At 45.0% G+C, this 67604-nt stretch overlaps 8 protein-coding genes, 2 non-coding genes and 1 pseudogene across 12 annotated transcripts in view; 8 read left to right on the top strand and 3 right to left on the bottom strand.

Moving 5' to 3' along the window:
• The window catches only part of LOC120691737 (probable methyltransferase PMT2), a 4204-nt gene extending 238 nt beyond the window's left edge, over positions 1 to 3966 (top strand). Inside the window, exons 2-7 of the mRNA XM_039974907.1 lie at positions 702 to 1348; positions 1468 to 1678; positions 1771 to 2065; positions 2163 to 2552; positions 3080 to 3157; positions 3243 to 3966. Coding sequence (XP_039830841.1) covers positions 710 to 1348; positions 1468 to 1678; positions 1771 to 2065; positions 2163 to 2552; positions 3080 to 3157; positions 3243 to 3465 — 1836 coding nt within the window. The 5' untranslated portion in view covers positions 702 to 709 and the 3' untranslated portion in view covers positions 3466 to 3966. The remainder of the gene's footprint in view (positions 1 to 701; positions 1349 to 1467; positions 1679 to 1770; positions 2066 to 2162; positions 2553 to 3079; positions 3158 to 3242) is intronic.
• Positions 3967 to 12064: 8098 nt separating this feature from the next.
• On the top strand, positions 12065 to 14693 carry LOC120690596 (protein IRON-RELATED TRANSCRIPTION FACTOR 3-like). Its single transcript, XM_039973303.1, has 5 exons — positions 12065 to 12235; positions 12353 to 12462; positions 12911 to 13029; positions 13577 to 13704; positions 13951 to 14693. The coding sequence occupies exons 2-5, from the start codon at positions 12392 to 12394 to the stop codon at positions 14449 to 14451; spliced, it is 819 nt and encodes a 272-aa protein (XP_039829237.1). The 5' UTR covers positions 12065 to 12235; positions 12353 to 12391; the 3' UTR covers positions 14452 to 14693.
• Positions 14694 to 15059: 366 nt separating this feature from the next.
• LOC120690595 (protein GAMETE CELL DEFECTIVE 1, mitochondrial-like) lies at positions 15060 to 18174 on the bottom strand. 2 transcript variants are annotated; one of them, XR_005681842.1, is made up of 4 exons: positions 17508 to 18174; positions 15551 to 15740; positions 15192 to 15473; positions 15060 to 15141 (listed from the first exon to the last, which is right to left on the bottom strand). XR_005681842.1 is itself a non-coding variant. In XM_039973302.1 (3 exons), exons 1-3 carry the CDS (start codon positions 18068 to 18070, stop codon positions 15261 to 15263), a joined length of 966 nt encoding a protein of 321 aa, XP_039829236.1. In that variant the 5' UTR covers positions 18071 to 18174; the 3' UTR covers positions 15060 to 15260. The 2 variants fall into 2 exon arrangements, 1 of the variants encoding a protein (XP_039829236.1); XM_039973302.1 differs by having other exon boundaries at positions 15060 to 15473.
• Positions 18175 to 26806: 8632 nt separating this feature from the next.
• Positions 26807 to 29186, top strand: LOC120692005 (40S ribosomal protein S9-2). 2 transcript variants are annotated; one of them, XM_039975219.1, is made up of 4 exons: positions 26807 to 26963; positions 27528 to 27909; positions 28696 to 28841; positions 28945 to 29186. In XM_039975219.1, exons 1-4 carry the CDS (start codon positions 26936 to 26938, stop codon positions 28971 to 28973), a joined length of 585 nt encoding a protein of 194 aa, XP_039831153.1. In that variant the 5' UTR covers positions 26807 to 26935; the 3' UTR covers positions 28974 to 29186. The 2 variants fall into 2 exon arrangements, with proteins under 2 accessions (XP_039831153.1, XP_039831152.1); XM_039975218.1 differs by having other exon boundaries at positions 28696 to 29186.
• LOC120693673 lies at positions 28092 to 28181 on the top strand. Its single transcript, XR_005683129.1, has one exon. It is a non-coding gene; the product is annotated as a small nucleolar RNA Z161/Z228 (small nucleolar RNA).
• Positions 28272 to 28359, top strand: LOC120693674. The gene has a single exon (XR_005683130.1). It is a non-coding gene; the product is annotated as a small nucleolar RNA Z162 (small nucleolar RNA).
• Positions 29187 to 30049: 863 nt separating the features above from the next.
• On the bottom strand, positions 30050 to 31876 carry LOC120689785 (galactose mutarotase-like). The gene is made up of 3 exons (XM_039972182.1): positions 31416 to 31876; positions 31252 to 31301; positions 30050 to 31112 (listed from the first exon to the last, which is right to left on the bottom strand). The coding sequence occupies exons 1-3, from the start codon at positions 31825 to 31827 to the stop codon at positions 30258 to 30260; spliced, it is 1317 nt and encodes a 438-aa protein (XP_039828116.1). The 5' UTR covers positions 31828 to 31876; the 3' UTR covers positions 30050 to 30257.
• Positions 31877 to 31987: 111 nt separating this feature from the next.
• LOC120689780 lies at positions 31988 to 38447 on the top strand (annotated as a pseudogene).
• A 2446-nt stretch (positions 38448 to 40893) lies between these two features.
• On the top strand, positions 40894 to 42323 carry LOC120689781 (homoserine kinase-like). The gene has a single exon (XM_039972179.1). The coding sequence runs from the start codon at positions 40952 to 40954 to the stop codon at positions 42104 to 42106; it is 1155 nt and encodes a 384-aa protein (XP_039828113.1). The 5' UTR covers positions 40894 to 40951; the 3' UTR covers positions 42107 to 42323.
• A 4474-nt stretch (positions 42324 to 46797) lies between these two features.
• LOC120689783 (probable F-actin-capping protein subunit beta) lies at positions 46798 to 52158 on the top strand. Its single transcript, XM_039972180.1, has 9 exons — positions 46798 to 47899; positions 48057 to 49117; positions 49575 to 49645; positions 50015 to 50128; positions 50298 to 50383; positions 50469 to 50530; positions 50689 to 50808; positions 51243 to 51338; positions 51789 to 52158. Exons 2-9 carry the CDS (start codon positions 48989 to 48991, stop codon positions 51882 to 51884), a joined length of 774 nt encoding a protein of 257 aa, XP_039828114.1. The 5' UTR covers positions 46798 to 47899; positions 48057 to 48988; the 3' UTR covers positions 51885 to 52158.
• Positions 52159 to 52627: 469 nt separating this feature from the next.
• LOC120689784 (co-chaperone protein p23-1-like) lies at positions 52628 to 55073 on the bottom strand. The gene is made up of 6 exons (XM_039972181.1): positions 54811 to 55073; positions 54152 to 54335; positions 53914 to 54073; positions 53767 to 53795; positions 53612 to 53687; positions 52628 to 52968 (listed from the first exon to the last, which is right to left on the bottom strand). The coding sequence occupies exons 1-6, from the start codon at positions 54813 to 54815 to the stop codon at positions 52895 to 52897; spliced, it is 528 nt and encodes a 175-aa protein (XP_039828115.1). The 5' UTR covers positions 54816 to 55073; the 3' UTR covers positions 52628 to 52894.
• Positions 55074 to 67604: the final 12531 nt, after the last annotated feature.

The raw sequence follows: 67604 nt of genomic DNA, 5'->3' as shown, positions 1-67604 counted from the left end.
CTAGTGATCTGCTAGTTCTCTGTTGTATCGTGCAATCTTGTGTCGTTGCGGTACCGCAGCGATTGGATACTGGGTAGTCCTTTTGTTTTCAGTTTGTGTTTCGTTGCGGAATCTAGGGGTTTTTGTGTGAATTAGTAGGGTATAACGCGGAGTACGAGTAAATTTACAGGATCCATTCTCATTACCTCACAGGGTCTACAAACCGAGCTCCTTTACTGGCGAGTGATGATCCATGGTTTCTCACATGAAATCGTGTATTTTCGGTTGTCAATTGTTTTGTGTTCAAATTATGGGCCTTATTTTCGTTATTCTCGAATGGTACTTTTGAATTCAATAGATATGGTGCTCCTCAACTGCTGCAAAGAGCCTTGTTGTTTGATACTTCGAGTGTCCATCTGCTGGATTTTGCGATACCAAAAAAGATGTGTGCTGGATGCAGCATTGAATCTTACTTTAATTGCTTAATAATAATATTGAATGAACATAGACAAGACGAGGAAAAAATAAAACCTGTAGTAGCTGACATGAAGTGGTTAAGGTTTTCGGATTGATGGTCTTTGAGGACATCTCCATTTAGAACTTCATGGATTCATTCCTTTCCTGCTTATTTTGTGCTATTGTTGAGGAACACTGTACTTGATTTTTTTTTACATAAATGTTGATTATGCCTGCTTACTGAATCTTAATCACGATTCTGTTAGGGTGTGGTATGGCTCGAAACTTGACTGAGAACAGGACCAGAAACACACTAATCATAGTTGTGGTCTTTGGCCTCTGTTCCTTCTTTTATCTCTTGGGCGCTTGGCAGCGAAGTGGTTCCGGAGGAGGAGACAAAATACAGAACTGGGTGAATGAACAGACTAAATGTGCGCAACTCCCGAATCTGAATTTTGAGACCCATCATAGAGTGTCCGACCTTCCGAACAATACTGGTAGTTCCAAAATTGAACCTTTCGAGGCATGTGATGAGCAGTACACTGATTACACTCCTTGCGAGGAGCAAAAGCGTGCAATGACCTTCCCTAGAGACAACATGATCTATCGGGAAAGGCATTGTCCACCGGATAAGGAGAAGCTTTACTGTCTGATTCCAGCGCCGAAGGGTTATGTTGCTCCTTTCCGATGGCCAAAGAGCCGTGATTTTGTTCCTTATGCCAATGTGCCTCACAAGAGCCTTACGGTTGAAAAGGCTATCCAAAACTGGGTGCACTATGAGGGAAATGTGTTCAGGTTTCCTGGTGGTGGAACACAGTTTCCTCAGGGTGCGGATACATATATAGATCAGCTTGCTTCTGTCATCCCAGTAGCTGAAGGAAAAGTGAGAACTGCTCTAGACACTGGTTGTGGGGTACGTGAAAATCTCTACCCTGAAAATGCATACATATGTTTACTGAGCAATCTATTCAGGTTGCTGTTCTTGCATGTTCTATAATCTTCCCTTACTTTTTCTATCATATTATCATTTAGGTTGCCAGTCTGGGTGCTTACCTGTTGAAGAAAAATGTTTTGACCATGTCATTTGCGCCAAGGGATAATCATGAGGCACAAGTACAGTTTGCACTGGAGAGAGGTGTCCCTGCATATATTGGTGTCCTTGGATCAATAAAGCTGCCATTCCCTTCTCGTGTCTTTGACATGGCTCATTGCTCAAGATGTTTAATTCCATGGGGTGGAAATGGTAAGAAAACAATGATGACCTTTCTTTATGGTATATTTGGTCCATGTGAGCATATGAAGCATGGTAAAATTTTCACTGTTCTGTTTCTGCAGATGGTATGTACATGATGGAAGTTGACAGAGTATTAAGGCCCGGCGGATATTGGGTGCTGTCAGGCCCGCCCATTGGCTGGAAGATTCACTATAAGGGGTGGCAAAGAACAAAGGAAGATCTTCAGAATGAGCAGAGAAAAATAGAACAATTTGCAGAACTTCTTTGTTGGAAGAAGATATCTGAGAAGGATGGTATTGCCATATGGAGAAAGAGATTAAATGACAAGTCTTGCTCGATGAAGCAAGATAAACCCAAAATTGGCAAATGTAAGTTGGCGAACGACAATGATGTATGGTAGGTGTCATTTCTCCACAGCCCTCCCAATACAATGTGTGAATTTTGTCCGGATCCTATATTTGCTCTTGAAGCTGATCTTATTCTCGAAATGCAGGTATAAGAAAATGGAAGTTTGTATAACCCCCCTTCCTGAGGTTAATAGTGTATCAGAGATTGCTGGTGGTCAATTAGAGCCTTTTCCCAAGAGACTCAAAACAGTACCTCCTCGTATAACCCTTGGTTCTGTGCCTGGTTTCTCGGTTCAGTCATATGAAGAGGATAATAAACTTTGGCAGAAACATGTTGAGGCTTACAAGAAAATTAATAACTTGCTTGATACTGGAAGATATCGCAATATAATGGACATGAATGCAGGTCTTGGTAGCTTTGCTGCTGCACTTGAATCCCCAAAGTTGTGGGTCATGAATGTCATTCCAACAGTTGCAAATACTTCCACTTTAGGTGTAATCTACGAGCGTGGATTAATAGGAATATATCATGACTGGTATGTAGGGCAATTCTGTATCACCCTCCTGGATTTCCCAAATTTTAGCTGTTCTATTCGATTTTGTCACTTCAATTCTGAAATCATTTTACAGGTAATTGCATTGTGATATGTATAGGTTTTCCTTTTTCTAATAGTAAGTGTATTTGCTTTGAGTATGATATAAGAAGATTATATTAATTTACCAGTCTATATGAAGACTGGGGGATATAATTGAACTTTAGCTATGTCCATATCAGTTGGAACTGTTTGAGGTGAAGTTGTTTTTTTTTTTTAAAACTCTACAGCGGTGAAGTTGTAATTGAAAAAAATTGTTGCCATGGTCGCCATGTGAATTCTTGCATTTATGCTTTTATAACTTGTATGGGTTTTTTTGCTTTCAAAAAATATTCTGCTTTTCGAATGTTTGTACTTGTCTTTATAGATGCAGTGTACATAAATGCCAGTTTGATGCATTATAAAACAATAGTGTTTTTTTCTTATCAAATATTCATGTGTTCATTATGCTATGTTTATTCTTGGTCCAGGTGTGAAGGATTTTCTACTTACCCAAGGACATATGACCTCATACATTCTAATACCATCTTCAGTTTGTACCAAAACAAGTAAAAGCATCTGACATTTTCAAAAATTCAGTGTGACAAGTTTGTGAATAAATCTTCCCAGCTGCTATTTCATGTTATGTAACAGGTGTAAATTTGAAGATATACTCCTGGAAATGGACCGAATCTTACGCCCTGAAGGTGCAGTTATAATACGCGATAAGGTCGATGCTCTTGTGAAAGTAGAGAAAATAGCCAATGCTATGAGGTGGAAAACAAGATTGGCTGACCATGAGAGTGGCCCTCATGTGCCTGAGAAGATACTCTTTGCAGTTAAGCGGGACTGGGTGGTCGCAAACAAGAGCAGTTAACAATGTTCAGATTATTTTTCTCCAGTCACACAGATAACTTGGTCCATGGCTGTGTTTATTGGAAAACTCATGTTGCTTATGTAGCTTCAAAATCGCCAGTACATGTCAGTTATTGAAAATATAACAAAATCACACTGGAGGAGAGAGAATTATGTGGGACCTAGTTGTGGTTTGGTTACTCTGCAGGTGCAGAACTGCTGATGGATGTGCAGGCCGTTTACTAGTGTCTCATCTCTAATCAGATGGATGCTGCTTCTCACGGTCTATTGACTCCTGAGCAGTCCCTCAGGCTAGACATGAACTAGCAGTGCACTTGTAGTTTTATATTGGATTCCTTTACTCTCACCCCACAATTTTTTTTTGTTGTACATTAGAATTTGTTGAGCTGGAGAGTGTATCTGAACCAATAAGGTTGTTTCCTATTTGATTCGAATGACAACCTTTTCGAGCCCATCAATGCCATTATGTGACCTTGATAAGAAAGGAGTTCAAAATGCTTTATTTTTTCATGTGAGGGTAAATTTAGGTGCTTCCCGGCAGTGGGAAATCAGTGCCAATTGATTGAACATATTTTGCATTATGTGTCCAGGAAGGTAATTGCCTGATGAATTTGAAAAGGAAATTCTTCCATGGCCACATTCTTTCACTTAATAAATTTGTGTGCCTGACCATTTTGTTCAACCACTCTTTGAACCTTGGATGGATCGCAAATTCCAGCACCTTTTCGTTGTCTTTTTCGGGATGTCCAAGGACAAGAAGGATCTGATTTTGAAGCCCATCAAAAGAGATACAAATTCTTATATAGTGCTACATCCTCAACTAACTGGTCATGGCTTCTTGCTTTTGTGTACAATATAGGGTTATAGTTTGCACTTCTTCTATTAACTCCTGCTTGATGTGGGTTGCATTATTTGTTGTTTCTGGCAGATATGTTGAATGGTTTGCCTACCAAAAGGAGACATCATTACTGAAGTGATTTTGTACAGTGTATCTTCAGGCAATGGACAGGATGAGATCGCCTGTAAGTCTTCTCATAACAGACTTTATTTAGAAAATTGGTTTTGAAATACATGTCATGAAGCTATGATAGAAGAGTTTAACCTCTCACTAAGTGCTGTATCATACTCATATAGCTTAATTGCAGTTCCTACTAGTTAAAACAACTGTTAGATTGAACGCCATGTTTCAATTTCAAGGGTAGTTCAGTTAGAGTCTCAACCAGATTGCATGAAACAGGCACTGGTGCATGTTAATTGGTTAGTTATGATAACTTGCTAGGTTTTCTTTACTTGATAGCTGGAATAACCATATTGATTTCCATCAGACTTTCAAAGTTTGCATCGTCAGCAATCCAGTAAAATGTGCTTGCAGCAGACATGGATACTAGAGCTGGACCATGCGAGAGGGTGAGGTTTCAGATTTTTCTGCTAGCATTGTATAGCCTGCAAAGTACCAAAACATAGCCAACAGCTGGTTGTTATTGCTTTGTCATGAATACGAATAGCTGCATATGTGCTTCGTAAGGAAGAAGGCCATGACTTTGTCTGAAGTTTCTAACAAAACTAGATAGGACTTTTGTGCAATAGGGTAGAAGCGCTATGTTCTGCCGGTATTTCTGATCACAAATATATGCTGCTAGAAGGAGCATATACTGACAATACTGTTGCATCAGAAAAGGATTTACAGTGAGAATTCGCGGACTAAAACTTGAATCATGCTGTATCTGGTTGATGAAAATGCTGGCTTTACATGGATATGGATTGTTCACTTTATAAGCTCTCCACTTGTTTGACTTCCCTCTTTGGTTCATTTGTTTTTCGATGTCGAGACATGTTGACAGCCCTTGCTTACGCCAAGAACGATCCTAGCTGGATCGGCATCAAGGACAGATCGTCAGAACTTGCCTTGAAATGCAGCGTTCTTTGGATAGTTTGTTGACTGGGAGTTACCTGAACGTTTCTGGCAAACGCGCTCAAGGTAGTCTGCCCGTGTGGTTTATCTATGTCTTGTTGTGCGCAGTTTTTTTCCAGCCGTGAAGACGCCGTTGTAAGTTGATATATGCGTACGTTATTTTTTATCTGAAAATGTCGACACTGTGTCCACATATCTTGCGTGCGTAAAGTAATTAGGGTCTCCATCGAATGCTGCTAGGACCGTGGAGAAGTGGTTTCCTTCAGTTTGATCACGATCACGTCATCGGATCCGCACGTTGACGTCACCTACCAGCGATTGTTGATCGGATGCATGGCATGGCACAGTACGTGTTGCTAAGAGCATTTCCAGCAAGAGACCCAAAATCAAGCCCTTATTTCTCCATTTGAAAGCTGACCTGTAAAATTTGAAGGCCAAAATAAGAGCCCAACTCCAACGGACCTCTCAAATCTCGGCATGCAAACGGCGGGATCCCCAGGCCCAAAATTTGCTTCTCCAACCAGGTCGCCCGGCCGGCTACGCGAAACACGCGCCGTCGCGCCATCGACAAGCCTCCGTGCTGCCCCTCAGCTCGCGCCGCCGCCCGTCCTCGCCTGCGCAGGGGTAGCATCGACTACGGTTGGGGGCAAGCGCCGTCAGTTCGGGCCCTGACCTCCGCGGGCGTTGTCGGCCGCCGCCCCCGCCGCCACCCTGTCGTGCCAGGCCACCGCCGACTGCCAGGGATCTCCTGGGCGACCAGGCTGCAGTCGAGCACTCCCCTCCTAGCCAAAGGTGTTGTAGCTCTTGAAGCCTTTTCAGTTCAGTGAATGAAGGCTGAGTTCAGTTAATGATTGTCAATTTTCTGCCTTTGTGCAGCTGAACAGTTCTTCATGGCCTCTGATGCCAAGCTGCAGCTCTTCTTCTTCTTCTTCTTCTTTTTTTGCCTCTGATGCCAAGGAGTTAAAAATTTGGTCCTTTTTAACTCCTTTCTTTGGCCCTTCTTATCCATTTATAGAAGAACTGATATATGTGTTCTCTGTTGCAGCTTGAAGTTTCAGAACATTCTGAATGAGCTCCTTAATTGACGCATTGGAGCTTAATGTTGGGATGATGCATGCACCTTTCAAGTTTCAGAGAACACTCTGAATGAGCTCCTCGATTGGCTTCAGGGAAGTCTGTAATAGCTTAGCAGTAGGATTGGTGTTTGACACCACCCTAGCAGTAGTCATTGTATCTAGCTCAATAATCTAGCTCTTAGGAGTCTACTTGTGGATCCTGGTGGTGAAACAAAACAATGCCATGGTTATTGGTTAATAATAATAGTAGTATGCTGCGTTTGGCAACATGTTCTGCTGTGTGATGTGCTATGTGAAAGAGCTAGTCGTTGTATCATTGCGTTTGGCAACATGTGCTGCTGCAAACTGAAAATTGCAGTTCAGATCAGGCAACCAGGCTTCAGATTAGGCAAACAAATGTATTTACACGGAACCATCAGTCTCTCACTCCCTTTCTCCATGAGACATGGATGTGACCTCAAACTGAAGTTGCATGTGCATTCCTGTATTTATTTCAGTTTTTGCAAGTCAGAAACCACACTGCACCCATCCATTCCAGAGTGCCATTTTACAGGAGCTTTCCTCTCTGTGAACTGTGATGTGTCGAACTGAGCTACATCAGGAACTTTGCTTGTTGGACAGGAGCTACTAGAAAGATATGTCATGGACATCTTATTTTCCCAAGTTGCATGGAGTCTATCACCGGCTCATGCAATATATTATCTGAACTGAGGACATGTGAACTACCCTATAAAAATTCATCAGTGCTCTCTCTCTCTCTCTCAAGACATGTGCAGGTCTTCATTTGGCATACCTGGCAAAAAGAAACCCAAAACAAAAATGAAAAAGAAATATTCCTGTCAATACTAGTATGTAGCAAACATATATACTAGAAAATTTACCAAGCGTCAGTTAAACAAACAACAGCAGTGAATTGCTGGTCAAAGCAGGAGACAATGAGACATGGACATTTGCAGGTAATCTGAGACATGGACATTTTCATATATCTAAACTGAATATTTCATTTCACTAATAGCAATTTGCAGCTTTGTTCACAGTAGCACCACATTCAGTAGGCTATTTACTTCTTTGTTCACAATAGCTTCAGAATTCAGAATTCAAACATGAATACAATATACTGAGCATATGCACAGATTATTTGTGCTGGTGTCTGTCAGAATTGGCAACCGTCCATCAGACAGTAGGGGGTTGTTCATCAACCTGTCAGGCACCTATTGAAGATATCAACCGATGGGAATGAGTTGGGCTGAATTAACTGAGCAGCGATCAATTTGTGGTTCTTTAAGACTTGGACATCATCAGAGAGTAGAATTGGACATCCTTTTTTAGTCCTGATTTTGCCTTTCACTTTCAGTGCTGCATTTTGGGTTTCAGAGGTTCCAATCCAACCCTCACTGATGACACAAAGATCATTTGTGTCCATGCTGTGCTCTTCCACCAGGACGACCGCGAGCGTGTCCGCGACGGCACGGCGTTCAGCGCCTTCCCGGCCTCGTCCTCCGCCTCCGCGGCCGCCGAGGTCCTCCCGCCGCCGCAGCCGCCGCCTCCCCCGCCGGCGTGCGTCCCGGAGGTGTTCTTGGAGGAGGAGATCGCCGTGGCCGAGGATTCCGACGGGATTGTTCCTGTGGCGGAGCCCGTTTTGGTGGTGGACACGCCTGGGGAGATGGAGATTGAGGAAGCCGTACAAATCCTCATTCCTCCGGCGGAGCCGCTTCCACCGCGGCGAAGCCGGCTCGGAGTTCGCTGGTGGCCGGCGTTCGTGCGACACCGAACCAAGATTCTCCCATCGTCTCCGCGCTCGAGGACTCCCCCGCCGGCGTCGTCGAACGCGCCGCGTGCCCCTCGACGAGGGGGCCGACCTCGCCGCCGCCGCTGCGCGCGAGGGCGCCGTCTGCTACGTCCTCGCCGCGTGCCCCTCGACGAGGGGGCCGACCTCGCCGCCGCCGCGCGCGCGAGGGCGCCGGCTGCTACGTCCTCTTGTCCCTCCGCCGCGCGCGCCGCGAGCGCCGGGGCGGCCGCGCCCGCCGCGACAAGCACAAGGCCTCCGCCGCGGACGCCGCTCCCCCGCCCGAGAAGGCCATCCTCAAGCGCCTCCCGCCCACGGATCTGGCGTCCATGGTGGCCACGCCCGCCGGGCACCGAGCAACTCCCATGGGTGCGACAGCTCGAGGAGGGCGGCGGCAGCGTGGGTGCGGCAGCTCGAGGGCAACGGCGTGCTCGAGCTCGGGGGGCGGCGGCGGCGCGGTTGACGGCAGCTCGACGACGGCGGGGTGCCCGAGCTCGACGGCGCAGATGCGGCGGGTGCTGGTGCAGCAGCCTGGTCGAGCTCGATGCCGAGGTGGAGGCGCGGCGGCCGGTGCACCGGCGGGGCGGCGCGTGGGGGGGGGGGGCGGGCCGGCGCGTGGGGGGCAGGGAATTCAAAATCGGTCGATAATCGTGATTATCGGTAAAATTTATCGTTATCGATACTAGCTGAAAATAAAAACCGACTGGAATTTCGATGGATTTCAATGCAAAATTCAAAAATTTAAAAAAATTCATAAAAAGTAGAGAACTTATTTTTATAAAAAACTAGAGCTTCTCTTGATTCCAGAATGCTGTCACATGATGAAAGCAATAATTATTTGGTGAGGGAAAAAATAATTTTATCTAACGATCCGTTACCATCCACTTGTTGTCGTGCGATTAAGGCCGATAATCAATAGATATGCGGCGATTATCGATGCTGCTGCAGCTGGGAGCAAGGGAGCTGTGATCGTGGCGTCGATATGTGTTCCCCTCTTATTTGAGTTCATTTAAATATTTAGGAATATTATTATGGATATCACACGTACCAGCAAGAAGAGAACGAAGAATGATTAAATTGATATGCCGAATGCCTTCATGTATAGACTATGAGCTTGCTAGTTTGTATGTGGCTTGTACAGACTGTGTATTCTTTTGTTTCTATGCACTATGAGGTTTGTATGAACTATGCATTCTTTTATTTGTGTGAACTATGAGGTTTGTATGGACTATGCACTCGTTTGTTTATATGGACTATGCACTTCGTGGTTTGTATATATGTGTAAATTCATGTGCTTCATGCAATTTCATGGGCAAAATATGTAAACATGTTTATTTATTAGTTAATTCCATATGTAAAATTGTGCATTTATGTGTAATTTATCTAATAGAATATTATACATAACCTAAAAAATTAAATGCTATCAAACTTTTCTATTTTTTTTCACTGCCAAAACATATTTTCAGTTGGCGAAGCGATAAATTGTTCGGTTTGCATCGATTATCAACCGATTTTCGTTTTTTTGAATTTGATTCCTCTTACCAATCGATTTTGGCGATTATTCACTGATTATCAATCGATTATCGTTACCGGAGGTGATTGATAAATACTGTATCGTCGGTAAGGTAATCCTTGGTGGGGGGCGGGCTGGGAGGCTCCCGATGGTAATTCGAGAGTCCATTTAAAATGGGAGTCCCTTTAGAAAATCTGTTGGAGTTTGTTTTCTCTTTAAACGCTTAAAATTTAGAGTAAGGGCTCAAGTAGGTTTGGACTGGAGTTAGCTCTAACTACTATACTAGCACATGCAGATTTGGACGTGGCAGGACGTTCAAAACGGTTGAGGATATCGATCCCGCGTGACCAGCAGGGGCAAAAAAAGAAAAAATGGACAGGCCACGAGTCACGACCAGGATTTACCTTTTCGTTTTTTTTCCGAATCCCGTCGTTTGCCGGAAACGAAATTTCGGCCGAAATTTCGCCGAAATTCGCTAATTCCGAACTGAAAGGGACCTCAAATTCAAAAAACGAAATTTCGATGAATTCCGACCGAATTTCGGTGATTTTCGACCGGAAAATTATATAATTTGTGTTTTTCCTACTGTTCCTGAGGTCAAATAAAAAACTTTTGAATACCAACTTTGTTCAGTTTTTCGAGATCTACAACTTTTGTTTTACGAACTTTTTCATTTGAGCAATGGTTTGAAAGTTATTTAATTATTTCAAAAACTACCAATTAAAAGTCTTTCATTCCATGTGACAACTTCCATTTTCTCTCTTAGGCCTCAACTGGACTTTTATTATTCTTGTTATTGCGGATATGCCTATAAATTATTACAATATAATACATCCAAAGTATATTAGAATTATTACAATCCAAAGATACAACATATTAGAATTATTACAATCCAAAGATACAACATAGGCAAAGACATAGTCCATACTAAGTCCATGTAACATATTCTCTGTATTTAAATACAACAGAGTACACCAATTGTTATATATATTCATCATCTGACAAGGAAGCTTAATTTGTGTAACAATGTTAGAAATTATTCTGTTGACTGCGCATACATTGTAAAATAAGAAAACGAATCTAATCTGTCTCGGTAGTTTACCATCCTTGATAGGACAAAGATACTTTATTCGTGCGTACAAGGCAAGCAACTTATATAGTACAAGCCTAGCAGTCAAATCTCCAGACAAATTTTTATTTTAAAGTGTGAGTTCGGTCATGAAAAACATATTAATAGCTAGTTAAAATTCCTGACAAATAAAGAAGAAGTGTTTATGTGCGTATGAAATTGAATAGGTACCTCACCAACATCATGATAAACCAAAGTCTAGTTGAAGTCGAGGGGAGAAAACAAATTTTTGCACATGAAATGACGAGTCATTCAAATTACAATTTTAAATGTTAATTTTAGCCTAGCAAATGATCTTATATTTGAGTGTGTTCTAGTCCTATTTGCTCAGAAGAACACCTAGTTTTTTATCATATTTTTTTCGAATTTTTTATAAATATTTTTGAATTTTTAAATTTGAAAACGAAAAATACCGAAAAATACCGAAATTTCTCTTCCCGGTAACTAGCGAAAACGAAAAAAACACCGAAATTTCGGCGAAATTCGACCAAAGTTGAACCCTGGTCACGACGCGACGCCGGCAGCGGGCAGGGCGCGGGGGGCGCGACGCGACGCGACTCGACTGCACGAGGCGGCCTCCGCGGCGCCACGAGCCAACCAACCGGGTGGCGCGTGCGCCCGCCCTGCACGGTGCACGCCATCGCCATGGCCCCCAGTCGACCGTGGGGATGCCAGCGTGGAGGCTCGTGGCCGCCATGGGGCTCTTTGCCTATCGTTCCGAGTTTCGCTTTTGCAAAAGCTATTGGACAGTTTATGCTGCGATTTTTTTTTAAAAAAAAACATGCTGGCATATGTATGAACCTACAATAGCCGACTGCCAGACCATGAAAAAAACTGAAAACAATACGTACAAGATGCTTCGATGCATTCAGGAAATGTTGACAGAATAATAAAGAAATTTTTTGATGAATAAAAAAATCCTCAAAAAGAAAAGGATGGGTGGGAGCGCGTGCGCCGAGCCGTGGAGCACGAGGCGGCACGCGCCGGCCAGGAGCCCTGGCGGGTGCCGCCCACGCGCCCGCGTGCCGCCTCCCCCACCAGCTGCCGCCCGCCCGACGCACCCGCAGCCGCCGACCCGCGGGCCCCACCGGGCTCCTGGCCCCCCGGGGCCACAGACCACCCGACGCCACCGTCACCCAAGGGGGGCGGCACGAGCCGTTACGTGGCCGCGCCGCCCGCGCTCTCCCTTTTCTTCTGCTCCCCCATCGTCCCCTCCCTCTGCGTGAAGCGGGGAAGGGAGCAGCAGCAGGGCGGAAGCCACGAGTGTTCCTGCCCCGTCCCGCATCGAGCGCCCTCCCCGCAGGACCCCGAATACGGACGCCTCGCCGCCGTCGTCTAGCGCCTTCTCTTTCGAGGTGCGCCTCTCGCTTCCCCTGCGCCCGCCGCCCTCACCTTCTGTTTGGGTTCGACTAGGAGAGATTGATGGGTTGGTTGATTGGCTGGTGGGTTCTTGGTTCGTCGGTACCTGCAGGGGGGGAGAGGAGGCCGGTGCGAAGATTTAGCCCGCCGCAATGGTTCCATCAGAGAGGGGGAGCGTCGCCACCGCCGTCAGCACGGCGGCCGCCGACAAGCTGGTCCATGGGTAAGGGTCTTGGCTCCGAGTTTCCTCTTTGGCTAGAACGGGATGTTCCAAATTTCATTCGTTTGGAGTTTGGAGGTTCCATTGGGTGCTGTGTTGGAGGGTTCCGTACTTCCGTCAGTGTAGATTTTGGAAGATAAGGATATATGTCCTTAGTTTCAGATGCCCCCGGTGCAGATTATCACATTGACAGAGCTGGGTACTCCACAAGTTCGTTGTTGTAACAAATTAATGTAGGGTGAAGCACGATGTCGATCAATGACATCAAGTGTCCTAAACTTCTGCATTATCTGCACAACTACGATCAGCTAAATTATCAAATTTCTATTTGCTGGCACTGGCAGTTTGATTCCTCTGTTTCGTCTTGGGAAATTGGGAATGAGATGGAAATGAGAGTTGTGCTCCTATAGCTTTGTTGCTGAAGATGCAGTTCTTTTTCGACCTTGTGCAGGCCTATCACTGGCAAGAAGTGCAAGAAGGCGGCCCCAAGGAAGGTTCATAAGGCTGAGAGGGAGAAGCTTAAACGCGACCACCTAAATGATCTCTTCATTGAGCTGGGTAATATGCTAGGTGAGCATTCATATGCTAATATTCTTAGTTTCAGTTGCTTCAGAGTTCATGTTTGCTGTCTGATGTTTCTGAACTGCACCATGTTGTGCTGTATGAGATGTCACATTAGTTACAAGATGCAATCGGGCCCAGATGCATGGGTTGTCACTTGTCAGTCTTACTGCTGTCAAAATTTTGTTTTGGTACAACAGAGCATAAATGGCTCTGCAACGTGCCAAAACAATCAACTTGCATTTCTCAAGTTCTGCCTCCTAGATTAGCATATGAAGTGGTCTAGAAGAGCCCAAGTATGTACCGTACCACTATGAATGTATGAAGTGTTTATTGTTTTTTACAAACAAGAAAAATATCAGGGTCGACATCTTAGTGCCATTAAAATTCCTGATTTTTTTAATAAAAATTTATGTAGTTATGTGAACGTTTAACGTCCAACGCTGACCATTTTAGGGTTTAGACTTAACCTTCTCTTTGATTTGTATTTGTAGTTTTTTTTACTGCTCATTTTCTATGGGACATTTTTCTGAACACATTTAACATCACATTGCAGAAGCAGATAGGCAGAACAATGGGAAGGCATGCATACTCACTGATACAACTCGGATACTAAGAGATCTGCTTGTTCAAGTAGAATCTCTTCGCAAGGAACATAGCAATCTACAGAACGAAACTCATTATGTAAGGTTTTCACTGATATGTAAAGTAGTATTTGATTCTTTTTACCATTTGTAGTAATAATCCTTTGTCTATCAAACTTGATTAAGAATTGTTATCTGATTTTATCTACTGTAAATGCTCTGCATGAATGACTAGACTCTTAACCCATCTTTACTGTGCATAATATTTTGCTTGTCACACATTTGTTGCATTTTCCAGCATGACTCAACCGTTGTTTAATATCTGTTTCTCCTTTTGTGCAAACAGGTTGCAATAGAGAGAAATGAGCTGCAGGATGAGAACGGTGTCCTCCGCAAAGAAATTTCAGAGCTTCAAGATGAGTTGAGAATGCGGACTTCCGGCAATCCAGCAGGTTGGGGGCATGGCACTGCTGGATCGAACCCCTCTGTTCCAAACCCTGCAAGTGCAGTATTCTCATCCCAGCAGGCTATGCAACCACCCACCGTTGCAAGCACTATATTCCCTATGCAGCAGCCACTGGCACCATCAGCAGTGATCGAGCAGTCATATGCCACACCGCCACCACTGGAACTGAAGCTCTTCCCAGGAGCTGCATCTGTCGATGTTTGCGAGACATCAGAAGACCAGGAGGCTCCCAACCATGTGGCACGACCACAGGCAAGGTACCCGACACAATCGGCCTCATGGCCAGTAACCTTGTTCTCTGGCCTTCCAAGAATGGAAGATGAGCAATGCAGTAGCAGCACAACCAGCAGCAGCAAGGAGGCAAGCACAGGTAGAGATTGAGTGGATCAACTCCAACTCCCAACAATCAAAAGTGTTTCTGTTTTGAGCCTAGTGGATGTACCAACAGTGACAGCCAAGTTGTGTGCATGTAAATATGGTTCTTTTTTTAATCTCAGAACGATAGATTATACTGATATACTCTGATGGAAATAGCACCCTCCCCTTACAATTTTTGTTGATGAATCACTGCACATTCAGATTGATCTTGTTGGTACTTCTCATGCTTAAGTTACAAGCTACAAGTCTGGCATGATCAATATTTCAATAAAGCTTATAGCAACGCTTGGTCAGTGCCAATCATACCAGAATGTTGTATAAAGTCTGATAATGTCAACTAGAGTATAGTATTTAATAAGCTTAGACGCTCCCATTACTAGTTAGGGCCTGTTTGGGACGGCTTCACCGGCTCCGGCTTCGTCTACTGTAGCGCACTGTAGCGGTGCTGTAGCACGGAGCCGGTGAAGCCACCCTTTCCTAGCTCCACCGGCTTCACTCCTCCCGCAGTTGACTGTAGCGCAGAGATGGATCGTTTCAGCTCCGTGCTGCAGTGCCGCGGCACTGTAGCACGGAGCCGGAGCCGTCCGTCGAGAGCCCTCCCAAAGGGACCCTTAATTGGAAAGGGTCACATTCAGATTCAATCATGTTCTCAGCTTTTGACAAGGAATTACCCACCATACAATTTGAGATACAACAACAACAGAGCCTTTTTTCCCAAGCAAGTTAGGGTTGTTTGAGATACACATAAAAAAAAGCCCTGGCCTGTTTGTACTATACCAATGAAATTAGGCAAGGGCATAATTTATTGGATATCATTGTGGCCGATTTCCTCTGAACGAGGAACTTGATGCAATTGCAGGAGTGTCTTCCCTGTATGGCTGGGTTGCAGGATCGGTCACACTTGGTAGCCTTTGCACACTCCCCTTTCCTTTTCTCGCGTTTGGGCCAATCTCTTCAATCATGTATTTCCATCCGTCAATAGGACGCCTCCGACTGAAAATGTGGGTTTTGATGAAGCTAGCAATCTGCAAACACAATTTAAATATAATTATAGAAACCACTGTCACCAATAGCATGAGTGGTGAAAGTATAACTTCTGGACCTGCTGTTTACTGAAAGCGATTCTCCTTTCGAATTCCTGGAGAAGAATGTCCTCTTCTCGCTGTGAGATATCCCATATATTGCCATCCTGACCTCTTGAGGTAGTTTCCCAACCATCAGGCTTGGTTTTGATCTCAGTAGTGCTCGGGATCTTGGAATCGCCAAAATCAGCATTGCCAGAATCAAAGATACTGCATTCAAAAGGGACCGTATGCAAATTAACAAAATCAACGAACCACAGAATACAGATAAAACTATGGTAAGCACAACACAAATCGTAACCAGCCGTGCCCTATAAATTTGCTACCACAGGAAGACAAGTAACAGCTAGAAATGATTTCACAGTATGCAAAGTTTCTATAAGCCCTTAACCCAGGTGATACAGGCCAGCTTTTAATAGATAGTACGAAGTGGGCAAGGTTGATCAGTTTATGCAATAGTTGCAAAGCCAAAGAAATGGGAATACTTAGGGATGCAAATCGTACATAATTGGGTCATTGGGTCGATCCAATAAGTTAATAAAATGAACTAGAATACTACGTAATTAATTTAGAGGGAGAAATAAACTAGAGTGGCATGCCATCGTAATTAATCAGTTGACCTATAAAATACTATCGGGTACCCACTTGCATCTGGAGTGCATAACTAAAATGTGAAGCATGAATTTGGTCGGTCAATCTGGCATGTTACTTTATGATGCCTATGCTTATACCTGCCAACTAGGTGATGAGCAGCAATATCTGAAAAAGTTGGCATCTCTCCTATCAAGCAAGAGCAATTGACACTCAACCGCGGTGCTTACTGTTACACCTAAACAAAATCTCACCTCAAAGCCCACAAAGAAATGTGGTGTGTACTGGACCCCAAGGAAAACCCTCATACTCCCTCCATCCGAGATTATAGCTTGTTTTAGGTTTGCCCTAAGTCATACTTTTAGCTTTGACCAGCAGTATCTCTGAAATAATTTATTTCAAATAGAAAAAATTACATGTTATGATAGTTGGTTCATGATGAATCTGCCAACATTATTTTTACGCTGTCAATCGTTAAAAAGGTCTGACTTAGGGCAAACCTAAAACTAGCTATATTCTGGGACGGGAGAAGTCAAAGTGATTTGTGCAGTCATTATGCTAGAATGGAAAATGGTTTGGGTCGTATGACCTTTTATTCTAATTTAGATTATTTGGACAAGCAAAATAACACAGCGTGTATTCTGTACATCAGGGTTCAGGCATTGAACTGGCTAAACATGTAGTTTGCCATCAAGATTAAGGCAGTAGACCAATTTAATAAGTTGATCAGGAAGTATTTTGGCAGTGGAACACCAGGATTTTGGTAGTCAACTAAATGTGCAACTTGTCCTCAGAATTTTGGTACTGAACTGGCTTATAGTGTATAAGTTGCCATCAGCGAAACTGCTTTCAACAAAATTTCAGTCCAACTATCGCAATTATCTAACACTCAACGGTTTTAATTTGACATGCAGCATATGTTTTCCGGCCCATATTATACAGCACCACAATCTGCTTTACCGAAATTTCTGGTGTTCTACTGATTACTGAATATCCACCGAATTAAATAACAAATACACATTTATCATAGGCAAACAGTACATTGTCAAAGATTTGCCAAGAGCCTAAAAGGAAAATCCGTGCAAAGAAATTTACTGCATGTGATTCCAGTTAAGTAACTAGCCATCTAGCCGATCCATGTTATCATGAAAATCACGAATATAAGTGATCTCGTACTTTCTAGAATCTTCGTCAATAGGTTCTTGGGACAGGGAAGGAGGATAAGGTAAAACCTTACACAGATACATGGGTGATGGGGCTGTGGGTATGTGACAACTCGCGAGCAATCAAATTTAAGCAAGCAATGCGATGGCATGAATCAACCACAGCTATGGACCGCAATTCGCTCCGAGAACAATGAAGGACGGTACTGGAGTAGCAACTCACTCAGAACACGAGTCGAGGAGCCGGTCGATGTCGTCAGCGCCGCCTCCTCCGCCACCGAGGCGCGCCTCCTCCATCTTCTCGATCTCCTTCACCCACAGCGCGGCGTGCACGCGCTGCTTCCTGGTCCTGTACTCGTCCGCCTGCGCCTTCTTCTTCGCCGCGGCGCCGCCCTCCCCGCCTTCCGCCACGCGAGAGACGCGCTGCGGCTGGCCCCGCCTCGACGCGGCGCGGCGTTCGGCCCAGCGCTCGTCCATGTCCGCCACGAAGGCCTTAGTGTCCGGGTCCACCTCGGCGGAGATGGCCGGGACGGCGGACGCCGACGCCGAGGCGGGTGACTCCCACGGCGCGGCGGGCGCTGGGGAGGAGGCGGGGGAGTCGCCCGGGAGCCATGCGGTCTCCCACGCGTCGTTCCACTCGTCGTCGCCGGTGGCAGCGGAACGGGGCGGCGGCGCGCGGCGGTGGGAGGAGAGGCGGCGGAGGCAGGATGACGACGAGGAGGAGACCGCGGCGGCGGCGTAGGTGGAGAGGGCGGGGAGGCGAAGGGCGCGCCGAAGGGAGTGCATGGCGGATGCTCGACGAAATGCCGCGACGGAGTGAGGCGAAGAGCGTTGGATGTGGGCCTGGGTGCGAGTCCGCGACGCAGCGGTCTAGCAGATGAAGGGTACAGGCCTACGTTGGCCTTGTTTGGTTAGTCTATGATTCCTAGAATGCACGCTACTCAAAAAAAAATTATATATATAGAATGTTAAATGAAGTCTATTTGTAAAATTTTTTAAGAGTGAGTATAACTTTTTGCAATAAATTTAATGACGATAATTAATCGATAATTGGCTACAGTGATCATCCTCTAATCATGCGGTCAAATGCCTCGTTAGATTTTTTAGGATTCCTAGCGCAGGGGTTTTGGAGTTGATTTTGTAAATTGACTTTATTTGATACCATAACTAGTGGTCAAAGTTTCCTAACACTTTCTAGCACGGGAAATCAAATAAGGCCCTTTGCTAAAAAGAAAAAAGTACAGGCGTACACCTGCATACTGCAGTGCTACCGTGCTTGTGGCTTTTTTTTATTCATGCCATCATAATTTTTCAACTTCTGAGATATATACCATTACAATTCGTCTATTTTGAAACTTGTCATTACATTTCTTCACTTGTTTAAACCGTGTCATTTTATACGTCTTTGATGCTTTTGGATCCACTTACAGACCCGCGTATTTTCGTATGGTCTAAAATACTCCTGCTGCTTCTCTCTCTTCACTCACGGATGCGTGAATCCCACACGTCAGCTTCTCCTTCAACCTCCGATTCTCTTCTTTCTACCTCCTTCCCACCGCCGCTGCTGCTCAACCCCCCCAACCAAACCCCCCCCGCCTCGACCCGCCGACGACTTGTTCCCCGTCGGGCGAGCTCCTCCCTCGCCTGGCCTTGCTCTGGATCTAGAAGGGCATGCGGTACTGGCCCTCCCCGCGCACCGCGCTCATGACGAGCTCGCACACCGTCACCTCGTACTCCCTGCGTCGTGCCGCCAGCGGAGCACCAGCCCGCAGATCCCGCCACCGGCCACCAGCACCCGGGGCTTCCTCCCCTTCTTCTCACCTACCGCCGGCGCGCATCCGGAACAGCCTGCCGCGCGCCCGCTGCCGCCGCCTCCCGGCGCCCGAGCACTGCGGGTGCGGGGCCAGGAGCGCGTGCCCGTGATGCGACTCGTTGTGGCCAGGCGGGGAAGCAGGCCAGGCGGGTGAGCAGGCCGGTTGCGGCATGGGGGAGAGGGGTGGGGAGGCGGGAGGTGAGCAGCGGGTGGTGGAGAGGAGGCAGAAAGAAGAACCGAAGGTTGAAGAAGAAGCTGACGTGTGGGCCCCACGCGTCCGTGAGTGAAGAGAGAGAAACAACAAGGGTATTTTGGGTCATATGAAAATACGCGGGTCTGCAAGTGGATCCAAAAGCATCAAAGACGTATAAAAATGGCATAGTTCAAAGAAGTGAATAATTGTAATGACAAATTTCAAAATAGGTGAATTATAATGACATACTCCCTCCATCCAATTTTGATAGATATATTTCAAAAACTTAAATATCAAAAAATGATAGCTACATTTGCTATTGGCACTAGTAACGAGGAGTTCCTAGTTAAAACATTGGAGGACCAACAAAAAATTTGTGTTGCATTTATTAGATACCCTCTTCGTACACTAGGAGTGGAAGAGCCTTATTCCTGGAACAAAGACATGCTCCAGCACTACTATGTCTAGTTCCCCTTGAATTTTTTGTAATAAATTGTAATCTCATTTCAGCATTAGCTAGAACAATGTATTTAAGGGCTCGTACTCTTTTCCTCACAGGGGAAGCCTTCGCGCAATCGCTGTGATTGTCGAAGGTGTGAGGTTTTTAACGAGGCGGGAACCTTGTATAACCCCTTGTAAAATATAAACACGGTCCCTAAGAACTAGCATCTGAGAAGGCACCGAAGCATCTATCCCCCTTCGTCACAGCGAAGGGGGGAGTCATCGGTGCGTTGTGCGTGATTCACACTTCGAGAAATGAGCCCAGGTCTCGCGGAGCTGAACGGCCCGATGCACCCTTGGGCCTCAGTTCTTATTTTTTCCAGTTGGAAAAGACCTTCCACGCAGAAGCGCCGAAGGCATGGAAAGTCCCTCCGCGCTAAAGCGCCGAGGGCATGATGAGTCCTATCGTGCGAAAGCCGAAGACCCAGGGCTTGCCTAAACGTGCTAAAGAGCCGAAGGCCCCCCTAAAAGATAAAAGTCTCTCCGCGCTAAAGCGCCGAGGGCATAATAAGTCCTATCGTGCGAAAACCGAAGGCCCAGGGTTTGCCTAAACGTGCTAAAGAGCCAAAGGCCCCCTAAAAGATAAACGTCCATCCGCGCCAAAGCGTCGAGGGCATGATAAGTCCTATCGTGCGAAAGCCGAAGGCCCAGGGCTTGTCTAAACGTGCTAAAGAGCCGAAGGCCCCCTCAAGACAAAAGCCCCTTCGCGCCAAAGAAGTGCTGAAGGTTAACTAAAGCACTCCGGAACATAGTTCCCAAGGCATTTACAATTTAATTAACTAAAGCGTGCCTCACTCCTCCAAGAACGCATAAAGGGGGGGTGGCGCTTCGTGAATAAACATGTTTCACGCTTGTAGTCATGAGTCCCCCCAAGAAGCAAATAGGGATGGCGCTTCGCAAACTAATTCAAGGATTTGACAATTAAATATCGCTCCAAGAACGCAAAAAGGGGGGTGGCGCTTCGCAAACGAAATAAAGTGCGTCCTCGAAGGGACAAACGAGCCACGTCGGCCTAAAAAGAATACAAAGGTGGCTTCGCAAAAATCGAAGACCCATTTTTTTCTTATAACAGAAGCCGCCCTCCAAGAACGCAAAAGGGGGGTGGCGCTTCGCAATTAAAATACAATGCGCCCTCTGAGGACCGAAATATTACATCAATAAGAGCGGCGCTTCGAAATTAGAAATTACATACAGGGACTTCGACCAATATTACACAGTGGTTTATCTTTACAACCATATGACAAATTACAAAGGGTCATCGTCCATTCACTCCGAAATTACAACAGATTCTTCCTCTTCGAACATAATGCGGTCCAACTCGTCAATGACATTGCGGACCGCGACGTCTAATATCTCTTCGGCCAGCCTACGGAGATATGCTTCGAATCTTGGCCCTGCAATAAATAATTGGCTCCCATCAGTCGCCTTGAACGAAGGCACCTTCCTCTTTGTACATGAAGCAATAGTCCCCGTGGAATTCCTCCACGAGCTCCACCTTCGGCTCAAGCAACCCAGCAGGTGGCGAATACGGAACATCATTATTCAACATGCCCTTGACTTCGCGACAAATAAAACGATCGCGAAGAATCTCGCAATGCTTCTCCGAGTCAACCGTAAAATTGTCAAAAAAATGCTTCGACTGCACGTTGCGCCGGTTATAAGCACGTTCTTTGATCAACCAGAACTCAGCGAAGGTTAGCCAAGGCCTGTTCGCATTAAACTTGCGCCACATAGCGCCAGAAATAACAAAGTTCCCACGTTTCATCCGCAAGGGCAATATACCTTCGGCGATTCGCGCAGGTTCCGACGCAGGGTTCTGCGCAGTCACCGAAGGCATTAATCAAAAATTATAATTACATTTCACCAAAATCACATCTTCCAAAAGGCTCACACCTCTCCGCTTAGGCCAGCGCCGTTCTCACCCTCGGCGTCTCCATCATTGCCGGTCGGGGACCTTCGCCTGAGGTTCAACACTTTGGTGGCCCACTCCGTTGCCTTCTCTTGCAGCTAAACAAAAACGGGTGTCAACACCGAGTGGGAAGAGCCGAAGGCAGCAACGAACAAATAGCGGACCTACCTGAGCCTTCATGCGTTCGCCTTGGTGTGCAACCAGCTCTCGTCCTCTTTCTTGAAAGAATGTCGCCATGAAATTCTTCGCTATGTTGCGGGGAAGAGCTGGCAGCGTCTCTGGCTTCACCTCGCCGGTGGAAGGCCACTGCACGCCGGGGTCGCGAAGAGTGCGAAGTTTTGTCTTGGACACAGTGGCTTCGCCACCCACCGGGGCTTCGAGTAGAGAGCACACCGCGGCAATGAGCGAGCACGCCGCGACACCGGCATTCAGCTCACTGAAGAACTGGCTGCTGCAATTGGTCATGGCCACGCAGCATCGCAGCCAGCAGAAGAGCTCGACGAGCTCAACAGAGTTCGCGTCTTCGCCAGCCAACGGCGGGGCTTCGATGCCGAAACGATCAAGAAGATTATGCACCTCGCTCTGAAGGGGGACAGCCTGCCGGAAGGCTTTAACCAGCTCTTTGGCCTTCTTGCGGCCCTCTTCGGCGTTCTTGGCAGCGTCTTTGGCAGCCGTGGCCCGGCCACGCGCCTCATCAAGTTGCTTTATAGACGTCTCCACCCTAATGCGCACAGAAGCAAGCGACGCTTCGAGATCTTTCTTTTCCTTTTGTAAGGCGGAGACCATTTATTCGAGCTCCGCAACGCGCGATGAGGCCCCAGCCTCAGCCTCCAACTGCCTTCGGGCGCAGCGGGCAGCCACGAATGACTTCAAAGCAAGATCCTCCGCGCACTGCAAGGCATTGGCTGCCCCGGTGTTCATCAATCTCTTCTCCATCAACGGGAAGCGGAAGGACCCACCGGCATCCGCCAGAAACCCGCGTTCCCAGTTGCGGCTCTCGACTCGGAGGCTGCCGATAATTTGGCCCCCAATGAGTTTTGCTCCCGAAGCGCCAAGGGCCTCCGCCACCTCAACGGGATCAGCATTGCCGGCAAGGTAGTTGCTGCTATCGCCCAAAGAGCTGGAGCTCGTGCTCGACGAAGAAACGACAGCCTTCTCTGGAGCGTCACCCAAAGGCTTGCCTTCGCCATCGTTGCTGCATGCCGAAGAAGATTTGGAATTCTCCCGGACATTGGCTTCGACAGCAGCGGCTGTAGGAGGCGCATCAGCGGTCATCGGGTGCGGTGGTGACTCGACATGGATGGGGGAGGCATTATGCCCGTCGTCCTGGTCGCTTTCCTCAACCATCGCGCTGTAAGCGCGGGCACACGTCTCACGGCGATGGGAGCGACCGCAATCGGAGTGGGGACGATTGGAGATTGGTGAGGAGGCTCTTCGTGATGCTCCTCTTCCTCCATGTCATCTTCGGAGTCGCCCTTCGACTTGAGCGGCTCCGAGCCGAAAATCGAGTCCAGAAGCTTCGGACGCTTCGGTGCAGTCACACCGACAGCTTTTCCTCGCCGTTTCTTCTTTTCAAGAGCGCTAGTGGCGCCCGCGCCACTAGCGGCCTTCTGCTGTTTCCTTTCTTCGGCCTCTGCCAGCACCGGATGGTGAAGCACTGACACACCGAGAATTCCTCGACTAGATCTCGGGTGCTGAAACTTTTCACCACCACCCGCAGCAATGCCACGAAGGCATTAGCCTCCAGGGTGTCCGGCGGTGCAACCACCGGGGTCTTCGGAAGTAGAGGAATCTTCGCAACCCAAAGAGGCCTGGAGTTTGTCTCCGGGTCCAGGCGGATCTTGTGATAGAACCAAGCGTTGGTCCAATCCGTAGGCCACTTGTTCCGGTATGCTTGAATGGGGCTCGGGGTTGTCTGCCTAAAAGCGAAGGTATAGCAGCCGTACTGGGGCTCCCCATCGCCGCTGTTGCCGTCCTTCTTGGTCACAATGATGCTCTTTGGCTGGTAGTGGATGCAGGAGACATGCGCGAAGGCTTCGGCGGTGGGCTCGACCCTGCCTGTCTTCACCAGCCACATGAAGAGGTTCAACCTGACGAAGGAGGTGGGTGTCATCTAGTGGAGGTAGACCGTGAACAGTCGGAAGATGTCCACGATCACCGGGTCCAGCGGGGAAGCGAAGGCCAGCAGTGAAGAAGTCGCGGAACACCACAACTTCGTCCGGCTCGGGCCGCGCCAAGGCCTGGTCAGTAGGCGGAGCCCGCACCTGGCTGCGGTCGACCAAGCCGTGAAGGATCATCCCCTCAAGGACTTCGGGGGTCACGTGGTTGTAACCAAAGGCACGAGTGGGAGGCGGTTTCTCGGTCGAGCGAGGCACTATCTCTTCGAGCGAAGCCATCGCGAAGATACAACGAAGGACAAAAGACGAAGGGCAGTGGACAATGGAAAAGAGCTAAGAGCGAGCAGCGAATGCAAGGAAAGCTCGCGCGTCAGAACTCGTTTGACACCTCCCCCCCACCGGTCCTTTTATAGCCAGGGGCACGCGTCGGCAGACTCGCAAGGGGATGCAAAGTTACAGGACTGTCCCCCATCTCCAACGGTCAAAGGGCAGCGGAAGGCGCACTCCCAACGGTCAAAATTAGGGGCATTCTCGTCTTCGCGCAAAGCGGCGACACCCCGACTTCAAAAAAAAACCTGGGTATTCTTCTCAAACTGCAGGAACCCCAAACACTCGCAGGCGAACGTCCGAGGGGTGGCACTTAAGGGGCGCGGCTTCGCTCGCGCATCGGTCGAGGCCACAGCCGCTGCGAGGAGCAGCCGTAGCCTCGAGGGGCTACTGTTGGTGAGGCCATTTTCGGGGACAGTCGACTGCGAGCAAGGACGCAAAAGAAATGGCGAAACTAACTGCGAAGGCGAAGAGGACGCGCTCGGAGGCCCTGGAGCGAAGAATGATGAGCGAAGGATGGTCCCGCTCGAAGAGAAGCGAAGAGGCGGCGCGCTTGGCGAAGGGACGTCCAGCGAAGCGGTTCCAAGAAGCCTCTTCGACGAGGCAGCGAAGACCTTGATAGCGAAGGGGCGAGAAGTGAGGCGGGCCCATTGCCAGAAATTTGTACGGAGTCCAGCTGTAATTTGACTAATTTGTGTCGAGTGTTGTAACATTACGAGGTTATCCTAGGAATATTCTCAGATGCTGGCAGTTAAGGGGTAGTTAGGGGATTTTGGCCACGGAGTAGATGAGCCATAGGGCTATAAATACCCCCTTGTAACTGTGTGAGACAGATTTGAATACAGAGCAATTACGCCGTCGCTTTGATTTTCGTGCTGTCATCGTGTTCATTACATCTTTCTCGAGGCTTCGCCTTCTACTGCTCGGGCTGTTGTGATCTCTCCGTCCCGGGGAGTATCTTACACCAACACACCAGCCACCAGCTACCAACCAGTTAGCAGTACTGTTCTCTCATACAAATCAGCACCAGCCATCCGCCACAGCCAAACGAACACAGCGAATAACGAAAACGAGAATTTCTTTTTTGGGAAAGACAGAGGAGCGAGGGTTGAAGAAATTGGGCGTAGCATGAAAAAAACTCTCTAGAAAGAATCATATGTGGTTAAAGAGAGATGATATGCGAGGAATGTAAATTAGATAAAAGACAGATTAATGAAGGATGAAGAACAAATGTGGTGTTTATGATTAATAATATTGCACTAATTAATGGATACACTAGTGGAGAACGATCCTTTTGTTCCGGTTATCAACTCCCTTTAGCTCCGATTTTTGAACCGGGGTCGTAAGATCGGGACAAAAGGTCCCAGACTTTTAGTCCCGGGTCCAATAATCGAGACTAAAGACCATGTGCAAGGTAATAAAAAATATTCTGCGCGACTCAAGACTCGAACTCGAGATGTCTCACCTCGTGCATGACTTCTTTACCACCCCACCACCTACACTGCACATATGGCTTTGAATGAGATGTCTTTCTTTTAAACTAACCCGTCAAGCACCCTTTTGTCCAAGTTGAAGCCACCAACCAGGACCAAAGATCCTTTTGGTCTGGGTTGGAGCCACCAACCGAGACAAAAGGGTTATCCTTTAGTCCAAGTTGGTGTTACCACCCGGGACTAAATGTTCAGGACCTTTGGTTCCGGTTGGAGCCACCAACCGGGACTAAAACTCCTGGATGTCCTCTAACCTTTAGACCTGGGACTAAAGTCTTCATTAGTCCCGGATCCAAAAATTGTCGGGATAAATGTGCAGGATCAAAAGCCATTTTTGTATTAGTGATATAGATGAGATATCAAATAGAACGGGATGCAAAAGAGCAATTCGTAACACTCCATTCGTTTCAGATTAAGTCGAGCACTTCAGTTTCTAGTGATCATAAATTTCTGATTTAACACGATGGCTCACATTTAGGCTAATTATATTTTTAGTGGAAAGCGTCATACCTGTTGAAAGCAAGGGGTCTATAGGAACCTTGTTTATTCCACTGTTTGCTAGCCTAGTCTTATAAAGATGCCCATACAGTTAAGACATGCACCTACTCCATCCCAAAAACAAATCATCTTAGAAATTTTAGGATAAATTGACAAAAAGATAAAATGATCATATTTGGCCTATTTATTACACATATTTGGCGTTGATTGATTCTTACATGCACATGCACTTTCTAAATACGGTAAGATGATATATTTTTGGAGTAAATTTTGAATCCTAGAATGACTTGCTTTTGGGGAAGGAGGAAGTATGCATTTATAGAAATATTTATGCAGCCCTTAAAAAAAGAAATATGTATGCATGCGATGTATGAGATTTCACAATCGTAATGTTTTCAAAAAAAGAACTTCGATTAGAGAGGGTAAACTGAATCACACTAGCGTAGGGATGACTGATCAGTGATCAGGTTAGCAAAACAAAACCTAACTGCAAACGAAGTGCAAACAGGCAGTGGGAGACGATTAATAACAAATAAAGATTTTATAAAAAATAACAAAAAAGAAAGAAGAGAAAGGGAATTAAGAAGTTCACGATCGAGGGCCCATAAGGATACCCAGCCCAAAGCCCACATAGCAAGGCCCATATATCATTAAGCTCTAGGGTTAGGGTTTAGCGCCTCCTCTATAAGTGCGCCGCCTCCACAGCTTCATTCGCCTTCCCACCTCCCCCACTTGCAAGTCATAGCACACCTCGCGGCGGCGGGGCCCGAGACCGGCGGCGGGCGGCGGAGGCAGCATCAGTCATGGTGCACGTTAGTTTCTACCGCAACTGTAAGCAGCCCTCTGCCTCCATATTTCCATGATCCGCAATGTTCTTGAACTTATTCCCTTGTCCATTTGAATCTGGGAGACCGCCATTCGAGATCACTCGCTGTATTTGTAATCTGGAGCGTATCCTTGATGCCCACCAAGAGATTTGGTGCTTCGCTGTAGTTAAGGCATGTACACCTGCATAAAGTCAAATATAATTTGGTAAGCTGAGTTCTTTGTAGTGGTAGAATAAGCTGTATGATTGTTATGATCAATCCGGAAACTCTAAAAATCAAAGTTCCATTGTATTGATTTGATTTTACAACGGTTGCCAACTGTTGGGAAAAAGGTACTTAAATTTAGACTCACCAAATATTAACGTTTATTTAACAGATTTGCTTGTTAGGATGTGCAATCCTGAATTGCATTTTGTATTAGATACCTTTAGTGGTTGATGAACGAACCCAAATATTTTCTTCGTTTGCAGCATTGCTGCATAAGTTGAATGTTTGTACTTTTTGCTGATGCCTAGAATTGGTTTGTTTTGTTTGTCCTGCTAATTCACCCAATGTTTGTTTAATGCAGATGGTAAAACTTTCAAGAAGCCAAGGCGTCCGTATGAGAAGGAGCGCCTTGATGCTGAGCTGAAGCTGGTAGGTGAGTACGGCCTGAGGTGCAAGCGCGAGCTGTGGCGTGTGCAGTATGCCCTCAGCCGCATCCGGAATGCCGCTAGGGAGCTTCTCACCCTTGATGAAAAGAATCCCCGCCGTATCTTTGAGGGTGAGGCACTCCTGCGCCGCATGAACCGCTACGGTCTCCTCGGTGAGGGCCAGAACAAACTTGATTACGTTCTTGCGCTCACTGTTGAGAACTTCCTTCAGCGTCGCCTTCAGACAATTGTCTTCAAGAATGGCATGGCAAAGTCCATCCATCATGCTCGTGTGCTCATCAGGCAACGCCACATTAGGTATACCATAACATTTCTAAACCTTGTGATTATGTTTGTAATGCATTTGCTTGAGATGGCTTAGTGTCTGGAATCTGCATGGATTATTGTGAAGTCAGGGTCAAATGCCAATTTCTTATGGTCATTGTTTGACAGTTTTAAGTGCCGTTGCAAACCAAACTATCTCTATTGTTCTGTTTGTTGGGCCATGTGATGAGAAACCTTATGCAACTCACGACGGTCGTCTGAGACACTTTGTGTGTAATGTTGCAGTCATATTTTCTCTGATGTCTCTTCACTTTTGAAACATAACACTCTTATTTATGGCTTTCTTCATTTATTTATTTATTGTTTTTTTGCAATAAGGTGTTTTTCATACATTTGGTGGCACAGTGAGGAACTTCTTTTGCTAATGTATCTATGAGGTCAAATGGCCAATGACTCCAATGTCCTTTTCATTCTGAGTGCCTATAAATGTCATTTGGATCGACAAGTACGTAACTGTGGAAACCTGTTTAGCTTAGTTTATTTATTTGAGGTCCTAACCTTTTGTTTCTGCTTGAGCTTTAGCAATGTCATGTGCAGAACCTTGTATAAGTTTATTTTACAGTTGATTTGTGCACAATAGCTTTAATCATGCAAGGGTTTCTCAATTTGAATCCACACTGATTTGGTGATTTTGCTAAATCCTACTGTCAATTATATTTTGTATGTGCCCTTCGATTTATAGATGAAGTTTTCTGTTGCTGTGTGCTATTTTCCATTGCATTTAGTTCTTCCCGATTTGAATCTGATCTTTTTGCGCAGAGTTGGGAGGCAGCTCGTCAACATTCCCTCATTCATGGTCAGAGTTGACTCTGAGAAGCACATTGACTTCTCCCTTACCAGCCCGCTCGGTGGTGGTGAGCCTGGAAGAGTGAAGAGAAAGAACCAAAAGAAGGCTTCTGGTGGAGGCGGTGATGGTGATGAGGATGAAGAGTGATCATGTGATGATTGCTCCTGGTTTTGGAAGAGTGAAGAGAAAGAACCAAAAGAAGGCTTCTGGTGGAGGCGGAGGCGGTGATGGTGATGAGGATGAAGAGTGATCATGTGATGATTGCTCCTGGTTTTGTTGTTAGGACCTAATTTTGCGGGCCCTGTTAGGACCTAAACATGTTACATGAACTGACGCAAAGAGTTGGCCACCGCCAGTTGTCAAAATTGCGATTTAAATTATCGAAAACCATCATTGCTGAGAACTCTGTCATTGAGTTTTTTATGTGATGAATATGAATATTGCATGTGAATTCAGTGAGACATCAGAAAAATGTTTCACCAGCTCCTTAAATGAGCACCATAATCTTTTGTCAATAAGATTTGAACATAGTGATTTTTTTTTTGATAACTTGAATATCCAGTCTTGCTAAGTTATGATTGAATGTCATGTGGTCAGTGGTCCTTTGATTCCACTCTGATTTACCAATGAGTTCTGTTACCTCTAATACAACTTTATTGCCATAGGTGTTTTTTTTAAAGAAATTCTTTCCATACAAGCAGCTAATTGTCTGCGCTGTTTGAATTGTAACTTAGACAAAAGCTTTTTTTGCGAGGGAACTTAGACAAAAGCTGTTCTTGTGTTTGTGCGAGGACCTGATTATGTGGTGGCATTTCTATCTCCACCGTGCTCGGTTAGTCTTTTGTTCAGGTGCTCGTGCCTAGTGCATGGTTATTCTTAGGTTGTTTGTAGTCATACCGCCATCACAAATCGAATTAGATAACTGCAAACTGATATGCGGTTTGTATAACATCAGGACTATTGGCGTGATGCTAGACACATTTGTCAACTATTTTGAATACGTGATAACTTTTTTCTTATCATTTTGTAGAAAACGCCCATAAGATCTCAGCGCGCACTATTTTGGGACAAAGTTTAACCCATAAAAAAGTGTGAATTTCTCCTTGAAAAAAAAGACAAATTGGGCTACTATGTCTCCATTTCTATGTTTCTTTTTTTGAGAAAGTCTTCATTTCTATGTTGGTGTTATATACGAAAATGGTATTTCTTTCGAGGGAATGAAAATTATAGTTTCGATGCTCACTTCTTTGCAACGGAGCAGGAGAAATAGAGAGAGCGACCATAGTTTCATTGGGGGCAACTTTGTTGAAAATGGCTAGATTTTGAAACCGGTGAAATTTCGTCCAAAAACGTATATTGAAGTTTCAAAGAAGTTTGAAACTTGGTACATCATAGTTCATCCAAAGATGTACATCTAGTTTCATCCCCACGGAAATCAACTCCGACAAATTCTGGACAATTCTAAGCTAAGCTAAGCAGAGGACCAAGTTTGACGAACTCCTTATTACTCTCATCGCATCCTAGCAGGCTAGCTCTATTTTTGGAGCGAGAACTTGTAGAGCATGTAGTGCTTGTAGAGCTGGCCCGGGCGGTACACCTCGCGGGGGAAGCCCGGCTCGTGCACGGCGTCCGGGTAGTCCTGCGTCTCGAGGCACATCCCGCCGTGCTTGGCGTAGACGGCGCCGCCCTTGCCCTGGTCGCCCTTGAGGAAGTTGCCGGTGTAGAACTGCAGCCCGGGCTGGTCCGCCCACAGCTCCATCACGCGGCCGGACTCCGGCTCGCTGACCACCGCCACCTTGCGCACCCCCTGCCCGTCCGCCGCGCCGTCGAGCACGAAGTTGATGTCGTAGCCGCCCGCCACCTCGGCGATGCGCGCGCCGGGCGCCGCGGGGGCCCGGAAGTCGAAGGGCGTCCCGGCGACGGGCGCGACGGCGCCCGTCGGGATGAGGTCGCCGCCGACGGGCGTCACCGCGGACGCGAAGATCTGGACGGCGTGGCCGAGGACGGTGCCGTTGCCGTGGCCGCGGAGGTTCCAGTACGTGTGCTGCGCCAGGTTCACGGGGGTGGCCTTGTCGAGCGGCCGGGCGTACATGGTGACGCTGTAGGAGTAGTCGCCGTCGATCTTGTAGGTGACGAGCACGTCCAGGGCGCCCGGGAACCCCTGCTCGCCGTCGTAGCTGCGGTACGACAAGGTGATGTGCGGGAACTCGCCGGTGACGCGCTCGCGGACGGACCAGAACACCTGGCCGAACCCACGGTGGCCGCCGTGGAGCGTGTTGTTGCCGTCGTTCCGGAACGTGTGGTAGGGGCGGTCCCGGATGGTGAATCGCCCGCCGGCGATGCGGTTCGCCACGCGGCCCACCAGCGCGCCAAAGTAGGTCGTGTCGTTCTTGTTTTTTTTTTCATTTTCAAATCAAACACACCAGCATTAATTTAACAAACAATTTCCTTTCAACTCGCGACAGCAGAAACCCAAAGGTGATTGATTGATTGATAAACATGCGTGGAGCTCGGCTAATCTCACTCACCACGTAAGATCCGATGTCCTTGTAGCCAAGAACGACGTCGCCGATGTGCCCTGCGGGCGCAAACAGACCCAAGATCAACTCGATCGCCTCGCGGGAGCATGGATGGATCAAACCGAAATTGGCGAGGAAGGAGGAAGGATCGAGCAGCGCAAGCGCTCACTCACCGTTCTTGTCGGGGATCCTGACGGCGAGGATGGTGGCGCCCCAGTTGGTGACGACCATGGAGAACTCGCCCCGCCGCAGCTCGTAGAACCCCAGGGACTCCTTCCCCTGCTTCCTCGCCTCCGCGCCGCCATTCCCGACCGCCAGCAAGACGATGGCGATGCGCAGCAGCAGGGCGCCCTTGCCTCCCGCCATTCTCGATCGAGCGATCCAACCGCTTCCTATCCAACTCGCACTACACAGGCTCGTCTGCAGCTGGATGCTCTCGCTGTGAGAATCGAATTGAGATGCGGCTTCGTATTTATAGAGGACGATCTCTCGGAGCCACGGTGATCGAGGAGTGGGATGATGACTGCCCGAGTCAGCAGGATCTATCTGGTGATCTCCCGTTTCTTCCCTCGTTCGTTGCTGCATCAGGCAACGGGCGCCGTAATCCCCTGCAGGTTATTCTAACCGCCGCAATTTGACCAGTCAAACAAACTGTCAAAGCCCCGCCTCTCCCCTTAACGGGTCCGATTCCGTACGACGTGCCCCTGTCTAACCGGACCCGTTAATACACACAATGGCAGTAGCGGATAGTAGCAGCGGCCGCGAGCACAGATTCCTCTTACCGGGCGCGGCTAGGGCTCCGCACCATGGCGGCGGCCGAGGCCGAGACGGCGGCGGCGCTGCAGGAGGAGCTCAACGCGCTGCGGATGCGCGTGCAGGTGGAACCCTAGCCGCAGTCGTGGCCTGTGCTTGCTTTCTTCGCCTAATTGCTTTGATGGATTGGGTGATATTTATCTTTTCTTCCTCAAATGCTGGGTTGGATGAGGCTAGGAGCTAGAGAGGGAGAACCAGAGGCTGGTCAAGGTTGCTTCGAGCTGTACCTGCGGATTCAAGGTATGCAGACACAATGGGCTAGAGCAGTAGCTGTTCCTTCCATAGTTCGCTGGCTGGAAAATGAAAGCTTTGTAGTTCTATTGTTTTCTTGTTTTAATTGAAAGGTAGGATCATAAGAAATCTCTGAGGAAATATGGCGACTGCGGCACTATCTATAACGATTCAGTTAGCTGCCGAGGGTGAAATTGCTGCAATGACTTCATCTGAGCTTAGTGATAGCCTTGCCTCCAGGCTTTGGCAATAAGGGCGTTCTTTTTAAGGTTGATTTCTGTCTATAAAATGTTACAACATGTTAATCTTTGTTATAGCATTCCATGTCTGCGGTGACATGAATTACAGCGAGACTTGAGAAACTTGTAGTGGTTATCTGCCACCAGATACATGCTAAAAGGAAGGTCCAGTTTTTATGATTATATTGGACTAGTGTGCCTTAAGTTACCCATGACCATGGTTATCTGAAAACTAATTTCGACATATCTTGATGGCAATCCTCAACACCATATGCATACTCATATAAATTTGTGGAATATCATGCACACAAGATTCAAACAATACTTTAGGACAATTCATTTGCATACGTAGGATTTAAATTATCTTGATGTTGGTACTATTTGCATACAATTTGGTGTATTGCATCCTTGAACTCCTATCGTGTACCATGAGGTTCTTGCTGTTGATGCTTTTGCCTAACTTTGTTCTTCTACAGGACGATAGTGTTGGGTCTGTTGCAGTTGTCAGTTCATGTTTATATGTAAGTAACCCAGAAGCACATCACGATGCGAAATTCCATCAAAGTAGCCCTTTGGAAAAAGATTTGAGCACTCCGTTTGATCAGACAGTAATATCTACAGAAAATGAAATACAGGTGCATATTTTCAAACAAATTCTTATGTGATCTAATTCGTTTTTTTTACCGAGAGCGATTCTAATTAATATATTTACTTTTGACCACAGTGCAACAGAAATGTGGAAGGGAATGGTTTGCCTGACGATTCAAACAAACGAACCAAAAGAAGAGGTGCTACTGAAGATACAGCAACTATACCTATTTTAGCCTTTTAGGATGATTTTTATTGTGACAAGTGATGTTTCCTTTCATTTTCACAAATGTCCAGTATGCCCACATTGTGGTTTGTCTTTTAGGATTCCTTTCACTTGACTATTTGGAAACACTAACTACATTACAATTATTCTGTAGATTTCTACTGAATTTTCTGTATAATGCACAGGTTGCCAGGATGGGATTTTAAGTCACTGCTCAAAGCGACTAGTTGCTCTCAAAGTCATGTACTTCGGCCAGAGGTTTGTTATAATCTGAATAAAATATGCATGCTTGATTTAGCTTGCTTATTCATTTTGTTATTCGTAAATTTTTGAGTTGGTAATCATGGCTTTAATAGTTTCTGATGAATCACTATTCCATTAGAATCGCACTACTCTCTGATCGAATGGAGGCAAACTAAATGCTGAATGTCAAGAGCTTTTTCTTCTTAAACTGAGTCTCTTTGTAGATCAAACTTTGCTGTACTATAAAACCATTTTTACTCAGTGTTGTTACTGAACTGCTCAAGTTTGATCTGAAACAAATACAATATACAATATTAAATAAAAGCCAATGTTCCTTCTCTAATTTTGTAATATATTAATCTTCTGTTGGCATCTGCATCTGCACTCTGTTCTTAACTAGTTAACTTGTATTACTTGTGATATGTCTTTTCTCCCACCCTTTCATATAACTTTGCTTGTTCCTGTGCAGATTTTATGGCTTTTCTTCAGAAGGTAACACAGAGCGAACAGTGGAGGTAATTTTCCCGATGGGCTGTTTGCTTTGCTATTTTCAAAGTCATTGAAAGTTTCCTCAAGAAGCTCTATCTTCATGTTTTGTCAGTCTTAGATTTTCAAAGCACTGGAAAGAGCAAAACTTATGGTTGGCAGTAGAAAAGAATCAGGTTACTCGAGGTGTGGGAGAACCGACAAAGGAGTTTCTGCTTCTGGACAGGTAGCAGCAGAATCACAAGAAATCATGTCTATTGAATAAATACTTTGTTGCTTCTGATTATAGGAGTGATTACTGTGTAACTTGGCAAAGCCAGATAAACCTGACTTAGGATGACATCACTTAGTTCTCCCTTCTTTCCGTTACACTCATAGTCTTGGACTTCTGGTCTCCAAAATGCAATTAGATTTTTTAAACTTGCATGAAACATTGTTACGCATCTAGAAGCATCTGTTTTCCTTTCTAAATAATTTAATTACTCAGAGATTTAAAGAATGTCGACTGTATCCACTTTAAGTTGTATCATTTGTTCTTCTTTTTTTTTTGTTTGGTATTGTGTTGAAACTGGAGCAGTGAAGCTACCTGGAACGTGTATGCATGAAAGAGATGTTTTACCCATTTTTCAACATGCAGGTGATTTCCTTGTATCTGCGATCGAACATAAAGGATGTTGGAGGGGACATGCAAGATGAAAGATCTGGTACGCTTCTGTTTTGTATTCCTGTAGTAGTGTAGACAACAAGGAGTGCATGACCTGATTTGTTGTTTAATCGACTTGCTATCCAGGGAAAACATCAATTTTCCCCTATCAAAAGCATTTCATGTATTCCTGTCCTAGTAGATGTCTCAATTGCACCTAAGCTTTTCTTACAGTTGTTCTTTCTAAGTAAGATTTTTTGTCCACAGAAATTGATTATGTGAAGGTATTGAATAGAATTCTTCCACAAGACATACGTGTACTAGGTTGGTGTCCTGTTCCAGCAGATTTTCATGCAAGGTTAGCTCAAATCATATGTTTTTGTTTTATTTTAAATTTTCTTTCTTTTCTTGCAAGAGTAAATAAATGAGCATCTATCTATCAATAAGTGTTGATTGATAGGAGCCAAGGAGGTTATATATTTCCTTCTTGCCTAGCCGGATTGGTTAGGTGGCCTTAGTAGCACTACGCAGGTCCTGGGTTCGACTCCTAGTGGGAGCGAATTTCAGGCTGGGGTTAAAAAAATCCTCTTGCCTGCCGCCACGCCAAAGCACGAAAGGAAGGTCCCCGCCCGCACTCACACGGGTAACGGCGTCCCCGTGTAAGGGTGGAGCAGGGGTTCGGGGGGTTTTCTCAGCCTGCTTGAGAGGTCCTCTCTTATCAATGCTTGGGGGTCCCCCCCAGGCTGAGTTTTTTTTCCGCATTTTTTATGTAACATGAATAGTCCCCCCTCTTTTCTTTGATCTGGTTATTATGCCCAGTAATTATGCATCATCCTGTGATGGTGCTTTGTGATTATTGATCAAAATTTGAGTTTTCTCCCACTGCTATTTTGCAGATTCACCTGTTTGGGCAGGGAATATAAATACTTATTTTGGAAGGGGGACTTGGATATATTGGTACTTACATTACTCTTGATGCCTCTAGTTGCTAGATAAGTACACGCTACTGAGCTATTGACCCCCATTTGCAAGCAGGAAATGCAGAAAGCTGCATACAAATTTGTTGGAGAACATGACTTCAGGAATTTCTGTAAAATGGATGCAGCAAATGTGAGTAACTATAGGCGGCGCATTACAGAATTTACTATTTCTGCATGTGGCAAAAGGTTAAATTTATATTTATTTGAACAATCTTTTCTTTTTGGTTCTTAATATTCTGCAATAAAGGGCGTACCCAGTGCCGTAGGCTTCCCGCACTGTGCGGGGTCTGGGGAAGGGTTGTCTTTAAGCCCCAAGCCTTACCCACACAAATGTGCAGAGGCTGAGGCTCGATCTTAATATTCTGCAATGCCCAGTAAAAATGCTTAATGTCTTCTAGGTCCAACAATGATGAGCTGTGCTCCATGACGATCAAGGGTACCGCTTTTCTGTGGCACCAAGTTCGCTGCATGGTAGCTGTGCTATTTCTAATAGGTCAAGGCCTCGAGTCACCTTCTGTAAGTGAAACTAGCTTTCTTTTGTTGAAGAGTCAATCATTGTATAGAACTATAGATGTTCCCTTAGGTCCATGAACCGTGAATTCTTGACACTTAGGTCCCTATAAGTTATGCTGTTATGTGCAATGGCAGCCACATATTACATATGCAAGTTTGTTGAGCTTGATGTTTGAGTTCTCATGTTCATGGATACGAGGGGAACATTCATGCAAGAACCACGTGTAATGTACACTTGATGAAATCATGTGTGCCTGGTTTTATAAGGATTACTTACCTTTGCTGATTTTTCTTGTTTTACCACAGGTAGCTGATTCACTATTGGACATTACTAAAATTCCTAGGAAACCTCAATATAAAATGGCAGCTGAGCTTCCACTGATTTTGCGATCTTGTCTATTTGATAAGGCTGACTTTATGTGTTCACCAGGTTTGTCTTGTCGGACTTTTGGAGCTAACTTTCAGAAATATTTTTTTTCAAATTTTTTTCTCACGAGGTATTTAACTATCACTGCAAGCAAGATGTATCACTTGGTTGCCTAACTGTATAAAATTTACTTCCTGATCTTGATTTAACTGTGAAAAATGGTAGATCGAGTAGATGATTATTTTCCTTATTCTTCAGACATAATGGATAAACAGAACATAATTATATAGAAAACTTTTGAGCATGGCATTGGGTAAAACTTTTGAGCATGGCATTGGGTATGTATTTTCTGAGAAATGACTTCCCAAATTAGTCCTATTTTGTATAAAGCTAGAGTCTACATTGTATTTGCCTTCACTATCTGTTCACAAAACATTTTTGTCTTTTGCATGGATATTAATTGTGATGCACTATTATTGCACCTCAGATGCAAGTCGGTCTCTGACTCAGCACTTGAATGATGAGTATCATCATTATATGCTCCAAGCTGAAATATTTCACGAGGCATTGTCCTGTTTACCTTTTCCAGGTACATACAATCACATGTTTTCTTAGTTTTATTTGATATCCTATAATGATCTAAAAGGTGGCGGATGCCATTGCAGAATCTAATTTACTGGAAAAACTCCAGAAGAAGAGGAATTATATTCCTCTCCTATCTCGACAAACTGAGCGTACGTTCCTTCCTTTTCTTTTACAGTCTGAAGTCTGCACATGCAAAGCATTCTTCTGTTGTTATGTTTCCCTGTGGGCAAACCAATGCTTTATGTCTGACCATACCAGTCTCTAATCACCTCTTCATTATTCTGGCAAACCATTTTGATTGTTCTCGGACAGAACTTCACAACAAAATCAGTCCATTGTGCACGCATACCTAATTGTTTATTGTCCAATGCAATTCTTAGTTTCAACATTTTCCTCTTTTACTTTCATACATCTGAAATAATGTTTCATCAATTTTCTCATTTCAGCCTCTTACGAGGAGCATATAGCAAAAGTCAAGACAAAGTTGACTGATAATCTTAGCATACCATCTTGAATAGTAACATCTATACTCTGAAGAGAAAGCATGGAACCATAGAAAGATCAGTCCTTATTAGTGCAGATTCTGCCATAACTACAACCTACAGGTATGCTGAGATATTTTTACAATTTATTTCAATTGCAGAACCATACCTCCAATTTCCATAAATCTTAAAGCAGTTGCTTATATGCCCATGCATAGTTTTTCTATAGTTCATGTGCTGCATAATTTACTTGATGCCAGGCATCGCTCCTTAAAGCTGGGTGGGTTCATGAATTTAAAGCAATTTGATGATAGTGAAATGGATCTGTTTCGCATTTGGGGATGGAAAGTAGCTGGGATCAAGACTGAGTGGGTTTAATCATTTAAGATGGTTTTCTACCATTGGTTGCAGTCTAGTTGAGCCATTCGACAATCAACAGCAATTGAAATGTAGAACAGACTGGAGTAGATCGGCCTCCTAGTTTTGGGGACTTGTCAGTGTCGTGTGCTTCATAGAGCTTAAGTGTCTTGTATTCTGAATGTGTGCTAAACTATTGTAAACTAGTATAGAGATGATGTAATGCTATCAGCTTATTCTCGCATGCTGTTGTACCAAGTATCCATTGCAAATGGAGGTATCGAGCCCTGCATGCTTAGGGCAGCTCCAATGTGTGTGCTAAGAAGGTGCAAAGATGAGAGAGAAGAAGGGAAAAGATGTGCAATACATTGGGGAGGTGCTAGCTTAGCATATGTTAGCACTTGTCTTGTTTTTGCTCCTGGTGCCAAGAATAAACAAAGAAAGTTCCTCTCCACTCATTCTCTCTCCACCACTAACATGAAGCATATGGATTAGAAAAGTTGAAGTTAATTTTTTTATTAATATGGGGTCCACCTTAGTTTGGACTAGTAAGCTTTATACATTGGATCTCTCTTTGCTAAGAGCGCATCCTATGACATGGCATGAATAGCACCTTGAGACTAAACGTTGGCATGCCAAGTTTACTTGCACTCGCATCAAAGCGACATTAATTTCTGTAACGACGACTGCGTTTTTGTCAAGGTAGAATCGATTGGTTTCTCATGCGGCCATCCTCCATTGCTTCGAGTGCATCCCACCCCTTGTGGTAATTGTAGATTGCTACAGTGAAATAGCAGGATTTATTCAGCACAGGTCAGTGTCATGTGGCAGTTGTAAATCACTAATGCTACCAGGTGCTCTCTTCTGAGTTTTCTTCTTGCCTCCATGCGCCAACAAGCGAAACATGGGTTGAATTCGTAGAGTCTAAAAATGAGAGTAAAATCACCATTAGCATCCACAATGAGGGCAAGAACGTCAAATTCCCTTTGCCAAAATATTTCTATGATATGTTACCAAATGATCTCTATTATTTAACGCGAGTTTGGATGCATTTCTTTTTCTTTTTAATAATAAGATCGGTGATGGGTTACCACTACCACCTCTTTAAGTCTTATCTGAACAGGGTGTATTTTCGCAGAGAAATGCAGTTTGTTGACATCAGCAGGCAAACACAAAAGACGAAGCCGAGGAGGAGGGGCGAGCAAGACGTCGTAGCAGGAGGGGTCCTGTTTAGATATTAGCCCACAGATAATTTCGAGGGCTAATGTTTAGCCTTCAATTAGTAGGCTAATAGTTAGTTTAAGATGAGCTGTTTGGATATATGAGATAATTGGTGGTTAATCAGCACAGATCCTAATAAATACATCAACTCCCACCCTCTCTCTCCTACTCCGTCCACCCCTCCCTCTTCCTGCTCCGACCACCGCCCCACCCTCTTTCCCTCCCACTCCGGCTGCCGCAACGCCCTCCTCCCAAACGCACGGTTGTGGAGGCGCGCGGCGCTGCGTGGCGCTCACGGCCGGACTAACGCTAATGGGGATTGAGGAGGAGATGGAGGAGGAGAGTCATGGCGGACGGAGATCGACCACAGTGGGGGAGGCGCCGCCGAGGGGCGGATAGGGTGCGGTGGGGATCGGAAGAGGCGGATGGAATGCGGTGGGTCACAAGGGCGGATGGGGTGCATGGAATATTAATAGGCTGGGAGTTTTCTGTGTGGCCCATAAAAAATTATCCCTATTATCATATCTTGGAGGGGCAAAAAATTTGAGTTGGAATAATTGATTTTAATTTAAAATTATTCTAGCTGTTTGGATACAGGAGGGATAATTTAGGATTAAAAAGATGAGAGATAACCATTATCCCTGTGGTATGTCCCCACCCATCGTGACTGTGCTTTCTGGCTGCCAACTTCACCTCTCGTCCGTCCGATCAGGTTCCCCCTCACACCTATAGCTGTCAACGACACGTCACCAGGGTTAAATTTTTCGGTCGAATTTCGCCGAAATTCGGTGTTTTTTTTCGTTTTCGCTAGTTACCGGGAAGAGAAATTTCGGTATTTTTCGTTTTCAAATTTAAAAATTCAAAAATATTTATAAAAAATTCGAAAAAATATGATAAAAAACTAGGTGTTCTTCTGAGCAAATAGGACTAGAACACACTCAAATCTAAAATCATTTGCTAGGCTAAAATTACATTTTAGTTGAAAAACAAGGTTATTTGTAGTCTAATGAGGTAGAATTTATAGTTTTTTAGTATCCGATGCAGCTTGGCATTTCTCCAGACCCCTCCTCGCTCTATACAAATTACATTTTAGGAATTCTCTATACAAATTGAATCAAACAAAAAATTCAAACACTGTCACATGAATTGATAACCAATTCAAATCATGTTTGTCCTGGATTTAAAACAACTTTCAATTGGATCAACTAATGTCCCTAAAAATTTATAGGAATATCCGCCATAACAAGAATAATAAAAGTCCAGTTGAGGCCTAAGAGAGAAAATGAAAGTTGTCACATGAAATGACAAGACTTTTAATTGGTAGTTTTTGAAATAATTAAATAACTTTCAAACCATTGCTCAAATGAAAAAGTTCCTGAAACAAAAGTTGTAGATCTCGAAAAACTGAACAAAGTTGGTATTCAAAAGTTTTTCATATGACCACGGGAACAGTACGAAAATCACAACGGACATCATTTTCCGGTCGAAATCACCGAAATTTCGGTGATTTTCGGTCGGAATTCACCGAAATTTCGTTTTTGAATTTGAATTCTCTTTCCGTTCGGAATTAGCGAAATTCGGCGAAATTTCAGCCGAAATTTCGTTTCCGGCAAACGGCGGGATTCGGAAAAAAAACGAAAAGGTAAACCCTGCACGTCACCACCTAACAAACCCCACCACTAAACCCAAAAACTAGCCATCCCTCTGGTCTCGTCACACCCCACCCCACCAAACAATGGCGGCGGCGGCGGCGGCAGCGGCGACCTCCTCCTTCCCCTCCGCCCGCAGGGAAAGGACCAGGACCAGGTCCTGGGCCTGGTCCGCCCGCCCTTCCCTTGTCTCCCTCCGCTCCGGAGCCCTGCTCAGGGTCCGCGCCGCCGCCGAACCCGCCCCGGCCTTCCACTCCGTGACGGCCTTCGCGCCCGCTACCGTGGCCAACCTCGGCCCGGGCTTCGACTTCCTCGGATGCGCCGTCGCCGACGCCTCCCTCTCCCTCGGCGACACGGTGACGGCCACCCTGGACCCCACCCTGCCCCCCGGCACCGTCTCCATCGCCTCCGTCACCTCCCCGTCCCGCCCCCACCTCGCCGCCCGCCTCTCCAAGGACCCGCTCCGTAACTGCGCGGGCGTGGCCGCCATCGCGGCGCTCCGCGCCCTCGGCGTCCGGTCCCACGCCGTGTCCATCCAGCTGACCAAGGGCCTGCCGCTGGGCTCGGGCCTGGGCTCCTCCGCGGCCTCCGCCGCCGCCGCCGCCAAGGCCGTGGACGCCCTCTTCGGTTCGCGCCTCGGGCGCGACGACCTCGTGTTGGCGGGCCTCGAGTCCGAGAAGGCCGTCAGCGGCTTCCACGCCGACAACATCGCGCCCGCCATCCTGGGCGGCTTCGTCCTGGTGCGTAGCTACGAGCCCTTTCACCTTGTCCCGCTGGCCTCCCCGCCGGGCCTCCGCCTCCACCTGGTCCTGGTGACCCCCGACTTCGAGGCGCCCACGAGCAAGATGCGCGCGGCGCTGCCCAAGGAGGTGGGCGTGCAGCAGCACGTGCGCAACTCGAGCCAGGCGGCGGCGCTGGTGGCGGGCGTGCTGCAGGGGGACGCGGGGCTGATCGGCTCCGCCATGTCGTCGGACGGCATCGTGGAGCCGAGCAGGGCGCCCCTGATACCTGGCATGGTGGCCGTGAAGGCGGCGGCGCTGCAGGCCGGGGCGCTGGGGTGCACCATAAGCGGGGCGGGGCCCACGGCGGTGGCGGTGATCGACGGCGAGGAGAAGGGGGAGGAGGTTGGCGGCAGGATGGTGGACGCCTTCTGGAGCGCAGGCAAGCTCAAGGCAACAGCAACCGTGGCTCAGCTCGATAGGCATGGTGCCAGGGTCATCGCCACAACTGCTCTCGGCTAGCTACCTTGTTGTGCGGCAGGCAGGCAGGCAGCGGCTTAGAAGCCATTTTTTCTTGTTTTGTTTTGCTTGGCTTGATTGCAATAAGAGGAGAGTTAGTGCTGCTATTAGGAACACTACTCATATTGGCGGTTTGTGTTTTGACTACTAATAAGGCCCTGTTTGTTTCAGCTAAACTTTAGACCTGTCACATCAAAGAGAATCTTGCTATTTAGGAGTATATTAAATAAAGTCTTGCTATTCAGGCAGGTGCACAGCGGCCGAGCGGCGGGGGATAAAGAGGCCGTTGTGCCCTGTCGACATGGAATCCCCGCTGGCCAGCCCTCGGCCATCCATTGCTCCATTGGCACTGGAGCATGCACACAGTCGAACTCCAAACAGAGCAAGCAAAGCACGAGCACTAAGTACACGGTCCTACAAGAAGCTTTGTTGCTTAAAAGCTTAGTTCTTCATTTGTCTGTTATGTGTGTTTTGCTGCTTGGTTAATTTAGGAAGCATGGTGAAAGTAAGGATGGATTAGAAGGGAAAAGGTAAGGCCAACGCCAAACAAGTGGTGCCAATTGCAGTTGCAATTTTTTAGTGGTAAATTGGACACAATTACTTATAATTTCTATTCTTGTATATTTTGATAAATCGATGGTGATGGATTTCGCCTCTCCTCAATTTTATTCCATCCTCCGCCACTATTTAGAATTATTTTATTTTGTTCAAAAATTATGTGCCCGTAGCATCGCATGGACATTTACCTTATATTAAATAAAAGCCAATGTTCCTTCTCTAATTTTGTAATATATTGATCTTCTGTTGGCATCTGCATCTGCACTCCGTTCTAGTGTTCTTAACTGGTTAGCTTGTATTACTCTTTACTCGTGACATGTCTTTTCTCCCGCTCTTTCATATGACTTTGCTTGTTCCTGTGCAGATTGTATGGCTTTTCGTCAGAAGGTGACACAGAGCCAACAGTGGAGGTAATTTTCCCGATGGGCTGTTTGCTTTGCTATATTCAAAGTCATTGAAAGTTTTTTCAAGAAGCTCCATCTTCATGTTTTGTCAGTCTGAGATTTTCAAAGCACTGGAAAGAGCAAAACTTACGGTTGGCAGTAGAAAAGAATCATGTTACTCGAGGTGTGGGAGAACTGACAAAGGAGTTTCTGCTTCTGGACAGGTAGCAGCAGAATCACAAGAAATCATGGCTATTGAATAAATACTTTGTTGCTTTTGATTATAGGAGTGATTACTGTGTAACTTGGCAAAGCCAGATAAACCCGACTTAGGCTGACATCACTTAGTTCTCCCTTCTTTCCGTTACACACGTAGTCTTGGATTTCTGGTCTCCAAAATGCAATTAGATTTTTAAACTTGCATGAAACATTGTTACACACCTAGAAGCATATGTTTTCCTTTCTAAATAATTTAATTACTCAGAGATTTAATGAATTAAAGAATGTAGACTGTCTCCACTTTAAATTGTGTCATTTGTTCTTCTATTTTTTTTTTGTTTGGTATTGTGTTGAAACTGTAGAAGTGAAGCTACCTGGAACGTGCAGTATGCCTGAAAGAGATGTTTTACCCATTTTCAACATTCAGATGATTTCCTTGTATCTGCGATCGAACATAAAGGATGTTGGAGGGGACATGCAAGATGAAAGATCTGGTACGCTTCTGCCTTGTATTTCTGTACTGTAGTGGTGTAGACAACAAGGAATGCAGTGATATGAGTGCATGATCTGATTTGTTGCTTAATCGACTTTCTCCCAGGAAAACCTCTATTTTCCCCTATCGAAAGCATTTCACGTATTCTTGTCCTAGTAGATGTCTCAATTGCATCTTAGCTTTTCTTACTGTTGTTCTTTCTAAGTAAGATTTTTTGTTCTGTACTAGGTTGGTGTCCTGTTCCAGCAGATTTTCATGCAAGGTTAGCTCAGATAATTTGTTTTTGTTTTATTTTATATTCCTTTCTTTTTGCAAGAGTAAATAAAGGATCATCTATCTATCAATAAGTGTTGATTGATAGAAGGAGCCAAGGAGGTTATATATTTCCTCCTTTCCATTTTTTTATGTTAGATGAATAGTTCCCCTGTTTTTGATCTGGTTATTATGCCCAGTAATCATGCATCATCCTGTGATGGTGCGTTGTGATTATTGATCAAAATTGGACTTTTCTCCCACTGCTATTTTGCAGATTCACCTGTTTGGGCAGGGAATATAAATACTTATTTTGGAAGGGGGACTTGGATATATTGGTACTTACATGACTCTTGAGCTATTGACCCCCATTTGCAAGCAGGAAATGCAGAAAGCTGCACCCAAATTTGTTGGAGAACATGACTTCAGGAATTTCTGTAAAATGGATGCAGCAATTGTGAGTAACTATAGGTGGCGCATTACAGAATGTACTATTTCTGCATGTGGCAAAAGGTTAAATTTATATTTTAGGTTAACAATCTATTCTTTTTGGCTCTTAATATCCTGCAATGCCCAGTAAAAATGCTTAATATCTTCTAGGTCCAACAATGATGAGCTGTGCTCCATGATGATCAAGTGTATCGCTTTTGTGTGGCACCAAGTTCGCTGCATTGTAGCTATGCTATTTCTAATTGATCATGGCCTTGAGTCACCATCTCTTAGTGAAACTAGCTTTCTTTTGTTGAAGAGTTAATCATTGTATAGATGTTCCATTAGGTCCATGAACCGTGAATTCTTGACACTTAGGTCCCTATAAGTTATGCTGTTATGTGCAATGGTAGCCACATATTACATATGCAAGTTTGTTGAGCTTGATGTTTGAGTTCTCAAGTTCATGGATATGAGGGGAACATTCATGCAAGAACCACGTGTAATGTACACTTGATGAAATCATGTGTGCCTGGTTTTATAAGGATTACTTACCTTTGCTGTTTTTTCTTATTTTACCACAGGTAGTTGATTCACTATTGGACATTACTAAAACTCCTAGGAAACTTCAATATAAAATGGCAGCTGAGCTTCCACTGATTTTGCGATCTTGTTTATTTGGTAAAGCTGACTTTATGTGTTCAGCAGGGTTGTCTTGTCGGACTTTTGGAGCTAACTTTCAGAAATATTTTTTTTTCATTTTTTTCTCACGAGGTATTTAACTATCACTGCAAGAAAGCTGTATCACTTGGTTGCCTAACTGTATAAAATTTACTTCCTAATCTTGATTTAACTGTGAAAAATGGTAGCTGGAGTAGATGATTATTTTTCTTGTTAGTAAACAGAACATCTTGATTTTGCGATCTTGTCTATTTGGTAAAGCTGACTTTATGTGTTCAGCAGGGTTGTCTTGTTGGACTTTTGGAGCTAACTTTCAGAAATATTTTTTTTTTCAATTTTTTCTCACGAGGTATTTAACTATCACTGCAAGCAAGCTGTGTCACTTGGTTGCCTAACTGTATAAAATTTACTTCCTAATCTTGATTTAACTGTGAAAAATGGTAGCTGGAGTAGATGATTATTTTTCTTGTTAGTAAACAGAACATAATTATATAGAAAACTTTCGAGCATGGCATTGAGTATGTATTATCTGAGAAATGACTTGCCAAATTAGTCCTATTTTGTATAAAGCTAGAGTCTACATTGTATTTACCTTCATTACAGTTCACAAAACTTTATTGTCATTTGCATGAATATTAATTGATGCCTAGGAGATAGAGCAATAGTATGGTTAACTAAGCTTTTTAATCTCATTTTTCGGTCAAACAAGATGCCGGAAGAATGGAGGAGAAGTATATTAGTACCTATCTTAAAAAACAAGGGCGATGTTCAAAGTTGTACTAACAACCGTGGGATTAAGCTGACGAGCCATACGATGAAGCTTTGGGAGAGGGTTATCGAGCATCGCCTAAGAAGAGTGACAAGTGTGATCCAAAACCAATTTGGGTTCATGCCTGGAAGGTCAACCATGGAGGCGATTTTCTTAATACGACAATTGATGGAGAGATATAGGGAGCAGAAGGACTTGCACATGGTCTTTATTGACCTTGAGAAGTCATATGACAAAGTACCGAGAAATGTCATGTGGTGGGCCTTGGAGAAGCACAAAGTCCTAACTAAGTACATTATCCTCATTAAGGATATGTATAAGGATGCGACGACGTTTGTCCGGACATGTGATGGCAACACAACTGATTTTCCTATTAACATAGGCCTACACCAGGGGTCAGCATTGAGCCCTTATTTATTTGCTTTAGTGATGGATGAGGTCACAAGGGATATATAAGGTGAGATCCCTTGGTGTATGCTCTTTGCTGATGATGTGGTGCTAGTTGACGAGAGTAGGGCAGTGGTTAATAGGAAGTTAGAGCTGTGGAGACGCACGTTAGAGTCGAAAGGGTTCAGATTTAGTAGGACCAAGACCGAGTACATGATGTGCGATTTCAGCGCGACTAGGCATGAGGGGGGAGACGTTAGTCTAGATGGGCAAGTGGTGGTCCAGAAGGATACTTTTCGGTATTTAGGATCGGTGCTACAAAAGGATGGCGACATTGATGAAGATGTTAGGCATAGAATTTCAGCTGGCTGGTTGAAATGGCGGCAAGCTTCTGGCATCCTTTGTGACAAGAGGGTGCCACAAAAGCAAAAAGGCAAATTCTATAGGACAGCAATTCGTCCGGCGATATTATACGGTGCTGAATGTTGGCCTACAAAAAGGCGACATGTCCAGCAACTGAGTGTAGCAGAGATGCGGATGTTGCGGTGGTTTTGCGGGCACACAAGGAGGGATAGAGTCCGGAACGAAGTTATTCGGGATAGTGTCGGGGTGGCACCAATTGAGGAGAAACTTACCCAGCATCGGCTGAGGTGGTTTGGACATGTCCAACGAAGGCCTCCTGAGGTGCCGGTGCGTAATGGGGTTCTTGAGCGGGTCGATAATGTAAAGAGGGGTAGAGGTAGACCTAAACTGACGTGGGATGAGTCGGTTAAGAGAGATCTTAAGGATTGGAATATTTCTAAAGAGACAGCTTTGGATAGGAGCGCTTGAAGACTAGCTATCAATGTGCCTGAACCTTGAACTTATTTCTTTCGGGTTTCATCTCTAGCCTACCCCAACTTGCTTGGGAAAAAAAAGCTTGTTGTTGTTGCTGCTGCATGAATATTAATTGTGATGCACTATTATTGCACCTCATCATTAGATGCTCTGAGCTGAAATATTTCACGAGGCATTGTCCTGTTTATCTTTCTCAGGTACAATCAAATGATTTTCTTAGTTTTGTTTGATATCCTATAATGATCTAAAAGTCAGATGCCATTGCAGAATCTAATTCACTGGAAAAACTCCAGAGGATGAGGAATCATATTCCTCTCCTATCTTGACAAACGAGCGTTTCCTTCCTTTTCTTTTACAGTCTGAAGACTGCACATGCAGAACATTCTTCTGTTGTTATGTCTTCCTGTGGGCAAACCAATGCTTTATGTCTGACCATACCAGTCTCTAATCGCCTCTTCATTATTCTAGCAATCCATTTTGATTGTTCTTGGACAGTACTTCACAACAAAATCAATCCATTGTGCATGGATACCTAATTTTTAATTGTCCAATGCAATTCTTAGTTTCAACATTTTCCTCTTCTACTTTCATACATCTGAACTAATGTTTCATCAATTTTGTTATTTCAGCCTCTTACGAGGAGCGTATAGCAAAAGTGAAGACAAAGTTCACTGATAATCTTAGCATAGCATATTGAATAGTAACATCTATACTCTGAAGAGAAAGCATGGAACCATAGAAAGATCAGTCCTTATTAGTGCAGATTCTGCCATAACTACAACCTACAGGTATGCTGAGATATTTTTACAATTTATTTCATTTCCAGAACCATACCTCCAATTTTCATAAATCTCATTTTAAGACAGTAGTTGGGTATGGAAAGTAGCTGGGATCAAAGACTCTGGGTTTCATCATTTTAAGACGGTTTTCTACCATTGGTTGCAGTCTATTGGAGCCATTCGACAATCAGCAGCAATTGAAATGTAGAACATACAGACTGGAGTAGATCGGCCTCCTACTTCTGGGGACTTGTCAGTGTCGTGTGCTTCATCAGCTTATTCTCGCATGCAGCTGGACCAAGCATCCACTGCAAAAGGAGGCAGCGAGCCCTGCATGCCAAGTTTACTTGCACTCGCATCTAAGCAACATTCATTTCTGTAACAACGACAGCGTTTTACTCAAGGCAGAATCAATTGGTTTCTCATGTGCCCATCCACCATTGCTTCGAGTGCATCCCACCCCTTTGTGGTAATTGTATCTTGCTACAATGAAATAGCATGATTTATTCAGCACTGGTCAGTGTCATGTGGTAGTTGTAAATTTCTAATGCTACTAGCTGTTGCTCTTCTGAGTTTTCTTGTTGCCAACAAACGAAATGAGAGTACTACCGAGTAACAGCTTTTGTACTCTCTGCATAGTTGTAAGAAATCAAATCTCGAACGCCTTGTGCGAGGCTTGAATGCCATGGCAGCGGAGTGGCAGAAAGTACCACCTTGTTAGCCGATCTGATGAGTTCGATTTGTGCTGTCCGTTCGGACCATATTTGCCAAAATATTTCTATGATACTACCAAATAATTTTTGTTTGGATGCATTTGTTTTCCTTTTTTATTAAGAAGATTTATTAAAAAGATCGGTGGTGGGCTGCCACTAGCAGATTCATCAATTCATCAGGCAAACACACAAAAGAAAGCCAGCCACAGAAGACGGAGCCGAGGAGGAGGGATGAGCAACTGAATTAGGACGAAAGCAACGGAACCGAACGGGGGGAGACGACGACGACGCCGTAGCCGGCAGCAGCGCCAGCACAGCAGCTGGAGGAGAAGAAACGAGGAGGGAGGGATCTACGTGAGTTGGAGGAGAGGGGACAGGACGAGCCATGGAGGCGGCGATGGATCTGATGCGGCGGATGCCGCCGGCCAGCGCCGAGACGGCGCTCAACGCGCTGCTCTCCCTCCTCCCCGATCACTCGCTCGACCTCCTCTCCCAGGTCGACCTCCCGCTCCAGGTATACCTCCGCCGGCCCCGCCGCCGCCTCGGTTCGGGTAGGGCGCTGGCGCATTTGATTTATTTGACTTGGAGATCGCTCGTGGGGATTGGATGCTCCGCCGGGCGTTGCGTTTCCTTCCATTGCTTTGTGTTCATCAAGAAATGCGCATTTGTTGCCTTGCGTCCGCTTTGGTACCTCCCGTGCGTGCGTGCGTGCACTTGTGCTTGCCTGGGATTCGTCTGAAATCGAGGTCCCGTAGAAATCGCTCCGTTCCAATCCCCCTTTTGCGCTTTTGAATCGAACCGAATCGAAGTTATGCTGCGCGCCGGATGAATTCCCTAGTTGAATGTCCTAGTGTGCTATCCTGTTGCCAACGAGAACAGATAGATTCTTCAGTTCCACTTGCTTGTCGCCCGTTTCTCCATGCTCCAGGCGCTTACTGATACACAAGGAAAATCGGTGCATCCTTTTGCAGGTTTGCATGGATAAGGAGACTTTGAAGGAATACATTCTATGCGAGTATAACCGTGATGCTGACTCCTACCGGTCAGTAGCTCCCCATTACCACCATGATTTTAATTTTACTCATGTTCTTCATATGCACTGCAAGGTGCAGCCATTGTTGAATGAAAACTAGGGAAACAAAAAGTAAGAGAAAAATGGAAACTATGCATTATATTTGATTATCTCTTCATTTCGTAACGCATATTGCAAAAACGGTCTCATTGCGGTGCCTGGATAAACACTGCCTAGTGACATTGACACCTAATTCTGTGTGGCATCCCCAATCAAGCAAATTAGGGGGCAGAGTCATGGATGCATTAATTAATCTGATTCAGTTAGGCTGTGGAGCAAGCTTCAGACCTTGTGGATCTGTTTTGCTTCTTGTTTGTTGATTGTGAGGTTGGCTTGCAGATCACCTTGGTCGAACAAATATGACCCTCCTTTGGAAGATGGTACGGTTCCCTCTGAAGAGATGAGGAATCTTGAGATTGAGGCAAATGAAGTTTTCTCTGTCTATCGTGACCAGTAAGACTCATATTCCATCTTTCTGTCTAATTAAAACTGTACTGTGAAGTAGATGCATCGGAGAGAAGGCTATGATCCATAGCAGCATGATTCCTCAATTTAGTATATTAATGATGTTATCTACCATGTGGATGTAAAGCGAGTAACAAGATCTTCTGCTAACAAATAGGTACTATGAAGGTGGGATTTCATCTGTGTACGTTTGGGAGGATGAAGATAATGGTGGTTTTATTGCATGCTTCTTAATTAAGAAAGGTCTACACAAATGCCTTAAGTGATCTTGTTTTCTCACTAAAAACTCTTAAGCTTTTCTTCATCGAATTTCTGTTTTGTGGTTCAGATGGAAAAGGAACACGAGGGTACATGCAGATTGGTTCATGGGATGCCATTCATGTTATTCAGGTAACTCGTGGTAACCTTGCCTATAAATAAGACTATCAGTTTCTTTTCAAAGGGTGACACTGCCCATGAATTGCCAATTGAAAGGCTGGTTAGTCTCCTTTGCATTCTTTTTGGTTATATTTCTACTTAACAGTTGAAAACTTGTGTGACGCTGATAGGTTGGTCCTGAAGAAGAAGGAGCAGCACATTACTGCTTGAACAGCACTGTGATGCTGTCATTGACAACTGACAACAAGCAGTCTGGAACCTTCAACTTGTCTGGATCGATTAGACGGCAGGTTCTGTCTCCTGCTCTTCCCTCCCTTTCTTTGCTCATGTAGTGTAAAACCTCCTCCCGACCAAGGGCACTTGAGTTAATCAAGTTGCTTTACTTCTGTGAGGACACAACTAACTGACATCCATATATTTACTAGATATCAGACTTTGTGCATTTAACAGTGTTCACTAAAAAATAAAGATATATTTCAATGTGCAAACAGTGAACTGCCAAGTTATCTGCAGTTTATTAAAGCCATGAAGATAGATAGAGACATGGTAGCTAGACTAAGCAAAATAATGAATAACTTTGACGTGTTTATAGAACTGTTGTTTATAATCTGTCTGTCAACTAGGTAGCCATTTCTGAGGCAACACTTTCTTTGATTGGAAGCGTTACCGAGGTATATAGAAATTTAGATGAACTAATGTGGGAAATAGCTGTTTCTATTTGCAGATGAGCATGACTCTCGCTGTAGCAGATGGGCACCTCGTTAATATGGGGAAAATGATAGAAGAAATGGAGGGGAAGCTGAGAAATTCACTGGACCAGGTAACAGTTTCACATCGACAATGACAACTTTGGTGGCTAGTGAGGGGGTGTTTAGTTGGTGAAAAATTTTGGCGAAAATTTTTTGCGAAGAGAATCTTACCATTTAGGAGTGGTAAATGTAAACTAATTATAAAACTGATTACAGATCTTGCCTAGAAATCGCGAGACAAATCTAATGAGGGTAATTAATCCATGATTAGCAGATGGTTACTGTAGTATCAATGTTGCAAATCATGGATTAAGTAGGCTCATTAAATTTGTTTCGCAATTTACAGCCCATCCGTGTAATAAGTTGTTTTTTTGTCTACATTTAATACTTCGTACATGTAAGATTCTCTTTGACGTGATGGGTGAAAAATTTTGGGTGGGGAACTAAACAGGCTTTCTGCTGACATAATTTGCTACTTGCAAATTCATTTGTCATGTAACATAGTATGGTTGTGGTGGCAGGTCTATTTCGGGAAGACGAGAGAAATGGTTTGCACTCTTCGGCCGCCACCAGAAGTGCTTAATATGAGACTACCCGATAGCGGAACCAGTGAATAGTACTGTCAATTTAACAAAGAAATATGTCATGTCTTCACTATTATTTCGTTAGGCATGGTCTGTTTGTGCTTTTCCGTATTTGTTTCTACTTAATAGTTATTATAGTCTGTGTATCAGAACTGGCACCTTGTTTTCATAGGAGCCTCTTGCCCTCCAATTTCTTGTAAATTAATGAGATTAGCCAATCATGTCAGCTCTACCTGCAAAGTTTCGCCAGAAGTGTTGTATTTGCCTTCTACTATGGATGGGGAAGAACTGTGTTACCTATTGTGAAGGTATGATGTGTGGCCTTACAATTCGCTGAACTGTGTTACCTATTGTGAAGGTATGATGTTTTTGTGGCCCCATGATCTGATAGATTATACTCTTAACCGATGAACAAAACTAGGTTGGTAACAGTGCTGTAGGACTTTTATGTTGAACAAAATCGGGCAGCTGGGCTGTTTTTGGCACCCCAAGCTGCAGCGGCTCAAGTGCCCCCGCGTGAAGCTCTGCCGGCCACGCCCCAAGATAGCCGCCGGCTGCCAGGTTACCATTGCAGCTGGTTTGGAAGTTTGGACTCTTTGGATTTGATGATGTGTTGAATGAAGGTTCAGCGAAAGCCGACAGCAGGCAACAGGCATCCAAGCTGATCGACCTGCCTCGGCCTACCTAGAAACAGTTGTGAACTTGTGACCAAGCAAGAGGTTTACGGAAATTATTGTGTGACGGTTGCTCTATTCTGACAACCACAAGCAGCACCATTAGACAGCTGGAATAAACATCGCTATAGCGTCAAATCATCTTCCAATGGTGGACGCAATACGCCCTGACCAAATATTATACCAGCTCTTCACAAGGTTCAGCCAAAAACTACCAACAGCAAGACTGGTTTTCTTTACTTCATATGCAGTGACTAGTGAGTGATCGATCCATCCTCCAGATTTTACACCAAAAATCTAAGGGAACATCTAGTCTAGCTGGATATCATGCGTGGTCACTGATGTTGTCGAGCAAACTCAATTGCTTCTTCATGGTTTAGCTTCCTCTGCACCAGCTGCTGCTGGAGCTGCTTCCTCCTCCTTGCTCTCCTTAGCACCTTCATCTGCATTTTTTGTTTTCCATAAAACAAGATCAGTTCAGTATAGTGTCTTGAAAACTCACAAGAAAATGCAGCCAGTCAGGATTGAAATGGTCTTCAAGGGAAAGACAACTTGGACTGAGAACTCCACAACATTTTTGCATACTAATCAACACTGACAGCCAAGACCCTAACTTCGACCATAGAGCACTGTGAAGACTTAAGACTGGCAGAGTCTTGCCTGAGAATCAACACGCGTAAATGACTGGGTCTCTACCAACTCCAAATGTGGCACTGTCAAGAACAGATGACAGCACATATAGGATATCGTTGTCATTTTTTGTTAGCAGCCACAAGAAGTCAAGAACAGAGTGACACAACAACAAAAGTGAGTTCTAGCTGGTAGCTGCTGTCTTTATTTGCTGACAGGATGATATGCAAGCTATTAAGCAATTGTATGTTGTTACTGATGTCATACTAAAGGGCTCAACTGTAGACTACTCTGTCAGTAAAAGCTTCAGATAGTTAACTATGAACAAAATTGAGATAAAATTCCAATATTCACACCAGAATGTCCAGTTTGTCATGATAGCGTAAATCTGTGGCTTAATCCAGGAACAGTTGTATTTAACCAAAAAAAAAATTTGAGAGGACAAGAACAAGGTACCTTTGTTAGCACTTTCAACCACATCATCTTCATCGTCCTCAATATCCTCATCATCAGCACCACCCATGTCAAGTTTCTACAAAACACAAAAAGATCATGAAACCGTTTGCTCCCATCATCTCAATCATAGAAGAAAGCTTTCAGTGGACACTTACCGAGAAGTCCATACCATCAAAGTCATTAACTGCAGCATGAATAACATAAGTTAATTCAAGCTTTGTTTATAAAAAAAAAGTCAAATCAAGCTAAACTTGATAGTGGTTTGAAACAAATACAGAATCAACCAAAACTGAAGGACTTACATCCGATATCCTCATCATCCTCATCCTGCCATTTGTCCCAGTCAACCTTCAAGAAAACAGGTGGCTTGCCCTCCTTTTTCAGCAGCCTTGGCCACCACTTGCTCTCAGCTTTCTTGATCAGGTAGCATATAGTCCTTGGGGCAACAGCTGCTTTGCTCTCCTGCAAACAGCAAGACCGATACAATTAGCGGCGTAGAATGCTACATCCTGTAGAGAACCTTTAAATAATTATACTAACCTCCACATTAACAGCATCAAACAGCTCGAGGTCAAACTCATAGGGCAAGTCATCAGAGCCTTTTGCCGAGAAGTTGAAATTGCCCTCAGGCTTCAAGTTCAGCTTCACATCCTTGGCATCGGGCAACTCAATCGTCAAGAACACCCTGTCGGACCTCTGCGCCCACTTAGTGGTCGGATGGCGACTGCAAATCAAATCAACCCCAAGAATACGCAACTCAAGACTATACTCAAGGTCAACTTATCTCAGTCTCTGAAAACATATTACATAGCCAGAGACGGTACGACAGAATATTCGAATCCCCAAACACCAGCAACCTGTATGGCAGTTTGGCACAACCTCGAGTAACTCACCCCAAATTACTCTAAAAGTATTCGGAACGCAAGAATCAAGATCAAGTCTATATCAATTTGATGGCTGATAATTTCACATTTCAAACTGGCCACGCACGCTAAACAAGCCGGCAACAAATTTTCTCCGAAGCATCCGTGGTTCCTAGTCTATTTTCCCCTAACAAGCTACTCCGTAGAACAAAAGACTTGGTAGGAGAACCTATGGGCTAAATAACGCCACTATAATTACACACAACTAGACGTCCCAAACTCCACAGCCAGAACGACACCAAACACCCACACAAAGGATCGCAGCGAGTTTGGTACCTCATGCTTCCTCCTCGAGAACTCCGGTGCGCGGCGTGTCGCTTGGCGTCGGGGATTTGGGGGATTAGGGTTTAGAAGACTTCGGGGAGACCGGCGATGGGAGAAGAGGCTGCGGGAAAGAGATGGGCGAGGGGGGGTGTATAAGAAGAGGAAGCGGCGGAGCAGGTCAGAGGGAGGGCGACGGGGGCAAACTCGTCAAACTGCGGGTCGTACGAGCGCTGCTGCTGCTTCCAAAAGGCTCTAGATGGTTCCATCTCCTTCGGGTCCCGAGCCACTTGGATTTGCCCTCTTTTTCTTCTTCTTTTTCAATTTTTGGTATACTGCACTAGTTGTCTTGCCCGTTTACCTGAAAAAATAGTAGTTATTCACCATTATTAAATTTTTCACTACTTAATCGCTCGTGTTGTTTACTCATCCGGCATATTTTCTAATTTGTTTGCCTAAGTTTGGTTTGAGATTATTTTGTTTTTGTTGTGGCTGCAAAGAGCACAAACATAAATACTAGCACATCATATAATAATTTGAATCACATGATTTTAATTTTCACTTGATAGAGGCACAAAATGAAAGTAGCCCAAGAAAACGAAATCATGCTATCATGCCTTTGGGGCAATATTAGGATCTTGAGCGTATCCGGTGTTACCGTCCATTATGGTGTTACTTTGTTACCAACTCTAATTGCATCTAAATTTATGCATAAAAAATTTATTCAAAAAATAATTGGATAGAGCACGTAAGCATCTACCATCATGCAAAGTTTGAGGTTCAACAAATATTTGTGCAAGAAGAAACAAAAAAAAGAATCTTGCACTTAAATAATTGCGAGTTCAACTGTTCATCTCGAACTCGTAACCCACTACTATTCATAGGCTGATTTATTTTATTTTTGTTTCTCATTACAAAAATATTAGTTGCGTCTCAAATTTTGCATGATGGTAGATGCCTGAATGCTATATACATTCATATTTTTTTGGAATTTTAGATACACAAATGTATGTGTAAAATCTAACCCACTGGTAACACGGTAACACGTAACCCGCTTGAAAAAAAAGGGAGATAAATTACAACAATCGGTAGACTTGAAACGAAATAAGCCCTGCAGGCTAAGCTCGATCCAACATGAGCTCATCTAATTTAGGGTCGCCCGGAAGAAGACCTGCGTACGATCGATTTCCGACAGCCGGTCGGAATACACGTGTTGGAACAATATTTTGTTTTGATAAAACCTTTTCAAGGAAAAAATAGAAGAGACCGGAAACCTTTGATGAAAAAAGTTTGAAAGAGAGTTTTTTCTCCCAGAAAAGCTTTTCGCCAATATTAAATTGTACAGTATTTTTTATTCAATAAAAAAATTTCAGACAAAATTGTAACAACCTGGCATAAGAAAACGGTTAAGATCCACTTTGCACGTTGAATGGACCACACCTGCTAATTAACTCTTTTGCGCTTTCGTCCTCGCTTCGCGCAAAAAGTTACAACCGGAGTTAACTAGCTTCCTCAAGCCATCTATTTAAGCTGGTCTAGCTCACTTTGCTTTTCCAATATGAGACTAAAGTTGCTCTCCCTAACACATTGCACACACATGTGCACAAGGCCTATTTTGGCCCAACAGGCCTTTGGGCGGGGCTGTTACAAAAATTTTCAAAGAAAAATTGAAGAGATCGGAAATCCTTGATGAGAAAAAATTTGAAAGAGAAAGTTTTGAGAAAAAAAATTGAAGAGAAAAATTTTGCATCCAAAACTAAAAAAAAGTTTTATAAAAAACTTTTGTGTTAAAAAATCTAAACAAAAAAGGAAAAGAAAAAAAGTGCCGCTACCCGAGGAGCTCGCCGCCACCACGGGGGGCGAGCGCTCGGGGAGGTCCCCTGCCGCCGCGAGGGGCGAGGCCCGGGGAGCCTGCTGCCGCGCCACGCGTGGAGCTCACCGGAAAGTCCGGTGCTGCTCCGCCTCCACCATACCATGTCGCTTAGCTCACCTTGCCGCGCAGCCGCCGCCGCCCCACATCAGCCACACTGCTCCATCCAGCCGCTGCCGCTGCTCCTCTCGGGGAGCTCGTCGTCGCTGCTGTTGCCGCTCTACATCTCCGCCGCCTGCTGCACTCAGAGAGAGAAAGGAGACAGAAAGAAGGGAGAAGGCCGGTGGGAACCAGGGTTTACGAAATCGGTGGGAACCGGTCCGGTTTGACCGGTTACCGGTCAAACCGGCCCAAATTCAAAATTCAAATTTAAATTCAAAAAAATGAAAAATTCCCAAAAAATTCCTAAAAATACTTCAAGGTGAGACGAATCTAATGGTGTCAAATTTTCTCAAAAATTCGTTCATTTAGTATAGTTTGCAGGGATTTGAAGTTAAACAAAAAAAGCGTGCATACAAAAGTATACAAATACAATGTAAACGTAGTACAAAAGAAGGTTAGAGGATTCATTTAGGCTAAAATATGTTATACAAATATTTAAATATTTATTTAGTATGTTTTGCGGGCATTTGAATTTAAACGAATTTTTTTTTAAATTTCGCCGGTTACCAGTCAAACCGGCCGGTTTGACCGGTAAGCCAGTCGGAACCGGTTGAAGATGTGATTTTAAATTTGATTTTAAATTTAACCGGTTTCTACCGGTTTCCGACCAAACCAGTCCGGTATACCGGTACCGGACCCGCCGGTTTGACCGGACCGGTCGGTAGCGTTAACCTGGTGGTGGGAACAAACAAGAGGAAGCCGAGTAAAAGTGATAAGGTTGCAATGGACCCCACCATGTGCGTTGGTCGGATTGACCGTGAATTGCTTTGCGTCCGGCGAACCGGAAAACCAACATCATTTAGGACCGGGCTTGGGGCTCATTTTTGTGGTCTGAAATAATTAGACCGGCCCAAGCTCAACACAAAACAATAAAATTATTTTTTTCCACTAAAAATAACGACCTGAGCCAAGGCTAAGGCTTGGCACGATAAAGTTAATGTACAGACTTAACGCACATTTAAGCCCGAAAGAAATAAGGATTTTATAGTCTAATCGGAACTACAATATGCTTATCGGGTTGTTTGCTTGTTTACAGTGTTAAAAAAGAAAATTATATCCATTCACTAGGGAGACAAAAAGAGAACTAAAATCAAATCTCCCAATTGGCCATATATTGTGTTGAACACAGATATAACTTTATTTGGATTTTGTTTCTATAAAAGGAAATGCAGCATACATTAATAGTTTAATTTAATAAAACTTAAAAAAAACATACATCTTTAGTGCCTACGTTCCAACTGAGCAACATATATATCAAATATATGTCATTAACCCCGGTTCTCCCTCTACATGGGTCTTGAACTCTTCTATCTATGTTTATGTAGGTTTTGATATCTTTGCCACCGCCACAGTGACGTTCGATAAGCTCACACCTACTTTGCGACTCAAGCTCATCAGCATCACCTACATTGCTCACCTAAGTGAGATTTTGTAGGCAACAAAGGTTTGGTTACCTTGGATGAACAATATGAACTGTATCTCATTTATCTTAATTTTTATATTTGTATGAAATTTGATGGGATCAAGATGTATGAGATGATATTAGGTTATGTTTCCACAAGAATTGCAAGAGCAATTGTATGAATCCAATAAGCATAGATGTCCATTCGGGCCGCCCGGCCCGGCCCTGGCCCGGTCACCTCCGGGCCGTGCCTGGCCCGGCCCTATTCCTTAGCGGGCCGTGCCGGGTCAGGCCACGGGCTGCGCCAACGGCCTAGGCACGGACCCACGGGCATGTTTCGGGTCGGGCCAGCTCACCGAACCCGGCCTGCTTGTCAGGCTCACCCCCCCGGGGCCCACGATGGGTGCGCTGGTACTCGGCCACGGGAGGAGGCGCGGCAGACCGGCGAAGTGCGGGTCGCGAGAGGAGGCGCGGCGAACTATCGACGGCGGCGGAGAGGCACAGAGGAGAGTGGGAGGGGCGAGCCGGCGAGGAGAAAAAGTGGCGGGGCGGGGTCGCGGTCTCGGCGTCTCTCCGCTGGCGGTCGCAGACTCGCGGTCACAGCGACGGGTGAAGGGCGCCGCAGGGAAGGGAGGAGACGCGGGCGCCGGCTGCGGCTGTGGCCGCTGCCTCGACGGCGTCTCCTCCATGCCGAACGCCGCGCCCGCGCCACCAGTGATTGGTGGCGGCGCGCGGATCTGGAGGGTGGTGTGGGAAGGGACCTTGGCCTTGGGGAGTTCACCTGGGATCGGAGATTTGGGGATTCGGACGACGAATGCGACGAGGAGGGGGAGATGGGCTGCGGCGAGATCGGATTTGCCCCAGCTCGGTTTAGTGAAGCTGCACCGCCTGCGCGGTGGGAGGGGGGTGGGGGGCACTGGCCGCTGGGCGGACGGGTTCGGAGGCTCAGAGCCGCCCTCGGGGGCTAGGGTTTGGAGCTTGGGGGAGGGGGGGCTATGACAGTCCACGTTTTAAATATAAACCTAAGTCGGGAAAACAGTTTAAAATGCAAACCTCAATTCAAACCCAGGTGAAACTTCCCGAACATACCCCAAATTGAGGGCACAACTAAGTCATAACAAAAGAGTGGAGACAAGGTGAATTTATGCACATGGAATGACAAGTTAAACCCCCCAATTTTTCAAATACTTAAAAGGCCAAAAATCCGTTTAAATAGACCGAAAAGTCAACTCTCACACCTTAGCTCAAATGAACTTTTGCCCAAAACAAAAGTTGTAGAGTTTTATAAGACAAACAACTTTCGTATTCAAAGTTTTTCAAGTTACAACATGAAATTTGGAGAAAAACCCAAAAAACAGTAGGTTTAGGGGGTTTTCATTTAAACTTGAATTCGAAATTTTAACTTTCAAACCGAGCCTCAAATGGGAAAACGTCTGAAACCAAAGTTGTAGATTTTGACACGAGGAACAACTTTGGTATTCAAAACTTTTCTAGTTTAGTTCAAAAATTTTGAGTTATCCTCGGTCAAACCACGCTAGGCACTGTTCGTTTCTTTTCTCTTTCTTCTCTCTCCTCTTCCCGAACTCACGTCGAACACGTCGGCCGCCGAGCTCGCCAAGCTCGTCGAGCGCTGACCTTGGCCGCGCACTCAATGTCTAGCCGCCTAGCCCACGTGGCCGCCGCAGACCTCACTCGCCTGCTGCCGCGCATGCACCCTCACTGCTCCGCCCCTTTCGCCGCGCCATCGAGCGCTCTGCGTCGCCCCGTCGCGCTCCGTTCACGCCACCGTCCGCGCACGTGCAGCCACTCATGGCCTTCCATGATGGGCACGCAGCTCACCCCGTCCCGTCGCCTCTGCGGCGCCCCGACCCTCCTCGCTGCACCCCTGAGCCGGCCATTACTGCCGCTCGGCGAGCACGTCACCGCAACGCCGCACACGCCGAGTTTGCTCTACTACTACACCCCCTCCTGCCGAGCTCACCCCCTCCCCATTTGCTTCGCCAAGAGGCGTTCCACCCTCCCTCTCCACTCTCCTTCCCTCACCAAGCCGAACCGAGCAGTCCCTGGGCCAGAACAGCGTCGCCGCCCCGCCATTGCCGCCCGCCGCACGAGCTCACCGTCAAACCCCCTCCTCCGCCCCTCCTCGACCCAAATCGACCCCCAAGATAGCTTCCTCGTGGTCCAGTGAACCTGCCCGGCCTGTCCTCGCCCTCCCTCCCACGCCGGAGCGCCGCTGCCGCTGCTCGCCACCGCCACCGGCCTTGCTCTCCGCCGCCGACCCCTCTCCCGGCCGCCCCCGACCTCGAGAAGACCACCTCTGAGTAGCTCTCGATCTCCTCTAGCCTTTCCCCCACTCCCCTTCGCCGCCGGTGAGCTCCCTCGCCGGGAACCGGACCGCCGCCGTCTCCTCTGTTCCTGGCTCCGGCCAGGGACCCATTTGTAGTCGCCCAAATCTTTCCAGGGGCCTAGATGCAAGATCTCATTTTCTTTTCTTTTTGTTTTCAAAAATAGCGAACTTGTAAAATTGATATAAATTTGTGGAAAATCATAAAAATGCAAACTGAACTGTTATGGAATCCTTGTGACTAGATCTACAACTTGTGTTACATGCACTTTTTCATTTGCTCACTAGTTTTTGATTTATTTAAAATACAAAGAATAGGTAGCTTTTATTGTATCTCAAGTTATATTCATGTTTTGGTTCTGATTTTTGGACAGTGTTGTATTACCAAATATTATGACTCTGTGTAAAAATTTCATGACCATAGGAGAAATCTAGCTATAGGTTTTAATAGATCTTGATTTATGCCTAGGTTAAATAGTTTTATTTATCCAAGTTGTTCTGTTATGATTCATGAGCTAAAACTTTTATAGTTGCTCTATTGAGATTCATGAGCTAAAACTTCATAAAAAGTTTGGAAATTTTTAGTTAAGCAAAACTAGTCAAGATAATTTATAGTAGGAAGAAATGTACTAAATCATGAAAAATAGTTCATGTGCCTGGAAAAATCTATTATTTCTACTACAGTCTTTACTTAAGTTGGGAACCCTTCTTGTGAATTTTGAGGCTCATAATCTTGGTATAACAGTCTGTGGAATTTAGTTTTGATCCATGCAGCTATATATTGTGCTATTTTTCATGCCTTGTGTAATGCTTAGTTAAATCTGAAATTTTTACAGTAGCTTCATTAGCAGAACATGCATATTTTCCCTGTACAAATTCATCTTGTTTTCAGCAGAGGCTAGGTAAAAGATTTTTCATGGTGTTTCTGTTGCAGGAAATGGACTGAAATTTTTATGGTAGATTGATTATCATGAATTGCCTGCTGTGTAAAACTTTCATGACCAGGGAGTGTAGGAAACTATAGATTTTGATTTATACATGGATAACTAGTGTAAATAAAGTATTTTTGAGTTGCTTGGTTGAGTAGTGTTTGGGAAAACCACCCCGGTTCCCTGTGAACTAAATCATGTTAGATAATAACCGATAAATGATTGCCCTGTGAGATGAATTTTAAAATGTTTGTTTCAAAAGTTGGGTTTTGTTGGATTACAACTCTATAGTGAAGAAATGAATAAATCGTTACCACTAAAGTAACTCACGTATATGCATTCATGTAGATTTGACTACTCTCACCGACGGTACGTACGAGCTGGTGCCGGAGTCCGAGAGTGAGCAGCGTGAAGCTCAAGTTAATCTAACTGAAATTACTGAAGACCTGAACCAAAGTTCAGAAGAGCCCAAGGCTAGCTCCGCTCAGGAAGGCAAGCCCCGGAGCATGTCCCGTCTATTTTAAATTTATGCAACTTATTGTTATTCCTATTGACTTGTGCATTTAAGTTTACAGGGGTTGATTGGAACCTTAGTTGCATGATCCTAGGTACCTATGCTTGAACACTAGTATGTGTAGGTCGCTAGTTGGCTATGCTAATGGTTCGGTAGAAGTTGAGTGATTTCCTGTCATTCGCGAGAATTATAGGAGTTGGATGTTTACTACATGCTACAATTATAAGGTCTATGGGCGGGGCTGTGGTACTTGTGATGCCCCGTCTGTTTAGTGAAATTTGATAAGGCCGCAGTGTGTGGTAGTGGCGGTTAAGCGTTTGAACGTACTAACCACATGCCGAGAAATATAGTAATCGGTAAGCATAAGTACCTGATTGGCCTGGCAAGTGGACTTTACTTTCACCTTCTTTGAACGTCGTTTCTCATGCGCGCACATGCGGGTGCAGAGTCATCGTACTCTGTAGTCGAGGACGGTGACCCTGATCCACAACCCGGAAAGAAAGGGGAAATGTTGCACGTGTGACTCTGGGAGTAACCACGTGACATGTGTTTAGGTCTGCCTTGCAAGGTTAACAAATTCGATTCGAATCGTCCGCCTCTCACGGATATTGGGACTGCTTAACCCTTTTGCCACATAGAGTAAGAAGTGGAACAGTGAGGATGATGAATATGGTCGAATGATGAAAAGTAATTGTTTTTCACCATGTATGCTATTGGATAGATGCTCACTTAGAATAGTCAATTGAACTAGAATTTTGAAGGTAAAATTTGAAATTAAGGATTTACTCTTAGTTGCTTTTCGGTGAAACAAACCTCTCCAGCCAAAAGTCTTGCATATCTAGGTAGTGGGCTAAGTATACCCATAGTCAGGTAAGCCTTGCTGAGTATTAGTATGCTCAGCCTTGCTTGTGGCTCAACTTTGTTTCAGGTGATATGTTTGAAGATCAGATAGCTAGCTTGACTTGGCCGTGTACTTTACCTCCTGGTTGGTCGGTGGAGTGGGAGACGACTCCGGCCAATGATGACAATGCTGAGTGATGTCATGTACGGGATTCATCATGATATCTTGTATCGTCGTTTAGAACTCGCTTTATTTCCGCTGCAGTTGAACTCTGAATTACTTTCAATTTGAATTTCAAGTAACTTTCTGAGATTTCGAACTTGGTTTGTAATAATTAAGTTAAGACTCGGTAATGCAATATATTTGTGAAATGTTGTACTCTCTGAACTCACCTTCGTGTGAGTTGCATGTAAGCTTTGTGTTTGATCGACGCTCAGGTGGATTCTTCGGGGCTTTACTCGACAGCACTGCCGGATTACTCCGTTTGAAGTGCGTGTTAGCCGGGATTACCTTTAGGGTGATGGTTAGCGCACTTGAGCCGGATTAATTTGGGCGGTTCTGCCACAGGGGCGCTGTGCCCTGTGGGCTAGGCTGTGTAGACAGTAGATCATTGGAGTTAGCGGGCCAACATCGGGCCGGCCTGCTAACTCCGTGCCGGGTCGTGCCAGCCCACAGGCTGGGGAGACGCCCAAGCCCGAGCACAGTGGAGAGCGGGCTGGGCCGTGCTTAGGCCAGGACAAATTGACCATGCTTGGGCCGGGCCAACGGGTTGCAGGCTGCATGGACAACTATACCAATAAGCACAAAATGAGCAAGAAAATAAATGGTCCTGAATAAAATATTCTACAATAAAATGGGACTTTACGGTTTTTTGAATAAAAATAATATATTCTCTATATATTGTGATTGGTTAGAACAAAAGCACATGCTTCTTCATGTGTTAGCATCTTAAATGATATGGTGTTTCGAAATATGCCTAATTCCTTAGGCAACCTATATAGATCATGTTTTTAGAGAAAAAGTAAGACGGGGTTAGTCTTGTAATTATTATATATATATATATTTCCATGAAATTCATAGTATACTCTAATAGTTAATTTTAGAAGAGCCTAGGGATACAACTATGGCATTTGTGGTCAAACCCAACAAATCTATATCCACCCACAATGTACATTTGTCCACTATCTTTATCTAGTGACGTTAGCCCACCTAAGAAAGCAGGAAGTATGCCTGCAAGTCCCTTGCTTTGGCCCTATATCACATATCCCTGCCCCTATTTCCCCATCCCTAAAGTCCACTCATAGCTGGTAGCCTAGCGATGGCGTCTCTTCTTGATTTGGTCGCCAAATCCTCTTGAGTCTCTGGTCTCCCCATCGCCACCGCCGTCTAGGTAATCTTTGCTGAACCACAAATAACTAATCCCCCCCCCACTCAACTTCTTCAAAATCACCATATTTGTTCTCTCAACTTGCCGCATCCGTCGTCTCTTCAGGTATTCGCCATCGCCATTGCTAAATCTCTACATCATCGCCAAGATTGCCAACAGTTTCTATTGCTACAGATCTGCAAAATTGCAAGGTCTAAAGATGGTGAAAACGGACTACAGAGATCTCTGTGGATTGCACCCGTCGCATGATGTCCTGCACCGATCTCCATCTTCGCCAAGCGATGTGGTCGATTCATCGGAGAATGGTAAATTTTTCCCCTTTTTACATCTCTCTTTCAGTTTCTATTTGGAAAGTATATTTTTACCCTGCCAGAAAGATAGAGAAAAGGGAGGGGGTTTTCTTTTATTTAGCTGCAAAAAAGGATAACGGATTAGGAGTTACCAAAATAAAGGTTGGAGGCTACAGTTATACTTCTAGTTGGGCCGTTCACTGTAAGCCCATGAGGTTTTGGCTCACGAAATAAAACTTATCTGCATGACTGCCCTGACAAACCTACATATCTTTTGAAAGAAAAAAATTACATATCCTCTGATGTTCAAGATTGATTCGTGCAGCGGCTATGATCATGGGATTTGTGGGTCGGGTGGAGCCTGGATGTATGGTAGAGAATTATGTCTGGTGGAGGACTATTGTCAACACATGATTCGCTGGGTGAATAGGAATCTAGTTTGTGTTGGAATTTCAAATATGACTTTTCTTTTAAATAGTTAATCCCTCTTAAATAATTTTGAACTATAATATAATTTACAATTAATTCCACAAAATAAGATCCAATATAAGGTTTTTTATTTTATAAAAGAAATGTACTATGTGAACCTTTTGGTGTACTACTTCAACATTTTTTTTATATGGTGCTTCAATGCATAAGATAAAATGTTGAAGTATTTAATCTGAAATGTTAAACTTGTTGAAAGTTAATGTTTAATCTATTATTTCAAAATGTTCAATGTACTAGCTCAACATTTAATCATGTTTTTTGAAAAAAAAGAGAAAAGCTTGATCTTGTCTGGGTCGTGTCGTTCTGCTCCTTTTTTGTTAAGCCTGCTGCTAGGATCTAGGCCCATTGGGCCGCTTGCTGCTCTTTATTGGGTCGTACGATTCAGCAGGTTCATCGCCTAGACTAGGCTTGTTGGTGGGTGCTTTATCACTTCGCTGCCCAGCCTGCATTTCAAAATTCAAACCCCAGCCGATGTAGCGAGCCAGCAAACCCCAAGGACCCAAGTCCTCCTCGCGGCTTTAAACGTTGGGTCCTCTCCTCTGCTATCGCATTCTCTCTTCTCTTCCTAATCCTCCTCTTCTCTCCTCTTCCCGCTAATCGGCCAGATTCGAGTGCGTTGGGGCCAAGGGGGAGAGGCTCAGCCAGGTTCCAGGCAGTGGCGAACCTAGGATTTCAAAGAGGGTATGCCACAAAAAAAATTTCCACTTGCAATTCAGTACAATTATATATAATTCAGTAATAAAATTTAAGCTTTCCTGAGAAATTCGGTTACCAAGCATATAAATTATATTCCAAATCTTTAATTCAACAGTTAAATACCAAAGTTGCATAAATTATAATACAAATACTTCAAACATACTAGTTTAAATGAATAAAAAATATACTTATCTGGTTTGCAGTTTCTAATGTGGCTAAAATCATATACCATATAGAATAAAAATTAGAACATAGAGATTTGGGCACGGGAGGGGAAGCCAGGAGCAGACTCGTCAAACGCCTTGGCTGCTGGTGGGCTTGGCCATTTGGGCTTGGAATTGAGATCGATTTTTTTACTAGATGGGCTGAAAACTTAGGTATGCCAAGGCCCACCCATTGGGTCCGCCCCTGGTTCAATGGCGTTGGGGGGAGAGCGAGCCTTCTATAGAACCTTCCATGATGTATGCGCTCCGCTTGATCACCACCCCACCTAATTCGAATGCTCATGTTTTTGCCTGATTTTTGAGAATTTTTCTAGGAGTATTTTGTTCCAATGATTCAAGGTGATCATACGTCTTTGCAGTCATTGTTTGGGTCCGTAATCGATCAATTTTCTACGATCTCGTTGGTAATTTTGTGATTTTGGGAGGTCTGTGGGTGCTCTGCTGCACGATACAATTGTTCGAGTTTACTCCCGAATTGCGGATTTCACGCAACGTTTCTACGAAATCAGAGTAGTTCAGGATGTATGACAAGGCGAATGCATTCGAGCTCTGTGCCCTGTTTTCGCTGGGCTTGATCGCGCGATCTAGTTTGAATACCGCGTCCTGCAGTTTCCGCGTGCATTTGTTCGGCATTTAGTTCATTCATGAATTATCGCATTTCTCCAGTTTCTGGTTCAAAATGTTTCAAGAACTAGTAGCCTACAGGGTTAATAAGATTTCTTGGATGCAGAGATGGATCCTAGCAACATCTCAGTCACCCCCGACAGTGGTGGCAGCGGCAGCGACGACAACGGGGGCAGCTCGATGCACACATCATCGTGCCGCCGCCGCCTCATGTTGTCCTTCCCTACGGGCACTCAGCTCGCTACTGCTGATGGGAGGGGTTCCGGGTCATCCTCGTCGTCGTCGTCCTCCGTGAGCCCTGACCTCGATTCCCACAGCCTCCTCCTAGTCTCCCCAGCGTGCTCGCCGGCCGCGACGGACGACGACGTGCTCATCATGGATGGCGCGCTTGTTGACAACGAACCCAGCTCCCCCTCCAGCGCCAGGCGCCCCGTCTCCTTCAACAGCCTCGTCCTGGTCTCATCCGGCTCTCAGGGTACCATCAGCGTCGAGAGCAGTGGTGGAAGCGGCGGCAGGCGCAGCGGCTCCAATGGTCAGGTAACTGTTTGCTTGGCACTAATGATCTCATCGCACTAACATTTCTGGTCAATGTTGTCCTTAGTTGTTTGCTCGGATTACTATGCATTTTTAAATCGGATATATGCTGCATGTTTGACATGAATCTAAAAATGGAATAAAATTCTCAGTGTCAGTTAACAAAATTGGTTGTCATACTATATTGTTAGATTTGGGATGAAATTTTGTTCATGCATGGATTTCTTATGGTTACATTTGTAGGGTACGATTCATTAGTCATTCAGAAACTTTTGCTCTGGAATACAAATAGGAAAAGGGAAAGAGATTGAGCATCAAGTTATCTTTACTATGAATAGCATCAATTTGGTGCTTTCATAGTAGGTAACTAATCGTTTGCTTGTTATTTAGAATATTACATTACATCAGTGGTTTAATACTACTTTGCAAACACAACTAAATATTCCTAAATCACGAGAGGCAGAAAAAGAACCTGGAAACTATTCCTTTTGATGATTAGCGTC

The sequence above is a fragment of the Panicum virgatum genome, chromosome 9N (assembly GCF_016808335.1).
Source record: "Panicum virgatum strain AP13 chromosome 9N, P.virgatum_v5, whole genome shotgun sequence".
Classification (NCBI taxonomy): Eukaryota; Viridiplantae; Streptophyta; class Magnoliopsida; order Poales; family Poaceae; genus Panicum; species Panicum virgatum.
Note: the sequence above shows the minus strand (reverse complement) of the source record. Positions and strands in the feature narration are given on the sequence as shown.

What these genes read in the sequence shown, in the direction of transcription:
- LOC120689783 (XM_039972180.1), top strand. Translation starts at nt 48,989, where the DNA reads ATGGAGGCGGCGATGGATCTGATGCGGCGGATGCCGCCGGCCAGCGCC. An exon ending in ATGCTTCTTAATTAAGAAAG is followed by an intron (nt 50,384 to 50,468) that starts GTCTACACAAAT and finishes TTTGTGGTTCAG; the next exon opens with ATGGAAAAGGAACACGAGGG. An exon ending in ATGCCATTCATGTTATTCAG is followed by an intron (nt 50,531 to 50,688) that starts GTAACTCGTGGT and finishes TGACGCTGATAG; the next exon opens with GTTGGTCCTGAAGAAGAAGG.
- LOC120690596 (XM_039973303.1), top strand. Translation starts at nt 12,392, where the DNA reads ATGGTTCCATCAGAGAGGGGGAGCGTCGCCACCGCCGTCAGCACGGCG. An exon ending in GCCGACAAGCTGGTCCATGG is followed by an intron (nt 12,463 to 12,910) that starts GTAAGGGTCTTG and finishes GACCTTGTGCAG; the next exon opens with GCCTATCACTGGCAAGAAGT. An exon ending in TACAGAACGAAACTCATTAT is followed by an intron (nt 13,705 to 13,950) that starts GTAAGGTTTTCA and finishes TTGTGCAAACAG; the next exon opens with GTTGCAATAGAGAGAAATGA.
- LOC120689784 (XM_039972181.1), bottom strand. An exon ending in TTGATGGTATGGACTTCTCG is followed by an intron (nt 53,688 to 53,766) that starts GTAAGTGTCCAC and finishes TGTGTTTTGTAG; the next exon opens with AAACTTGACATGGGTGGTGC. An exon ending in GGTTGAAAGTGCTAACAAAG is followed by an intron (nt 52,969 to 53,611) that starts GTACCTTGTTCT and finishes CAAAAAATGCAG; the next exon opens with ATGAAGGTGCTAAGGAGAGC.
- LOC120689781 (XM_039972179.1), top strand. Translation starts at nt 40,952, where the DNA reads ATGGCGGCGGCGGCGGCGGCAGCGGCGACCTCCTCCTTCCCCTCCGCC.
- LOC120692005 (XM_039975219.1), top strand. Translation starts at nt 26,936, where the DNA reads ATGGTGCACGTTAGTTTCTACCGCAACT. An exon ending in ATCAGGCAACGCCACATTAG is followed by an intron (nt 27,910 to 28,695) that starts GTATACCATAAC and finishes CTTTTTGCGCAG; the next exon opens with AGTTGGGAGGCAGCTCGTCA. An exon ending in AAAGAAGGCTTCTGGTGGAG is followed by an intron (nt 28,842 to 28,944) that starts GCGGTGATGGTG and finishes GTGGAGGCGGAG; the next exon opens with GCGGTGATGGTGATGAGGAT.
- LOC120690595 (XM_039973302.1), bottom strand. Translation starts at nt 18,070, where the DNA reads ATGCACTCCCTTCGGCGCGCCCTTCGCCTCCCCGCCCTCTCCACCTAC. An exon ending in CTCCTCGACTCGTGTTCTGA is followed by an intron (nt 15,741 to 17,507) that starts GTGAGTTGCTAC and finishes TTTTGAATGCAG; the next exon opens with TATCTTTGATTCTGGCAATG. An exon ending in TCGCTTTCAGTAAACAGCAG is followed by an intron (nt 15,474 to 15,550) that starts GTCCAGAAGTTA and finishes TTGTGTTTGCAG; the next exon opens with ATTGCTAGCTTCATCAAAAC.
- LOC120689785 (XM_039972182.1), bottom strand. Translation starts at nt 31,827, where the DNA reads ATGCAGCAACGAACGAGGGAAGAAACGGGAGATCACCAGATAGATCCT. An exon ending in CAGGATCCCCGACAAGAACG is followed by an intron (nt 31,302 to 31,415) that starts GTGAGTGAGCGC and finishes TTGCGCCCGCAG; the next exon opens with GGCACATCGGCGACGTCGTT. An exon ending in AGGACATCGGATCTTACGTG is followed by an intron (nt 31,113 to 31,251) that starts GTGAGTGAGATT and finishes AAAAAAAACAAG; the next exon opens with AACGACACGACCTACTTTGG.